Source organism: Wyeomyia smithii, chromosome 2 (genome assembly GCF_029784165.1).
Source record: "Wyeomyia smithii strain HCP4-BCI-WySm-NY-G18 chromosome 2, ASM2978416v1, whole genome shotgun sequence".
Taxonomy (NCBI): domain Eukaryota; kingdom Metazoa; phylum Arthropoda; class Insecta; order Diptera; family Culicidae; genus Wyeomyia; species Wyeomyia smithii.
Genome location: NC_073695.1, coordinates 242,358,124 through 242,430,212, shown reverse-complemented (window position 1 = coordinate 242,430,212; position 72,089 = coordinate 242,358,124). Strand labels below are relative to the sequence as shown.

The following is a 72,089-nucleotide window of genomic DNA, read 5'->3' as shown; positions in this document are numbered from 1 at the left end:
TGTATTATGCATGTTTTTTTTTTGTAAATCGGGACTGACTTTCGGTTATTTTTCTTCTGGGACTGACTTGCGGTTACTTTGCCTAATGTTACAATTCGACTTGGTATTGATTTCCACTTTTGTTGAACAAACCACTTTTTTATCGGTACATCTGAAAACCAACTCAAAGCTAGGCCAAAATACGATGCTAACTTAAAATTGACAAAATTACAGATGGGACTGACTTGCGGTTACCGGCAGCATAAATGAATTAAATTTTATCTGAAATTTATGTCTTTAGAACATAGGATGTGCAATGATTTGTTCTCGTAGAAAAAAAGTCGAACTAAAATCTGTATCATAATTTCACATTGAAATGGTTGTCATAACACCTTGTTCAATATATTCGAATACAAGTTTTCGAGTTATAAGTGTTAATGAAAGTACGTGAACGAATGTATGCACTCTCGAATACGCATTGGTGTATTGGTGGTCTGTCAGATTTGTAAATTACGATTTTTGGTCAGTAACTGCCCTTGCACAATATTCAAACATCTCAAATCGTGTGAAGCTAGGCGAGATTTCGTTTATTAAACCATCGAAAAATACAAGGAGACATTCTCTTTGGGGGATCGTTGAAAATTATGTCGGCCACGATCTGCAAGGATGCCGCAGGTCGTAAAATTGTGACTGTTATGAGGAAGCGTGTCCGGCGAAATGATAACGTTCAGTTTTTTAATTCCCACCCATCTGAGTACACTAAAGTCGCTTTCTACGCGGGGGATACGTGCCGCGTAAAAAGAAACCGCGTAAATTCCGGAATCCGTGTGAAAAAAAAAACGCGTAAATTCCGGAATCCGCGTAAAAAAAACCGCGTAAATTTCGGAATCCGCGTAAAAAAACCATCGTTAATTTTGCATTCCGAGTGAAGGGGAACCGGAATCCGGGCAAAAAAAAATACCGCGTAAATTCCGGAATCCGCGTAAAAAAAACCGCGTAAATTCAGGAATTCGCGTAAAAAAACCGCGTAAAAAGCGACCTTAGTGTATATCTATTGAATCGGTCCACAATATTTTGGCCGATTCTTTTAGAAAAAGAGGCTCGATAGAGTGAAAATGATACTTTAACAACTCGCTGTTCGCGATTTCGTTGTTTCTGATGAGAAACTATTTGTCCTGGAGTGTGACTGGTTACACAAAACAATCGAATGTGGGCAGCAGCAAGAGACAACATTTCAGAGTTCTAAAGGAGTGTTCCTCGATTGCAGAGTACAGCTTTAGTGATGGTCTCGGGAGCAATTTGCAAGCGAGTAAACTTCTTCTGATTTTCATTTTACATAATGTTTAAAAATTATGACCAATAGCTTAACCCGATCCCGGCGGAGAGAAATCAGTTTTTACCTCAAAAAATGAACTTCACTCTTATTACTCATCAACTATATACACAATTAACACAAACTGTATTGCATATTAAAGATCAATCTGTTCTCTAACCTTACTGAATAATATCATCGTGAAAATTTCCAAGCATAATCGTTGAACTTGAATCAAAGTTTGAATGTCACCCGCCTAGAATGAGTTTATCTTATACTCAAAGATTTTTTGAAACAGCTAAAATTTTCACGTATCAGCAAAATAATTATCCCATTCTCCGTATATCTTGAACGTCGTAGTATACTTAAAGAATTAATTTTGTGTAGGTTGAATGTCTCCTTTTTTTGGAATATCGAAAAAAAAATTATATTGCTCTATCTTTAAGTACAACTTCTTGAGAACATTTTTGTAAATTTTGTTAGAGCTTTAAGTAGTAGGGAGAAAGTTGGATAGATTTCAAGTGCGGCTTGTCACGCGTCATAAGCTAAACTTGAAACTCGATATGGTGTTTTGCACAATTTCAATGCAAACTGCTTATTTTCTCGAGCAAAAAAGTTTTTAAACCCCATCATGTTTTTGACTTTTTCATAGTTTATCCTCAATGAATTTCAACAGGTACTGCTATATTCCATCACTTGACAACCTAATTTTGATGACAACGCCATGACATTACAGAAATTATTGGACATGTAACTATAAAGTAACGTTCATAATCAACTGACAGTGGTTTGGCTTACTTTAGATTTCATTTACATGCTTGATATCTTTGATGCTATGTCTTTCTTACATCTCAAAATTGTCTTTCGCCCTTTATTACGTTTTTTGCGGTTTTTGCCGATGCACCTGCATCAGAACTTATAACCATGTGCTAATTTAACACGTGTGTCGAATATTAGTTAAGACGCAGTTAGTAGAGATGGTCGGGTTTGGCATTTTTCAAACCCGTACCGGTCCCGTACCCGAATTTTTTTTTCGGTTGAAACCCGAACCCGACCCGAACCCGAAACTTTTTTTTTCGATCAAACCCGAACCCGACCCGAACCCGAAAATTTTATTTTTGTGAAACCCGAACCCGAAACTGTGAAACCCGGACCCGACCCGAACTCGAGATTTTTTTTTGAGGGGTAGATTTTTTGTACCAATTTGAGGCTGCCCTGAAGCTTTGGGCCTCGAATGGTATTGGAATGCTAGTGTTTTTGCAGTTGCATGAAATTAGACATCATGATCTTACAAAAATGCTTATTTGATATAGTCGGGTTTCGGGTTTTCAGACCTAAACCCGACCTTTTTTAAACCCGAACCCGAAAATTTTTTCCCACCAAACCCGAACCCGACCCGTACCCGACACCTTCAAAAGTTTTCAAACCCGAACCCGACCCGAACCCGACGGGTAGTTCGGTTTGAAAACCCGAAACCCGACCATCTCTAGCAGTTAGCTTTGATTTCCTTACGACTGGCTTCATACCAGGCGAGAGGAGGTGAGTGGAGGACTAAAAGCAAAGGTAACTTGTAGTCAGAACAGGAGTGTTTGCGTTGCTACACACAAAAAATAACAAACTTTAGTGTACCTCAGGTTCAGAGTTTGCTTGGGAAAAAGGCAATTTGAGTAACTTTCGTTTGTCGTGCGCGTGACTAAAAGACAAGCAAACTATATATATTCCGACGGTAGTTTTGGAAAAAAACGTTACCCCGTGTCTTCGAAAACTCTCCAGAGCTGATTACTATATGTTCCAGCAAGACGGTGCATCAGCGCATACTGCGAACTTGACTCAAGGTTGGTATAGGGACAATTCGAGGGACTTTTTGAACAGAAATAAATTACCGTTAAGTTCACCTGATCTCAACTCAATAAACTTTTTTTTATAAAATCTCCAACTTGTAAAGCGGTTAAAGCGATTATCCAGAAAATCTGGGATGAAATCTGGGAATCCGTGCCGCCTGTGACAGCTTCGAAAAGCGTTTGAAGTTGGTTAAGCTAACTGAGGGAGGGGTTTTTCAAAATATGTTAAAAATAGCATTGTTCGTTCCGAAAATCTGCAAAAACAATACTAAGCCTGTTTGTTCCATCAATGATTTTCCACGCATATTCAACCCACTTGACATTTTCTAATCAAATTCGTCCCACTAAACACTCGTTTGCTTGATCTGGAGCATGGAACAAATATGCGTAGAACGGGTTATCATTATGCAATTTCGAAATAGTATCTGGTAAACACCGGTAGGTTCGGATGATTGAAAGCAAAATCCTACGAATTGAGACCTAAACACGACTATGCACAATATAAGCTCGAAATTTTTGAATCTACTTCAACCAGGAGAAATAGTTGATTTGAGACGAGCAAATCAAACTACAAACGTAATTTCACGCACAACACTGATTTAAGACGCGAGTAGCTTGTAGAATAAACCTTTACATTCCTTTGCAGCTCTTAGACAATTCGTTCGTAACTATTCTGCACTGTTCACTTCGATGAGAAATTTGAAAACATTGCCTGGCATGAAACTTCAATGTTGGAAAAGTTAACAAAAATGCCTTACAAACCGAACTGTCCAAATATTCTGTAAATGAGAAGCAAGCTTTCTAAAGTATGTTGCAATACAACAATAGTTAATTTATAAATTTAAAGCTGAAAAGGTGACTTTAGTGACAATTTTGTCGTAAAATAGTGACTTTTTAGCGTAAAAAGTGACTTTTTAGTGACTAGGCTCAAAATAGTGACAAAGTCACTAAAAAGTGACTCGCTACTAGCCCTGTGTATTGTGTCGTGTTGCGCGGCTTGGAAGGAAAAAATGTTTCCTTTCCCGTGTCGCATGGAAGCAGATTATTGCGTGTTTGATACTGCCGACGGTAGACATTAGTATGAAGGTGGAAATTCTGCTGTGATGTCGAGCAATAAAACGGACTCATCACCGTGAGCAGAACTTGCTGAACTTTTCTGTTTGAAATCGGATTTGTTTCGCATATACCGCTTGTGATGCACAGTATCAATGAATTGAACATACATCACACTGCTGCGCAATTGCAGCAGCATCAAACTGCAATCAAAGTTGCAGTTTAGTAATAATCATTCATAATGCTCTTCCAAATACATTCAGTAGCCTCAAAAAAGGCTGGTTGCTGCAGTTGCAAATCTTATTCAATTATCGCATAAATGCTTCATGGTCCAGAAAGCGCGCGATATCCGCTCTGACATAGATTTTTCGCATGTTGTGGAATGGGATAACTGGAAAAATTATTTCGAGTTATACCATTCTACAACGTTCTAAAAAATTCGCGATTAGCCTTACCGTGGTGAAATGTACAGCTCTTTCTAAGGCGAAGTAGAGCTATACATTTCAACACATTTTGTCTTGCCAAATCGCATCGCGCCGTTATTTGCGTTCTGCATGACCGTAGCCAAACACTAAGCGACGCAAACACGTAATAATAGTCAGAGTATGCATGTAGATGAAGATAATTAACTTTGGATTATAGCGCAAAACGAGAAACTATTAACTCTTCAAATAATCATTTGTGTTCTTCAAATTTCAGTTGTTCAATTTAATATCCGATGAAATGTTTGTTTATTATCTGATGAAGCTCTTATATAGGCCAAATGATGCATTCCCAATTTACTAGGTCCATAACTCTGCCGACCGTGCTTGGGAAAGCGCGGTATAACGACCAATCAGAGGTCGAATTTTGTGTTTTGGCAAGGCTCAAGAATTTTCAATAGTACAATAGTTCGAATGATAAAAGTGCAATTTCATGCATTTGGTATGAATCTTAGAAGATTTTCTAATCGACTTCTGCAAAAACGAAGGAAATCCATCGAAAACTAACTAACCTAAATCTTCATTAATTCATTTATCGTCCTTATTGACAATTGTTCAATTTATCATAGGATGTAGTGTTTATCTTACATCTCTGTGTTACCTTGACAGTGAGCACTAAGGCGCACGGTCAAACACAATAAGAAGGGTGTTTTCACATTGAAAACTAGACACGGCTTTACTGGAGCCCGAACTGTTTCGCCGTGCTGCTCCCATTTACCTTTACATCGGCCTCAGGGAAGTACCGGCTGCATCTGCATCTACCGCTGAGGCTGTCACTATACTGCTATTGGTACCACAAGCTATTAACTCTTCAAATAAGTGTTTTATTTGTTCTCAAAAGAACAATTGTTTAATTCAAAATCGGATTTACGCAATCGCATCTCTGTAATATTACCGACAATAATATTCTTCTAAACAAAATGATACAACTTTCCCATTAGGCCTCTGTCATAATAGACGCGAAAAGCGACGCGAACCGATTCGCTCGGCTGTAGGTTAGTGTACAGCCATCAGTAGAGCTGTACATTAACCTACGGCCGAGCGAATCGGTTCGCGCCGCTTTTCGCGTCTACTATGGCAGAGGCCTTAGAGAAAGTTGCTGGCTGATGTATTCACTTCATGCAAGCCTGCTGCTGATGCTTCCCGCTACCACGCTGAAACAGCATTTTAGTGAAGGGAGTGTCGTTGCATCAGCTGACTCTGCTGCTATCGATGCTGATATACCCGCTGTAACAGCTACGTTATGCATAGCCATGGCACACTTGTGGCCGCTATACGCTGGCCCAACTGCTGAGCAACTGCAACACTATCCGTAGCCACGCCACAGTTGTGGCCGCTAAACGCTGCCACTGGTTTCCGCTGTACCTGCTTTTGCTGGCCCAGCTGCTATCGATGCGATGCTGAGATCCGCAGAAACTGCTACGCTTATCCGCAGCCATGCCACAGTTGTGGCCGCTATCCGCTATCGATGGTACTCATTGCTCTGCTCCCGCTGCTGTTGTCGCTGTTCAGAACTATTATGAGCGGCTTCGACTAAAACAGGCTTTAAATACTAAATAGGGATGAAAATAGGAATGAATTATTTTTCGTACGTGGTGGAATGATATAACTTGAAAAATATGTGTGACTTCATTCTGGCTCAGAGCGATCATTTGATAAGCCCCGCCTCTTTTTCCAGTTTCTGAAGTTTTTCCTCAGTTTCGTAGCACGGATGTACAAAAATGATTTCTTGTGGACATTCTGTCGAGCCGGACCGATAGCACTCTCATCGAAGCAACAAAATAACATGTTTTGTGTCGTGTTGCGCAGCTTGGTTGAAGGAAATGTTCCCGTTCCCGTGTCGTATGAAAGCAGATTATTGCGTGTTTGACATTGCCGATGGTAGACATGAGTATGAAGGTCAAAATTCTGCTGAGGTATCAAAATATAACCATTTGAATTTAAGACGCAAGAGCGTAAGTGCTGCATTTCTGTTATCTGCTGCTATCCAGCACGAGAACAAGTATAAATTATAACCAGTCCTTCTCAGGGCCACCAACACGTTCTTGAGGCAATTTTGAATATTTCCTCGCTTGCAAATGCTGAAATTCGCGGTTTTCCGTCTGTTACACATGATGAAAAATCTTAACTACTTCAAACACATAATTGTGGAGCACCAACAGGTGCTATTATATTTGACAACAGTAACAAACTGGCAAGATTGTTCGATTATCATCATTCCGGATAACCATTCGCCGATGATTCTAGCTCTCCCGTTTTCTTTAGTAGAATTGCCTGCCATTTCCAATAATTCTGCAGCTACCGAAAACTCCATAACAGCCGCCGGATAGACAGGTGCTTAAGTATCAACGCGCCCAGAACCATCAGCCAGAAATTGAAACCCGGCTTTTCTCTCTTCTTCACGATCAGCAATCAACGTCCGTGTGGTATCGGCATAATCATGCAATGAATAATACATAAAACACATAGCGCACATTCTTAGTCAACTAGATATATTCTGTCGACCTTGTTAGGGAAAGAAGCATTGTGCGACCAATCAGAGGTCGATATTTGCGTTTCGACATAGCTTGACAATTTTCAATAGTACAATCGTTTGAACAATCAGCTTACAACTTTCTGCATTTGGACGGGTGCTTGGTTGATTTTCCAATCGATTACTGCAAAAATAACGAAAATCGGTTGGAAACTGACTGAGCTTAAAACGGTTGAAAATGGACAATTTTTGTGACGCTCTCGATGTTTTTGGTTTCTGAAATTGGATTCCTGTAATGAAATTGGTCCCCTGTGTATGTTGCCGTAAGACGTAGTTCTACGTCAAAAATTATTTTTCATTTCTCCATCCTGGACTTTTTTTTAAAAGTTGCGTATTAACGTCAAGTTTCTTTGAAAAAAAAAAAATGAAATTTAATGTTTATTTTTAATTTTTTCTGGTCAAAAAAAATTTTTTTTGTACAGTGTATATTTTTTTCATGGTGCATTTTTAATTCCCTACAACTCATTCTCAGACAGTTTTTCTATACAACCAACGGTTTCTGGGCTACAATGCTTCGAATAAAACCTATGCCAAAAGGCATGTAACTCATGGGTGTAAAAAATCTCTCCATCTGTGAAAAATGCTCAGTTTACTGAGCCATATACGTGCGCAAAGTTTCATTCAAATCAAAAATGGTCGATATTCGACCATAGGTAATTTCGCGCGATCTTGCTCTGTAGCAACCATCTGACCGCGAAATCTGAATATCCGGCAACGTTCGAAGCTAAACAAAAACACACAAAAGTTTAAAAATGACAAAATATAATTAATTTATCTTGAATCAGTAGAATAAAGGCAAAAACACAAGGTGATTTCGAAAAACAAAACCAAAGCTTAGGAAAGAGAACGATTAAGTAACAGGAAATTTAAAAGAAGCGGAGTTCAATTACAAATCTTAAAAACACAGCGGATGAAGCGATTGAGGTTTTCTATCGTTATGAATGATTGATTAGTAGAAAAGAAAAATATTTATAAACTCATGGAACCGAAAGCCTTTGAACAAACACAATTTTATTAGATAAAAATAGTCAAGTTAGAAATCAGAAATTTTGTACAATCATTGTTTCTGTCGCATCCCGAAACGCTTTGTTGACAACAAACTTTCGTGAATTTACCAGTAAATAAATCATTTTTGATAAGTCATATTGAATAGCTTTTTCGGGTTATGTTTCTCAGCTGACAAGTTTGAAGAATCTTGTTACCTAATTTAATTCAATCGTCTACTTTTCTTGTTTGAAATCAAATCAAAGCATGCCACACACTTCTACCAATATAACCTGAAAAAAAAAATCTCTGAATACAATTTGACAGGAGATCATATAGAAACCATGACGTGTAACATTTACTAGAAACTAGGGTTTGCAATCCCGGGAACGATTTCCCGGGAAATAGCTTTTCCTGGGATTCCCGGATCCCGAGAACAGAAATATTGATTCTCGGGATTCCCGAGTTCCGCGGGAAATTTTGTGCAATAAAATAAAATACGTCAAACTGGTGCTACCTGAAATAAACCATTTATTAAAACTCAAAGTCAGTATAGTATTTTACGTAAAAATCATTTTTGCATGTTAATTATTAGGCATTCATGTGCTCTAAGACTGACTTATTTTAAGTCGTATTGATTATTCAGTATTCTATCGTTTCCTTCCGTAGTTATTAACTAACCAAAATTCTTCCTCGGAATCTTACGCTCTAATCAACGGTGATATAAACTCCAAAAGGGTTTGAAATGTTGTTGTCAATTTGAGACTAGATTTGAGACGCAGTTTATTTAAAAAATGACATAGCAAACATATTTGATAAAAAATAGTGATTAGGTTAGCTACTGCTCAAGTAAATCGTAAATGTTTACTGTGGTGTAAAAAATATTTTGCCCAAAAATTCCGTACCAAATATAGCAAATGTAGGTGAAATGACGACTGACCTTCCGATTCCGCCTGTGGTGGGTTGTTGTTTGGCTGGTGAGTTGTAGGTCCAATTTCTTTCCGAGCTGGGCAATGTGGGTGCGAGAACAAATACACCTTGATACCACTTAAACAACGGCTTTTTATTGATGACACTACACGTACTACTATATTAACTTTATTCTTAGACTAGCGTACAATTATTCGATAAGTTGATTTAGGTTGATTGTTGGGTTCCCCCTTGGGACACCCGAATGCGGCCGTGATCGGTTGGAGACTGATCTCACCGTCGTTGGTGAATCTAACGATGAGTTGACGATTATTCTTCTCGGTGATAGAAATCGACAGAGCGATATCGATCTGCACTCCGACAGCTGATTGTGTAGATTAGACCAGTGTCTGCATACGTTCACTTGGATGGGTTGGTACCAAAGTGAAATGATAGTACCTTCCAACATCCTCACCCACCCTGAAGTGACAGGAACTTCTGAAATAAATAAACAAACCCCTTTCGATGCATTGGATGGAGATACTTAGCCGCGACTATTCTAATTGCTTGTCGCGTCAGCTGAATTTTCGGTCTCTGGAGATGGTAATATGCACAGTTTAACGATTGGCCGTTGCAGATATCCCGTTGCAGTTTTTACGGTCACTACGCGGACTACATCATCAGGACCAGGGTGCAGCTTATGTATACGACCCATCTTCCATCGCATTGGTGGTTGGTTGCTGTCGACGATGATCACCAACCTTCCGATTTCTACCTTCGACGGAGGTTCCCAATTTTTCGTTCTACCTTGCAGTTGGGATAAATATTCTGTCCGCCAACGCTTCCAGAAGTTTTGCAGCTGCCATTGTACCAGTTGCCATCGACTCAAGCGATTAAGTTTCACGTCAGTGTAGTCCGGTTCTGGGATAGCTTGCAGGGATCCTCCGGTTAAAAAATGACCAGGTGTTGGCGCCTCCATATCACTTGGGGCATCCGACAGTGGAGTGAGTGGGCGGGAGTTCAAGTAACCCTCAACCTGGATTAACAAGGTGTTGAAATCCTCAAACGCAATTGGATTTTCTCCTAACACACGAAGCAAATGATGTTTGGCTGAGCGAACGGCAGCCTCCCAAAGGCCTCCGAAGTGCGAGGCACTAGGTGGGTTGAAGTGCCACTGCATACCGTTCTGTGCGCATTCCTTAGAAACCTTCTCTTGATGCTCTTTGTCCCTTAGTGAATTCCGCAATTCCTTTAATTGGTTTCGCGCGCCGACAAAATTTGTCCCATTATCGGAATACAAATCAGTACACCTTCCCCGTCTTGAGATAAATCGGCGTAGTGCTTGTAAGAAGCGTTCCGTTGACAGGTCAGTGACTAACTCCATGTGCACTGCCTTAGTGCACATGCATACGAACACCGCGACGTATGCTTTAATCGCAGGTCGCTTTCGCCCGTCGCGAATATGCACGGGTCCAAAATAGTCCAAACCGGTTCTGGAAAATGGCCTAGCTACTGTAACGCGCGCCGTTGGCAGCTCACCCATCTGTTGTTTCAGTAATGTTGGTTTTGCTCTAAAGCATCGCTGACATTGGTGGACAACCATTCTGGCTGTTTTCCTTCCGCCCAGCGGCCAGTATCGTGACCGAATTGAGCTGAGAAGCAGTTGAGGGCCTGCATGCAGTAAAGTTTGGTGATAGTGTCTAAAGAGCATGGTAGTAAATTCATGTTTCCATGGCAATATCATTGGGTGCCTTGTGTCATGGGTCTCTTGCGAGTGTCCCAACCTTCCACCTACTCGTAAAACTCCGTTTAAATCAATCATGGGATTAAACCAACGTAAAAGGGACTTGCGAGGAAGTGCCTTGTTGTTAGTTAACGCTTTCAATTCTTCCGAGAACGTTTCTTCTTGGATTCGCCGAATTATAACTGCTTCTGCCCTCCTAAGCTCCACAGTAGTGAGGAATCCATTTGGCTTTGGATTAACCCTTTTTACATAAATTGCTATGAAACGTAACCAATATGCCGTAGCCCGAATGAGTCTCGAATATGCGGAAAATTTAGAAACGAACATAGTGCTGAAGCAAGGCGCGTCCGACGCGACGCATATCACCGTGCCTTGTCGCCGCTCTGATATAGTATCCAGTCTTATATCGGGTTGATTGAGCCACTCTTCCCTTTCCTTTTTCAACCAGTCTGGGCCCTCCCACCAAAGGCGGTTTCCTTCCAATGCATTTGGTAAAATACCACGCGAGATCAAGTCTGCGGGGTTTGAAATTCCGGGTACATGGTTCCAATTATGTTTTTCCGAAAGTGCTTGGATCTTTGAGACCCGATTTGCCACAAATGTTGTCCATGTACTTGGTGGTCACAGGTCGAGTCCGTCCACAAATGGACCCTATACGTCACTTTAAGGGCATCCAACACCTTGTCCACTAGTTGTGCAGCAAGCAAAGCGCCCCGCAGCTCTAGCCTAGGCAGCGACTGTACGTTGAGTGGTGCGACCCTCGATTTAGAAGTTAGAAGATGGACTGTATAATTCCCGTTTTTATCCGTACTTCGCAAGTATAGACAAGTGCCATATGCCCTTTCCGAGGCATCCGAAAAACAGTGTATCTCAGTAGAAACAGCACAAGCTACGACGACACAGCGAGGAACGCGAAAAGTGTTCAATGTGGGCAATTGAGAATGAAATATACGCCACTCCTCACCCACCGTTGCTGGGAGTATCTCATCCCACTCCAATCGTTTGCCTCCTGCATTAACACGATGCCAAAGTCCCTGCATGAAGATTTTAGCCCTCACAATTGTTGCTCCCAGGAGCCCTAGGGGGTCGAAAAGCGATGCGATGATGGAGAGAATCTTGCGTTTGGTTAGAAGTTGATCAGAAAGCAATGCCGGAATAGCAAACTGAAACCGAAAGCAGTCCGTTTTGGGCAACCATGTCAACCCCAATGTCATTACCGATGACTCATGATCCAAATTTACCTCGTTCGTATTGGGGAGTGCCAGATTTTCGTTGGGTATACCTTCCAAAACTCGCTCGTTGTTGGATATCCATTTTCGTAATCGAAAACCTCCACTTTCAAACAGGGAAACTAACTGCCTTTTTAATTCAACTGCGATATCGATGTCGTCCGCCCCAGATATCACATCGTCCATATATGTATCTTCCTCAGTTGCCTGGGCTGCCAAGGGGAACCTCTCACTCTCGTCCATAGCTAACTGTTTCAGTGTACGAGTGGCCAAAAATGGGGCCGGTTTAGTCCCGTATGTAACGGTGCTCTTCGGGCGAATAGTTGTTGCAGTTGCCCATATCCTCACAGGCCCAAAACCGCTCCATTAACTGTTCCAAAGTGTCTGATACCGCCAAGTTACACGTGATGCATGAAGAAGTTTTCGTTGATTGTATCTCACCGGACACCACCCAACCGAAAACCGATTCAGTTAGCCGTGGAAGACCGTCACCCAGTGTGAATTCGTTGCCAGTCCGGAAAAAGCTGAAAAAGGCCTGGATACCGAGAACCAAATCGACACATTTTGATTGGAAAAAGGCTGGATCCGCCAGATGAATTCCTTCTGGGAATTTCCATTCCGAAATTTGCACCGTTGTTATCGGTAGGCTCACCGTAACCCTTGGTAAAACCAAAAACTCCATTTTCCTTGAAAATTCAGAAACCCGTGAGTGCACTGTAGCCGCGATGCGTTGAGTTACCCTTGTCGATGCCTGACCTACTCCGAGTACTGCAATGTCCACCCTTTCCCTGGACACCTTTAACATTTGACGAAGTTGCTCCGAGATGAAATTACATTCCGATCCCGAATCGAGTAACGCCCGTGCAGGGTACCGTAAGCCTTCATCGTCCTCGACCAGAACCACAGCAGTAGCAAGTAGTATATTAGTGCTTCGTTTTTGCGAGAAGTTGGTTGATATTATTTCCGTTACTGATGTGTTTGCAGTTCTCGTACTCGTGTCCGCTAACGAAACCGCATTGTTTCTAGATGGTCCAGGTTCTTCGGTTGTCCTTTGTTTCTCGCCTTCTCCATTTTTCTGGAAGCAAACCAGTGTGTGATGCCGACCTTTACATTTCCTGCAAGAATATTTGGAAGAACAGCTCTTAGTCTGATGACCTCGTTTGAAGCAGTTACGACACAGCGATTGAGTGCGCAACAAAGATTCTCTACTAGCTACCGACATCTTTTGGAAAGTGGGACAAGTGTATAGCCAATGATTTTCGGGACAAGCGGAGCATTTCCCAGTTGACGTTTGAACTGCATTGTGGCTGACTCGAAATGGTTGTATCCTTTTCCTAGTAGGTGACGATTCGCGCTTGCTTTCTGTAAACTTGGATGGCAAAGATTCTAAAATTTGAACTCGACGCTGCAGAAAATCCGTTAGATCGTTTACACAGTACCAAAATATGAAATTTACAACTAATACAAATGAAAGCACATAACGATTTCTAGCACATAAAGTGAAAAACATATACATTTTCACACCGTTAATAATGTACAATACAGAATCGTTTTAAGCCATGTAAATTTGTACGTTAATTGATATAAACTTAAAGCTTCGAATATAAATATGCATGCAAATTCACAATATATTCATTTACTTTGCATGTGAATATAATGACACACGGAATATTACGTGGTTTCCAATGCTCCATTTATGTGCATTTAAAGTAATGTAATTTTTTTTTACTGTGTAGGGTATCCTGTTCCTTACTCGCTGAATGTTCCTCCCAACTTCGGCGTGTGCTGGGATCCAAACGGGAACTGAGAATATTAACCAACAGCAGATCCTTGTAGTCATTCGGCTGCACAATCTGGTCCAAGGTGTGAATAACTCGTTCGAAACTCTCCAAAAGTGTATATAATTCGACTGCAGACTCCTTAGCCACCGCAGGAAGTTTTAGAAGCGATTGAATTTGCCGCTTCTTCAACAATTTGCTATTGTTATAGCGTTTCAGTAATGTTTCCCAAGCAATTTGATAGTTTCCTCTCGTTATTTTCAGAGGATCGATTAGCGCCTTCGCCTCTCCTTGTAGACATCCCTTTAAGTAATGCAGTTTCTCCACATCTGGTAGCTCTACCTTCCAGTGAATCAACGATGTGAAAAGCTAAGCCACTCGTCGATGTTACCGTCGAAAGTTTGGAGTTTTATTTGAGGTAAACGAACATGATCCGACGAAACATGCATGGAATTGTCGACCTGTGCTGAAGATTGATCTTGAACCGGAGGATCCTGCAACTCTTTGGTCTTGTCCAGCAAAGAAGATTTAACATGGAAATAACGGTTTTCGAAATCCAACCGCTCCTTGGCAAAGGCATCATCTTCAACCACAAAGTCCTCATGGGACTCCACCTCAGCAACCAACTCTCCAATCTTTTCCCACAGCTCCGCCAAATGCTCTAACCGTACTGATATCTGGCTAGGGGTAACATCCTCGGGGTAATTTGATACGAAGTCCACTATGTTGTTGAACGAAGCGTGCAAACCCTTTAGCTTCGCTTGAAGTGACTTTAGTGAGGCCACCTTTTTTGTCGTGGATGCTGCAGCTGGCATGATGACGCTCCGGTTCGTGTGAAATGATTTAGTGGAGAAGAAACTCGAATGTAGTATTCCAAAATAGGCCTCCTTCGGCTAAACATATACTGTCTCAGCCTACCTGGAGAACTGACAGCGTCACCAAATCCTTTCACACCAGTACTGACAATGGCCTCGAGTGTTTCCGGTACACAAGTGAGCTCAATATCTCGTCGATCCAGTTACGAAAGGAGTTCAAGTAATTGTAGTATCTAACATGCGGCTTCGGCAGGACATATACCGTTGCCTTACCTGGACAAATATTGTCTGCTCCTATTAACCAGTGTAGGTGCTTCAACCAACGACAACCAGAGTGACTTTCAACCAGAAATATTTAACCAATGCGTTCGAAAAGGAAAATGCGGGTGTAGTATTCAAAAGACGTCCTGCTTCGCAGGACATATACTATAGTCTCACCTTTGAGAACTATTTGATGACACAAACGAAATCGATCAACATCCAAGACCACTCCTTATACGTCAGAACTACCAACAAGGCTCAGTCCGCAAAGAAGCACAAGTCAAATTGCATCAAAAGGTAAATTTATATTTAGAATAATATCCGAAAGAGTCCAGGCCACAGCTGGACATAACTATGTATAATTTTACCTGGCCAAAACGGCCGATGTGCGATGTCCAGTGCCCAAACCAAATGGCGATACTGCAGAAATTTAATTAAGCCCTGGGATGATTGCACGAACCACGTTAGCCCACCGTGCTAATCTCGTCTACTTGTAAAGGCGATCCGAATCCAGATCACGGTTGATTGGCACCACCCACTGCTAATGATGTCTCGTCCCGTTAAAAAATGATGCCCTCAGTTCCAGTCTCCAGTTAATTTCCCGATCGAAGATAAAGGTCCAACCCCGAAATCCAGAAATTCCGCCACCATGCATTAGCGGTTCAAGTACATTACCAGAGTTGATGATTGTAGCGTCCAAAATGGCGTCGTGAGCGTCGTAGAATGACAAAGGCGGCGTCGTTCCTTTGTTGCCGATGATAATAGCCCTCGATCCTTTGTGTTCCGTAACGTCGAATAGATGGATCCACGCTGTCGTCACTTGAAGGGTCCAGATCCAACCAATTTGGATCCAGCTCGAAGGACCAGCTTATGTAGGTGAAATGACGACTGACCTTCCGATTCCGCCTGTGGTGGGTTGTTGTTTGGCTGGTGAGTTGTAGGTCCAATTTCTTTCCGAGCTGGGCAATGTGGGTGCCAGAACAAATACACCTTGATACCACTTAAACAACGGCTTTTTATTGATGACACTACACGTACTACTATATTAACTTTATTCTTAGACTAGCGTACAATTATTCGATAAGTTGATTTAGGTTGATTGTTGGGTTCCCCCTTGGGACACCCGAATGCGGCCGTGATCGGTTGGAGACTGATCTCACCGTCGTTGGTGAATCTAACGATGAGTTGACGATTATTCTTCTCGGTGATAGAAATCGACAGAGCGATATCGATCTGCACTCCGACAGCTGATTGTGTAGATTAGACCAGTGGCTGCATACGTTCACTTGGATGGGTTGGTAGCAAAGTGAAATGATAGTACCTTCCAACAGCAAATATTTTCCTCGTTTAAAGCCTGCCTAACACTCAGTTTTCGCTTTAACAAACTGAAAGAATCGGACACCAGTTTTTAAATAAATGTAGCAAGAGCTGTAATCGGTGATTTGAAAATATTCTAGATTCAGCAGTCTTGAGCAAAGTTTTACAGAAGACGTATAAATATCATTTTTCAGCTCAAAGGAAAATTGTCAGCGTATCTGAAGCGATTGTTCGACGTCATGAAGACCCTTAATCCTCCTCTTCTGCAAATATATGCTACAAAAATCGATCACGAATTCCTGATGTTATTCAATTCATATTCAAGTGTTTTGTATTATATTTGTTTTTTTTTTGTTCTTCATGCGAATTTAGAATGAAATTGTAAACAATTTTTTGTTGCGTTTTACTGATAAACTTTATTCAAAATCTCATTTTTTGCTAAGAAAAGTTTTCTCTTCCCGGTTCCCGGGAATTCCCGAGAAATGAGATTTTTCATTTCCGTTTCCCGGGAAATCGATTGCTGGGAATATTGCAAACCCTACTAGAAACAAATAACAATCTGCTCCACCCCCCCCCCCCCCCTAAAAAACTACCAACATAATTGAATAATCAACTCAATTTGTATTTAATTAATTTTCACACCACAAACAGCATTCAATTACGGAAACGAAGATGAAGAGAGCAAAACGGCAAACACTGTTGCAGGGTTAGAGGCGGGGGAATGGCTTTGGGGCAAATCTCTGTTGCCCCACCCTTCTTAGCATAGCGCCACCGCCTGGTTTGCCATCGTGATAATCATTTTGTATCATTTATTTAATCCGCTCTAGTAGCTTTGTCTCATCTTCGTACGCTACCTGGTCCTGGCTGCCGGTAAGTTCGTAAGTCCTTGCTAGAGCTAGCACACACACTGGATGTGGAACTACAACAGCCGCGGAACGACGGGAACAATTCCCCCGGGAAAATCAATAACCTTGTTTAAATTCTATTACAACGCAGACAATGGATGGTAGGCAGACTGGCAGGATGGTGAAGTCGACGCTGGATGAAGCTTATAAAACAATTATAACGAGTGTAACGACGTGTCCATATGGATGATAATAGGGTTGCCGCAGGTGGAGGGGAGGATGTTTGGCAAACAAGGTGTAGTATCATTCATCGTGCTGAAGAGGTTTGAAGAAGATGACTTCATTGGGGGTCGTTCCTGAATCACGTGGTCATTTAGGAGGGAGAGTGATGGTTAAAATAATAATAATCTAAATGAGTAGATAGTGTGTCAATCTTTTTCAATAAAAATTTATCATGAAATTTACATGGTCGATCGAAAACTTCCCGTAGTTTAAGGGTGGCCCCTTATGCAGCTATACCGTACCGTCAAGGCTGAGGCAAGTCACTACTAAAGCGAATGCCAGTTTAGATCGAACAAACGAACGAACGAACGAAGGGCAAGAGCATAATAACGGAGCGTCATATTATTCACACACACTTAATTGAATTGGACTTGATAAACACGCCCCTCGTGGGACACCGAGCGCCAATCGGAAAACGGTGTTCATTCGTGGAACGGGGGGGAGTGAATCGGAAACAGGAAGCAAAACCTGTTGGTGGGGGCTGATAGTGGGAGCAATGGTGCCGTTCGCACATTCCATTGCATATTTAAAAAAAAAAGCTTTCGAACCGTCCACAGCAACCCCGACTGGCGCTACTGTCTACGTGAACAGCAACCACGTGTTGCTGCTTGTTTTTCTTACCCCCAAACCAAATGACCGCGCACAAGCTCTTGTCACATACATAAGCTTTTGTTCCGGAAGGGCAGTAGCTGTACAGGGCGGAGAAAGTGTCCTCCGTCGGACAGCTGGCACAGATGCTTGGATCGTTTAGTTTAGCTGAAATATTAATCGAATTGTGTTGTTCCGACGACAGAGAATCATACATTGTTATCCTTCCCTGCAGATCATCCACGGCAGTCTACGACGGCCACGGATGACAGACGACGGGAAAACGCTACTAGAAGGCCGCTCTGGGTCTTACTGGGTAAAGTGTAACTTTGATTCGGTGATTGTTTTCGATAGTTAATTGTTTTGGTGTTTGCAGAATCAGGGCTTGTTTGGCGTGTGGAATTGAACCAAACGTTGGGATCCTACTAGTGAACCGGAAAAGTGAAAGTTTACTTGTGCGTACGATAGGACATTGCCGTAAGTTCAACTGGTGTTAAGAATTCAACAAGTTTAATTATTGTTGTTGAGCCGTGGTATGATGGTAGTAGAGTTTGAAAATATTTCGTGTAATCGAGGCACACCATGTGTTGATTTTCGGAAGGGGAATTGTAAAATTAAACTTTCATACCGTCGATTTGTAGTAGTCAAAACTTCATGAGTTGTGTTCTAATAGTTCTATGAATGAATATTTTCCTTTATTCGATCAAGTCCTCGATCCTTTTCGACTTCCCATATAAACTGAATCCCAGTGCACAGTGGTCCAATAAGGCAAAAGTGGAACTTGATTCCATGGCGCCTTTTACCTTCATCCTAGCTTAAGAGTGTCTTCAAAAGATTTGTTTTGACCCGCATAATCGCAAATTGTCGAAAAGTATGAAATGTTTACTATACTAAAAATAAAAAAATAACTTTTTTGTGTTAAAAGATAGATAAACAGTTTGTTCAGCAAAGTTGTAGAAGTTTCAAAAATATGAAACTTTGTTGAACAAATGAAAACCATATCTTATTTCGGTACAAAGTTATAAAGTATATTACATGGAACTTACTTAAAAGCTAGTTTTTTGTACTTAACTTTTGTTAGTTGCATTTTACACGAAAGTATTGTTCGGAGCACACAAAACACTTTTTTTTATATATTTCCAGGACTTTTCCTTACAAAGTTATATCAAATTTTAGCTCATTATTTCGATAACTTCAAGAACGTATTGAAAAAGGGCAAGTGGAATCATGATGTCAATACTTTTCCTTGAAGTTGAGCTGAAGTACTTTAAACTCTTTAAGGTTCCATTTGTCCCAATCTACCCATATTAGAATACGGCGAGCATATGTTACAGTAGGTTTTCATATATCCAAAATACTAACAAACAATTGTTCCGAAGACACTTTTAAGCTAGGATGAAGGTAAAAGGCGCTATGGAATTAGGTTCCACTTTTTGCCTTATTGGACCACTGTGCAGTAGGCTGTCCTAAAAAAAATCGATATTGAAAAAGTCAAGGTACTCAGCCCAAATTGAAAGATAATGTTATTTATAGCATTTTTGTAGAGCATTTCGACTTTCTAAAAAATCGTTTTCAGGTTGCCCAAACGTGATTTATGAAAAAATGACTTTTTCAAGCTACAAAACCACTCTTCTGCACTTTTTTCAAATCTGTTCGATTCCTAAATTTTTCCATATATTTTTTATTTTTGTGGGGTTATTTTTGAATAATTTGCATGGTTTGGTTCAGCATCGCAATTAATTAATTGACTCATAGAGCCCATTGAACATCACAAAACAGTGATTTTTTCTCATAATTTTCAGATAAAACCTAGAACCTAGAACTAATAGAAATTTTTTTTTATCAAGAACTGAAATTTTTACTGCAAAGCGGGATTCAGGAAGAAAATTTACATGAAAAAAGATCTTTGATATCTTATCGGGGAGCTGAGATATTGGCGTTTTTATATGTGATGGAAAACTATGGCTTTTGCCAAAAATGCCACTAAAGCTTAATATCTTCAGTGCACGGTATTTTATTTCGCTGTTTGTGCGTATAATTTCCTAAATAGTGATTCAAATGTTGATTATAGCCATAACGTATGTTCGGCGAAGTTTCAGGATATTCAACAATGCATCTTTTAATGTAGAAAGATGGGTGATCAATCTACCTATGAGTGAGATAAAAAAAATACTTTTTAATCAGAATAAGATAGACGCAAGGTGTCTTCGACAAAGTTTTAGGTTATCTCAAAACAAGGAACTTTACAGAAGACATCATGTTTCTATCTCTTACATATAACGAGTAACATTGAGTTTTTTATTAGAAGGCACTAAAAATCACACTTTTGGTTTTAACTTTTTTCGCAGATTTTTCCGAATTTTTAAACCTACTACTAAGTTATCAGCCATAAAAAAATGCATTTGTTTTCTGAACCTTGCTATTTTTTATCTTCCAAAATAAAACAGTTATTTAACATATTTGTTAAAATGCATAGTTTTTCATCACATATAAAAATGCTAATATCTCAGTTCCCCGATAAAATATCAAGTATCTTTTGGCATGTAAATTTTCGTCGTAAATCCCGCTTTTCAATGAAAGTTTCAGTTCTTGATCAAAATTTTTTTTATTTGTGGTTTTATCAAAAAATTATTAAAAAAATTTTTTTTTTGTTGTGTTTAATGGGCTCTGAGATTCAAAAAACTGAATTTAATACTGAACTGAACATTGCAAAATATTCAAAAATAACCCCACAAAAATAAAAAAAATATATAGAAAAATTTAGGAATCGAACAGAATTGAAAAAAGTGCAGAAGAATGAGTTTGAAGCTTGAAAAAGAATTTTTTTCAAAAATCACGTTTAGGCAACCTAAAAACAATTTTTTAGAAAGTCGAAATGTTCTACAAAAATGCTATAAATATCATTTTCTTTAAATTTAGGGCTGAGCACCTTGACTTTTTCAACATCGATTTTTTACCTTTCTATAGCAATCACTTGCAAAACCGAAAGTATAAAAGAGCTCCAAAGTGCCGAATGGCATATATCACTCGACTCAGTATGTGTGTGTGTGTGTGTGTGTGTTTCTCAGAGATAGCTGGACCGATTTTCAAGAAATTAATTGCAAATGAAAGGTCTCGATGTCCCATAAGACCCTATTAAATTTCATTGTAATCGGATTTTTAGTTTAGAGGTTATGCATCAAAATGTAAAAATCATGAAACATCATTATCTCGAAAACTACACAACCAATTTGAACAAAATTGGTTTCAAATGAACGAGCTTCCTAAAAAACCCTTAACTTTTAAATTTCATTAAGATTAAACTTGTGGTTTAAAAGTTATGACAAGAAACGTATTTTGAAGACTACTTAATCTCACTCATGTTTCTCAGAGATGGCTGAACCGATTTTCATAAAATCAGTGTCAAATGGAAGGTCTAGTTGCCCCATAAGACCCTATTGATTTGTTTTGCAATCAGACTATTACTTTGCCTGTTATGTTTAAAAATGTGAAATCCAGCTATGAAAAGGAACATATTCCGAAGACTACTTGAACTCACACACTTTTCTCAGAGATGGCTGACCCGATTTTCGCAAAATTAGTGTTAATCAATAAGTCTAGCTGCCTAATAACACTCTATAGAATTTTACTGTAATCGGGCTGTAACTTCGTCTGTAATGTACCGAAATGTGAAAATTACGAAACTTCATTATCTCAGAAACTACACAACCGATTTGATCAATATTGATATCAGATGAGCGGGCTAGTTAAGGGTTAACTGATGAATTATGATTAAGCACGTGGTTTCAAATTTTGGCTGCCCCATACGTTCCCATTTCATTTGATTATGATCGAACCTAAGCAACCGTTATGTATTAAATTGTTAATAAAACAACGAAAGTCTATTATCTCAAAGATTACATGACTTATTTGAACATAACTAGTGTCATACGAACGAGTCATCTCTCAAACTTACAAATAACAAACTTCATAACAATTTGATATGTGGCTCAAAAGTTATGAAAAGAAGAGAAATTCGAAGAATATTTAAAACTATACCTGCTTTGATTGATAAATGTGGCCTCAACATAATTCAAATGTGGTATCGTACTATTTGAACGTTCCAAATTCATTGATTCGTTGCGATGAGTTTAAAGTCTGAAAATGCACGACGAATCGGCCATAGGATATGATCAAAGTCAAATAACAAATCGTTTGAAATAATTGGTTTTATCGAAATGACAACATCCTCGACTTTTGGCTTCTGTACATCACCTTAATTCTGAATGTATTCATATGGTATTCGGTCATATTCAGCAAATTTTCTGGCATCAATCTGACACAGGAAATACTTCTATCGAGAATTCTTTAGTTATTTTGGTTGTTTTCCACAAACTAAAAGAGGCCGTCTTTAAATTCAAAATGGTGTCCAGGGTCAATGTTTGGTTTCTATGCATCATCTCGATTACGAAAATATCCATATTGAGTATAATTTGGTCATTTTCGACTGTTTCCAAGAAGATGCCATTTAGCGATTCAAAATGGTGCCTGAGGTCAATTGTTAGCTCATTGCATCATTCTGGTACCAGAGATACTCATATTGGATGGTATTTGGTTATTTAAGGCTGTTTTTCACAAACTGGAAGTCGCCATCTTGATTTCAAAATGGTATTTAAGATAATTTCAGGCCTCTGAGCGTCATTCTGGTTGAAGAAATACCCATATTGGGTGTAATTCGATCATTTTCGTCTGTTTCCCAGGAACCGGAAGTCGCCAACCTAGAATCCAAAATGAGGTCTGCGGTCGATTTCAGCTGCTGTGTATCATTCTAGATCCGGAGATACTCACAGAAACCACTGGTGTCTGAAGTCGATTTGTGGCTCCAGTGCATCATTACGATTCCGAAAATACCCATATTGGGTGGTAGTTGGTGGTTTGCCGCTGTTTTTTCGAAATCGGATGTCGCCATATTAGAATTCACAATGGTATCTGTGGTCCATTTTAGCTCCTGTGTATCATTCTTTATCCGGATATTATTATATTGGGTGGAAATCGTCCATTTTTGTCCGTTTTCCAGAAACCGGAAGTTGCCCTCTTACAATCCAAAATGTTGCCTGAGGTCGATTATGGAACATATTTGTAACCACTGAAAACATTCACCTGCCAAATATGGTTTTATTTTGTTGACTAGTTCGCGAGATATGCAGAAATTTGTGCAGAAACATGTGCTTCCAGAAGAGGGAGGGGCGTCGAACCATTATGGACATATTTGTTACCCTTTAAAACATCCACATGCCAAATTCGGTTTCATTTGCTTGGTTTGTTCTTGAGTTGTGCAGAAATTTATGTTTCATTTGTATTGGAGGGGCGTAGTTCGATAGTTTTCGAGCCTATATGGATAAAACAGACAGACTGAACTACATTTATATATATAAAGATTACAACATCAATATTTTAGAACCTAAAGAGTGAATATACATTTATTGGATTGAAGGGTTCATGTAAATCTATTTTTACAAATAAAATGAATGAGAAAGGCTGGGTCTGACCGCTAGGTGGATTAATTTAGGTTTTTTTGGTACACCTTACTGTGCAGTCACATACATAAGACATACGTAACACTCAGGAAGAAATCTTCCAAAAAAGTTGGAACAAAATGAACTACTCGAATGGTACCACGCTCTGAATAAAATCTCTATTTGAGTTGTTTTTGAAGGCAGTGTACCTGCTTTTGTCCCGTTTTTACTCGAAAAATGCTGCATTGATTTTGTAAATAACTTTTTGACAGTTCCTTAGGGGATTTTCTTTGGGGCTCGATCACCTCCCTGACACGTTCGTAGCCTATATTTTTGTATACGAGGGAATGAAATGGCATGTTACACTGCTGTGCTTCACTTTGCTATAAACAGCGACATCGATAGATTAGGCAATACTGAACGGGAGTGAAGAGCACGTCAGATGTCTTCCCTTTGCGGCCATTGTTGTTCGGGGCTCGGCATCGAGGGGTTCGTCATAATGGGGGTACTGTCAAACTATAGGTAATGGGATTACGGTGTCAGGGAGGTGGGCTCAATAAAGCCGAGAAAAAGAAAATTCATTTTGTTCATTATTTGACGAGCAGTTGGAGCCTCCCAGCTGGTCTCGAGGTACGATGCTGGCCTAACAAGCCAGTTGTCGTGGGTTCGAGTCTCGGCTCGGGAGAGACTGTTAGTGTTAGTAGGATCGTAGCGCTGGCCCCCCAATTGTCCTGTACACTTAACAGTTGGCTGCGAAGTCTGTGTATAATAAACAGAAGGTCGAGTTCCGAATCGGAATGTAGCACCAAGGCTTTGCTTTGCTTTTGTCGAGCAGTTGGACAGGACGAGGTACGTAGTACTATGGGGCAACGTGTACCATAAAAAAACGCCAGTGTTACGTATGTCTTATGTATGTGGTGCAGTGGTCGGTGTTTCGATTGCCCGATGGTTCTATATCAGCGGTTCTCAACCTGGGGTACGCGTACCCCTGGGGGTACTCGAAAACCTTCAGGGGGTACGCAGAAAAAAAATCAGTAATGGCGGACAAAGCGATTTTTCTTTATAATGCTTCATTTGGTGTTCATTCTTGCTCTTAAAACATGACTGTTAGCAATCAAACAAACCATAGATGAATCAGAAACATGAATTAGACTACCACAACATGATCTACCACTACTATCTCCTACTTTGCAGGAACATTCCAAGCCAAGGCGTACAATCGATATGAAAAATATCGCCAAGGGGTACGCGGACAAAAAAAGGTTGAGAACCGCTGTTCTATATAACTACCACTGTTTTCGGTTTCAATTAGTCTTAGTGAATTGAATCTTAGTTTGCACCAAGGACAGGGCCGGATTTACGATTGTGGGGGCCCGGGGCCCAGTTATAGTGGGGGCCCCAAAATTAAACAAAACTGTTTTTTATCGTACGAGTTAAAAGCATTTATTTGCTATTGAAAAATTACCAAAAATTTGTTAGAATTTTTTCTTAAGTCCTATTTAGAGTTCCAAGCGAAGTGAAAATCTCATACAAAATGATCATTTTTTTACGCTCGTGAAAAATGCAACCTGCAAAAATTTCACTTCGCTAGGAACTGTAGACAAATTCGATCAAGCGAAATCGTTGTGCGATCGCGAAAGGTTGTGGATCTCATCTTTTTCTTGTGTTCACTTTTTTCACGCATGCAAACGCTAGTGAAAAAAGCAGCAGCAAGCAAAAACTTGCGTGCGTTTATATTCTGTCAGTTGCAGCCAATTTTCACTTCGCTCGGAGTGTAAACTCGTGAATTTCGCTTCACTTAAACTGTAAATTGCAGACTGGTGAAATACCTGCGTGTTCCACAAACGGGTTTTCACGACAGATTTCGCAAGCGAAAATTTAAGCTTTTTACTTGTCAAATTTTTCACTTCGCTTGGAAACTATGCTTTACGAGTTTTTTTGCAGAAAACTTATTAATTAAATAATCAACATAACTTCTTCAGTATACTCGTACTCGAAACTTAATAATGCTAAGTTTGACTGCCTTTCATTCTTCACAGTCGCACGCAACCTATTTTTAATATGTTTCATCTTCAAACTTTTTTCTTGATACCTGAAAAAAAACTACCGCAATTTGAAAAAAATGCGATCCACAGGCAAAAATTTGCACACAATTTGAGAAAGACTGCACAAATATAAGACGACTCTGACAATAATGGAAACTAGGAAAAAACTAGACATATCTGCAGGTAAATTAAATTTGCACACGAGCTCAGAAAATCTGCATTTTGCAAAGCACATCTGGTATCCCTGATTCGGACCAGTGAGCAAAAGCAATGCATTAAAAAACTTGTGGGTTATTTTCTTTATCTGCTTTACCACCCATGCGCGCTAAAGCCCTAGAGTTAAAGTTTGGCCGACTGTCATTGAAAAGTTCCAATCAAACAGTCAACAGTTTTTTCATCATAGTTTTAACATTGCTGATGTTCGATTGGAACGAGTTTTGACACTTCGATTGGCGCTTTTAATGACAGTCGGCCAAACTTTAACTCTAGGCGTTTAATGCGGGCTGGTTCGATTCAAATGGTGTGTTAATGTGTGTCATTCCAAGAGAATCCAAGGTGAACTCTTATGGATGTAGTTGCGATATTGGCGCTCGCGAAAAAATAACACTTAAGGAAAGTGTCAGATTGTAATGGTCTGTTCGAATTTTCTTACTGTAAATCGAACTTTTGATTAAATCTCTTTTTTAAAGAGAAAAAATCTTTTTGTCGATTTGTGGGGGCCCTAAAAATGTGGGGGCCCGGGGCCCGGGCCCCCTGGGCCCCCCCATAAATCCGGCTCTGACCAAGGATGAAGAAAACTGAGGAACAATTCCCCAATATGCTGCCTGTAGTACAAATGTGATGGGTGTATTTTAGTTTCTTGAGAGTCCCACACTTCCAAGATCTTGCTCCACTTGATCTATGTAACCACCTAGCTCGTTGTGCACCTTTACGTCTTGTACCGGCCGGATTCGAGACGAACACCATTTTTGCGGGATTGTTGTCCGGCATTCTTACAACATGTCCCGCTCGTTGTACCCTTCCAGCTTTCGCTATTTTCTGGATACTGGGTTCGCCGTAGAGTTGCGCCAGCTCGTGGTTCATCCTTCGCCCACGGTGCTTCTGAGACCGTTATTATAAAAAAGTACCATGAAAACGGTAAATGCCAGTTTGTTTGTTATGGTGTTCTTCATCTCTGGGTAAATTTTCAAAAAAATCATTGGTGGTATTTTTGAGTTATGTCCATTTTGTCAAAATGTCCAATATCGTTAGAAAATTCATACAAACTTCACCAGTAATTAGTCTAAGCCTCTCTAATTTTAATGAAACTTTATAGGAATAGATGGTTTGCCTACCAATTGCCAATTTGTATAACAATAAAACAAACCCAAGTTGGAAAGTTCATTTCAAATTATGTTGCAGGTACTTCAGTAAACTCTAAATCGTAGCAGTCGTAAACATTTGACAAGAATGTCAACAGCTTGTTTTCGGTGTGGTTTCATCATAGTAGGCTTTGAGTTTTCCAGAACACGTGAAGGAAAACTGTCGGTATAGTTTTGTTTGAACACTAGCTTCGGTTTAGCGAGAAATTATGGATAATCAAAAGGTTTGTGTTCTGTGTCTTACTAAAAACAAAAAACTTAGGACCAATTTCTAACGAAACGAGGAAAGTAATTCGTGAACGATGTTTGGAAGATATTGATACACGATCAGAATATTATCCTACAACGATCTGTACAACATGTCGTATCAAGTGTAATAGTGGAAGTGAACTGATGCAGTTGTACATATATTAATACGATAAAAGACAATCCACGACGTCTAATGATTCCTGCAGTTGTGAAATTTGTAAGGCAGCTAATGTCTTCATTGGTAAAAATTTACCCAACACAGCTCAGGAACAAGTGCGGCAAGCTCGCCCTAAAAAAATCTGCCCGCTAAGGCCAAGGCTATCGAAATTTGCAAAACTTTCATGACAGAGATGAGAACAGGCAAAAAGCATTCTTGCAACAGGTCGGAACGTTTCGAAAATTTGAGTAATATCTTGAAGGATGATTCGTCGCCTTAGTCAGCAGAAGCTACGGTATCTAATTATTTAGCAGAGAAAGTGGCATCTTCAGGTATACAAAATTATCAAGATCTGTCATATATGTGAGTCATGAAAATACTACAAGGTATACAGCCCTAGGGTTGTATGAAATGGTAACGTGGGACACTGTAATTAGGGGATTTTTTGTTACAAAATATACAGAGTCTGCAGACAGAATCAATGTGTTTGCCCAGCGACTGTACGTATTTTTATTTTCAGCCACCCCTGGAAATAAATTTTTGAAATATATTCAACAACATTCGAAAGAATATCGTTTATATCTGACGATATTATGCCTGTAGTATTTTTTTGTGCAAACAACATGTATTTGACAAGGCACAAGCATATCGTGCTTGTTGAAGAAGCAATAAAAATTTCTCGTAATGAGTCATAGTCAGAATTAACTCTATATCCTAAAAAACCAAATTCAATAATACTGACGTTATCATAATGAATGGTTTTGTCTAATTTAACTCTGGTTAAATCAAATCTATAATATGGATCTTACTTTCAAAATAATATGGAAGCCCTTGCAAAGGTTCATTAATTGGCAAACATAAGAAGATATTTTAAACAAAATTATTAACAAGTTCCAGCAAAAAATCGTTGCAATCCTCAATTACAATTTTGTTTTTTGCTTGACAATTTTTTTCTTTTGCCTACAACTACATTCGCTGCATTACGAAGACAGCTAATATACGTTTATACCATTGGTAAAGCTTAGAATAATCATATATCATCTAACAATTTTGAAATGTAAAAAGAGATTCTGAATGAATCTTAGCAAATTAACACAAAATTCACAAGCGCAGGCTCTTACTCTTCTATAAATGTATATATTTAGGAATTTACTCTTTCGATAATATCTACGATTATTAAGTGAATATCGAAGATAAAACTCAATAAATATCTGTTGCAAAAATTTAAAATTCTTGTTGTGTAATTTATGGTAATCATATTTATGAGATAAACTTTCAATCACCATCAACAGCAGCATTGCAGTTTTTTCTCGATTGCACACGTATAGAAATGTACGAACAAAAGTGTACCACTGCAATACGAATAGTACCGTTGCAGTACGAATGGAAGTGTACCGCTGAAATGTACGAATAAAAGAGTACCGCTGCAATCATAGACGACGAGAGACCTGCGGTTCTTTACTCCAATGGTACTGTTGCTTTTACCGGCATGTTTTCTTCCAAGACATCAGTTTTTATTACGTTCTGAAAGCAGGTTTAGAAGTTGTTTAAGAATGGGGACTGTTTCAAACTTTTTGGACACTTTTGCCTTCGAGACATCATATTAGTCTAAGCTCATGGAAGCAAACATAAATTGACCTATTGGGACGGGAGGACTCTGTCAATTTTTATTTCGATATTGTTACAGAGAATATCACAGGGAACGGATGGTGTCCATTCACGTCGTCTGTGCTAGGAATGCTCGCATGTAATTGGGTCATTGTTAGCGTAAATTTGTTATTGAAACTTTTCATCAATTTTACCGCTTAGCAATGAAACTAGCATATTAAAAAAAATGTTACACATTTTATCTATCCAAAAACATATTGGTTATTGTTATCCATCATGTGGTTATACTGTTATTACCGTTTGAAATCTGACGCAACATTTACCAGTTTTATTTCCAATTTTACAGGATGCATCCAGTATAGTAAACAAAGACGTAGTCCCACGTCAAAAAAAAAATTACATACGTAGAAACCGAACAAATACGTTTATCTAACCGTCGAGGCAAACCATCACTTTTCCGAAAAGTTTCGACCATATCATCTAACGACCAAAAAGAGGTGCGCCCTGAAGACCTTTTCAAGATAAAAACGAATAACTTTTTAAGCATGCGCAAAACTCTTGGTAAGACCCTTTTCAAATAAACTGTATCAGTTGAATTCCTTTCACAATTGGTTTACAGGTGTTATGAAAGGCTTGAACCGGGTTAAATTCGGGGATCAGGGTTAAATTCGAAAATAACATCAAATTGAAACTCTTATTCTCACCATCGCACCATCTGCGATGCAAGTTCGGGATGCACTTGCCAGTCATGATATCAGTTTGCTCACCCATATTTACCAATTTATTAAAGAAATAAATTATCGTATTTGAATCCTCTTCCCTTCTTCGCTTCTCTCTGTCCCTCCCTCCCTATACAGATCTTTAAGGATAATACTAATCTTTATCTTTCTTTCTCCATCTTTCATCTTAGGTTATGATTTCCAAGAGACAAGGACTCATTATCCCTCAATTTTATTACTTATTCATATAGATAGATCGTTTTACATATAGATAGATATAGATAGATGTACATATTAGTTTTAGGTTGAATTAATTTTGTATTTTTACATTGTATATTTAAAACGAAGATGAGTAGATGAGAGGGTTTTTATGCCTGTTTGAGGAGGAGCAGTCGGGATACAGGCTCTAGTCAAGTTGGCTTTTCCCTACTCCAAAAGATATTCGGCCCCGTTATGCTTCGCGGTTGGGCCTAAATAAATTTTAGATTACAAAAAAAAAATTAAACTCTCGACAATGAACACGCAGTTGGAAGATCTTTTCAGTTCTATCGAACTCCGGGAAGTGGTTGGAGGTGAAAATCGGTTATCTTATTTGAATATCAAGTAATTTCATTTTGCTTATAGCTGAAAACATAAACCTGGGTCAATATGCAAACACACCAGTAGTTTACTGCTAGTGATGGGAAACTTATCGATACTTATCGATAAGTGCTTGACATCGATATTATCGTTAATTTTTGACGTTAACGATAATTATCGATATTATAAGGGTGAGCACAAGTCAGTGCGGCTGGTTACTGGAGGAGACCCAAAAGAAGGAGACCTCACCTACCCTTCCCCAGGAGTTGTTGCCGCTGGGTATTTGTTGCTATTCGACAAGATTTAGCATTGTTGGGGGTAGTGTAAAGGTTCGCCCCGGATGTCACTGAGTTTCTGAGAAATGATGGTAACTAAAAAGGTATTTATAGTTTTTAGTTTCCTATGAACGAATGAATTCGACAACTCAGTACTGGAGAACTTTAAAAAAATATCCAAACTTTTCGCACCATCTCATAAAAAGCAATGACACGAAATTGTAATAAAATGCATTTGCTTTGGCTTGCCAACTCTTATAATATGATGGACATGCATAGCGGCAGTCTATTGGTAATTCTCTGGTAATTGTTTAGTTTAACTTGGAACTGTTTAAGTTTAAAGTATCTGTTACCCAACAAACAATTTTTAGTTCCACTAAAAATCCAAATCAACGAAATTGTTGCGCCAAAAAAAGTATCCTGATTTATACAGGGGGTGGAAAAAAATAATTGAGATAAAAAAAATTCTCTCAAATTTTAAATGGCCAGAACTTTACGAAAAATGAATCAATTTTGATAACCAGTTTCATTCCACTGGCAAACAGTATTATATTAGTATTACTTGGGAACTTGGTGTGACCATCCTACACCGAAAATGTTTCGGATTTCAAGAATGTGTGTCAAAGTGTACATTTTTGCAACGCATAGAACGTTTTAGGCAACTAAATTGTCTATCTAAAATACTTCATTTAAAAAAATCTGAGATCACCGATATTTTCTAAAATCATTTTTAGTTTTTAAAATTATAGTTTTTCAGAGCAGGATCTTAAACTCATTTTTTTATATTTTTGAAGTAGGCTGACCAGATTTTCTCGGGATAAAAACGGGACAAACGGGTTCAAAAAACGGTACACTTGTTAACATTTATTTTTGAATTTTTTTTCCAACCAAAGCATGCAAACAATTGGGACTGCTTCGATGAACTTACCCCATCCTGAAGAGTGCAATTTTCAGCAATGAGTTCCTGAAATTTGTCACATGATGATCGGAATTTTGACTAACAATTATCATGGTCTCAACTTTCAATCTGACCTTTTTAAATGTTAATCCAGATAAAATTTCAAACGCAAGTTTGCAAAGTTGCTTGGTTTAATAAGACCTACACACCCAAAATGTTCGATTGAATTCTGCTAGAGTGCTGCAAGCTCAAAGAAAATTAGTACCCAACAGGGAAAAAACCGCCAAAGTCAACACCCATACTTAATAAATTCATACCTCGATGATTCCTTGGCGAATTTTCAAACTTTGGCTACCAATGAACCTGAAATAAATTTTGATGTATTGACAACATATAAACCTATGAGAAACAGAATGTCAGAAAAAGTTCTACGCGTTGCAAAAATGTACACTTTGGCACACACTCCGGAAATCTGAAACATTTCCAGTGACCCTTGGTCACGTCCAGTTCTCAAGTTATACTAGGGTTCTAGGACAGTTTTCCAGTAAAATGAAACCTGTTTTGTCTGAATTGATTAATTTTTCGTGAAGTTTTGGCCATTTAAAAATTGACAGAATTTTGCTTGCTTCAATTATTTCCCTTATTACACAACCTTCAAAATGAACTTCGGCTTGAAACTACTCCGTAGAAAGCACTCCCGGCGTAAAACTCAAAGACTTTCCAAAACAAACTGTTTAACTCTGCGGTAGTTTGAATTATCATTCGCAGTATCGTAAGATTTGTCATTCAAGGCCTTAACACAATGGATACGTTGCGGCTGTGCACTGGCGTAGCGTGGTGGGGGCGGCGGGGGCGGCGGGGGCGGTCCGCCCCGGGTGTCACCCTTCAGGGGGTGACACCCATGAGGAAAATTTTCATACGTGTCACATTCAAAAGGGTGATATCCGTGAGATTAACTATCAATTAGGTGGAGGTCACTGTGAAATCCCGAAAATTATATAAATTTACTTTTAAGAAAATAATCGCAACCATTTTTTCAAAAATCGGTAGATTTAGTTAAATCGAAAACGAACGTGATATCTCTCACAGTTTTGGGTAACAAAATGATTTCACTGCAACCTGGCGGGGGTGACACCCATGGGAAATGGGGGGTGCCAAATTTTCCGCCCCGGGTGTCACCCGGTTACGCTACGCCACTGCGGCTGCGTTTGCGGCAATTCGACAGTTAGGCCATACATTTACTGTCAAATTGACGTCAACGCAACGCAAACGTATCCAATCTGTTTGGGCCGTAACTATAACCGCAATAACGTTTGCGGTAAAAAAAAATGGACAAAAATTGCCGATTTCATGGGTTTCAAAATGGCGTCAAAAACAGACATCGTGCGGCACTTTGTGGACACCGGGTATGCTGGTTCTGGCATCTACAACATTTTGACACTATTGGACAATGATCAGAGCATCGAAAGAAAACCCGGTTCTGGTCGGCCAACGACCCTGAGTGACAAGAAGCTTGCTGATAACCAAAAGGATGCTGAAGAGGAAGACCGAGGGAAAAGTGGCTAAATCGCTGCGTGCACTTGGCCGAGAGGTTGATGCATGCTCTAAAACAGTGAAAAAGTATCTGGAGAACATGGACATGCATACAAGAAGCTGCAGTCCCGACCACTGGTCTCGGAGCTGCAGGCAATGACGCAGCGACAGCGGTTGAATAAGATGGTCAAGTCGATTTTCGCGGCGAATCGCGACGTGGCAGTAGTGATGGACGACTAGACCTGTCTCACCCTGGATGGCAACGACTAGCAGGGTTCTTCGTATTTTACCTCCCCCACGAAGGAAGTGAGCACCGAGGTAAAGTTTATTTCACAGACCAAGTTCCCCAAGAAGGTGCGGCTGTGGCTGACAATCAGCGAGAAAGGGATGTCCAAGTTACTCTTCTTTCGCTCCGGGCTGGCCGTGAACGGGGAAATTTATAGTACGAAGTGCCTGACAGACGTTGCGTCGTTCATCACGAAATACCATAAGCGCGAAGACACGGTGTTCTGGCCAGATTTGACGTCGGCCAACTACTCGAAGCGATCGTAGGAGGAGATGGAGCGGCTGAATATCGATGTGGTACCGAAGTCGGCGAGTCCGCCCAATGTCACCCACCTGCTTCCCATCGAGAATTTCTGGGACTTGAAGCGCAAGATCTATTCCAACAATTTTGTCGCGAAAACGGAGGAGGAATTAAATAAAAAAAAAAACGAAGAAAGAGCTTAAAAACATGGCTACACGCATGTTTTCGTCCGCCATGGCAAATGTTACGGTTACTGCCGGAAGGCCGCACGCAAGGACGTAATATTTTTTTGCGAGGAAGCTAACATGATAACCTTGCATGGGAAATTCATCCAACTTATTTATCTGTCATAGTTTTTTTTTCATCACCATCTGAAATAGTTTTTATTCATCATCTGAAAAAAATTTTTTTTACTGCAAACCTTAGCTGTCAAATTATCGATACTTATCGATAATATCGATAAAACCCCCGGAATTATCGATTGTTATCGATGTACTTTTTGGGCGATATTTCCCATCACTATTTACTGCAAGAATGTTTTGAGCCTCATTGAACGGATCAAATATTCCAGACAGGACACAGAGGGACATGACCAAGTCGTAAAGCTTGGATTTGATGGTGAAGTAGGTTCTTGAAGCTAACTCTCTCTGTATTATCAAGTCTTTCTGAACAATCTTCCAATTCATTCAAAGACAGTGGGGTAAAGCGTTTACATATCATTGCATTAGCACCATCCCTACCGGAAAATACGAATATATTTCGTTGATTTGAAAAAAATTATTACAATTGACGAACTTGAAATAAATTGTCGCTGGTGATTTAAAAATCATAAATATTATCGTGGGTATAATGGCACACTCATCGTCGTATCCTTGTCCATACTGTGAAGTGGAAAAGAAGAACCTGCAAACGTTAAGCGGTATACCCAGAACAATTGGTAAAATTAGGGACCGTAGCTCGTACGTAGCTAAATCGCCCGCTTGTTGTATTCATCCACCGTTGATCAGTGGAAAAGATGAAGAACTGATCTTGAAAATATGCCCTCCTCCGCCACTACACTTTACCCTTGGTTAATGCTGTATTTCAAGCAGTAGAAAAATAATGTCCAGATTGGGCAGACTTGTGGGCACATAAAGCACACGTGCGCCGTCAGCAACGAGCCAATTGGTTTACCGGACCTATCGTTCTTCAAGATAACGAGGATCTAGTTAGGTACTTCAATGTAGGTTCGGAATATATTTAAAAACTTTTTCATTTATTTAAATTACCGTTTTAGGTCCTAAAGCATTTCGAAAAAATATATACGAGGTGCTTCTCAGTTGAATTGCTAGCTGGTTTTGAAGATGCTTTGGATAAGTTCATCGAATGCTGGGAAGAACTAAATCTTCCAAAATCATCCAAATATCACATTACAAAATTCCACGTAAAGGAATTTTGCAATGCAACTGGCAGAGGTTTGGGATTCCATAACGAGCAGGCGTCAGAATCTGTCCACAGTGATTTTGCTCTTACTTGGGAGCGATACAAAACTGTATCAACATCAATGACCTACAAATCGCAGTTGTTGATTATAAAAGCGGACACTTATAGTTGTTTTATATTTTATTTCTTATTTCATTTTTATTGCATAGTTAAATATAAGTAGATTTTAACATATGTATGGTAAATATACAAGTAAAATAATATCATAAACGCGAAAAAGTATATACATTTGGAAATTGGAATGAAAAAGAAGAAAAAAATATGCACCTCTCATAACCCAACATTCAAGCATTATGTTATGTTACACTGACTTAAATCATAACGTTTGAGCACCATGACATTTTATCTAGTGAAAAATAATTGAAAATGGTTTACGCCATCAAAATATAACGAATTGAATCTGTTATATCTAACGTTTTTTAAATAACGATCTGAGGAGCACCGTAGAAGAAGTTACACCTTTTTAAAAACTTGATTATGTTTTAGTAATATAAAAATTGCCTTTTGGGAAGCGAAACATCTATTCTTACAAAGTTTCATTGATGTCTGAGAGGCTAAGACTAATTACTGGTGGAGTTTTTATGAATTTTCTAAGGATATCTGACATTTTGACATAAAATAGACATAACTCAAAAATGCTACCAACGATTTTTTTGAAAATTTACCCAGAGATGAAGAGATGAAGAACATCATAACAAGCAAACTGGCATTTGCCGTTTTCATGGTACTTTTTTTCATGGGCGCAACTACGGGGGGGCTAAGGGGGGCTACAGCCCCCCCTAGCAAGTTTTAAGCCCCCCCCCCCTAGAATTTCCCAGAGAATAATTGTAGTCAATATTAATACATCCCATACTTCCTATCAGAGCATCAAAATCAACACAAATTGAGAAGTCATCATTCATTGGCTGAGAACTAGTACTGTGCCCAGGATCGATTCTCAAACCTAGCTCTCTTACTTACCTTACTAATAAGACGAGTGCCGTGGTGGCTCGTGCTGTATCAAGGAGTTGTTGCCATGCTGCTCGGTTTTGGGCTGTGTTTCGCCAGTTCCTCAGACGTCTCACCACCCGCAAGTCTCCTTCGATCTGGTCGAGCCATCTCGCACGCTGCGCCCCCTAGTCCACAGGGTTGCTGAAGAGAAGTGATTTCACAGGATCATCGTCCGGCATCCTTACGACGCGTATGGCCCACCGCAACCTATTGACTATCGCCAGCTGTGCAACGGGGTTCTCTCCAAGCAGCGCGTGCAGCTCATGGTTCATGCACTGTCGCCATTATCCGTCGTCTGTCTGTACTCCACAATAGATAGTCCGCATCACCTTCTGTTCGAAAACTCCAAGAGCGTTAAGGCCAGAAGCGTTGATGTATCGATTCCGTAGAGAACTACCGGCCGTATCGGCTACATCGTCAACTTTTTACTTCGTCGCACTAGACTCGATCGAAGTGGTCATGCCAATATCCCCACCACAATTGGTGCGTACGTTTGTATGTCTGAGGAAAAAGAGCCGTCGATGAGAACATGGTCAATTTGGTTTGTTCGTTGGTCAGGTGATCTCCAGGTGGTTTCGTGGATGTCTTTTTGGGGAAAGCAGGTTCTTCGGACAGGCTGTGCGGGCTAATCACCGGCTTATATATGTTTTCCCTACCGACCTGAGCGTTCATGTCCCCAATGACGATCTTGATGTCTCTACGCGAGCAGCTATCGTAGAGTTTCCCCAGCTGTGCGTGGAACGTTTCTTTCTCTATATCGGAATGTCCTTCGAGAGGGCAGTAGGCATTGAGGATGGTGTAGTTGTAGAACCGGTCTTTTATTCTCAACAAACACAACGTGTCGCTGAGCGTCTGTCACTTGATCGCACGACTGTGCATCCTGCCCAGCACTATAAAACCGGTACCCAGCTCATTGTTTGTGCCGCCGCTCTGGTAAAATTGTGCCCTGCGGCCACAAATTCGCCGTACTTTCTTTCATTTTCGGTAAAGCTCCTGGAGCGCAACGATGCCGAACTGGTGAAGTTCTAGCTGATCCAGCAGGATCCGGTCGGCATCCGAGGCGTTAAGCGATCTACTGATACATGTACCGTGCTTCTAATCATCGGCCTTATTTCGTCACTAGATCATTGCGGGTAATTCCGGTTCGTTTTCAATTCTTGATTGTTCGTAGTATGTTTATTTTAGCATGCTGCTTTACTAGGGCTGCGGTACCTAGTCTCGCGACGGGGCCGCTGTCTTGGGTGTAGAGGCGAGACACCGCATTTCATAGTTCACCATCCACTTCGGGTCAGTCGCTGTTCGAGCCACCCCCATCCTGGAAAACACGCTCAGACGAGCTGCTCTCCAAGGAGAACAACTACCGCTTCCCTGTCAGTATACGACCAAGTTCCCACCGGATCCTCAATCTTCTCATGGTTGCTCGTATTCCAGTCGGTTCCACGTGGAGTTAAGAATATGGCATTATGGCTTGGACCACACTGGGATCTATTTTATGCCGACTAGCACGGGTGTGCTGCTAGTACGCACTGCCCAGCCGTTTACCAAACCTAGTTCGCCTCAATATCGAATCAGTGTCAGCTGAAAGAGATGGTCAAGATATTCAATACATCTTCGGAGATTTATTCTCGATTGAAGTGATTTTGTCTTCTGCTACGACACTATTTTATGTGTTTTGAAATAGGCGTATTGTAACTTTTTTCCCTATTGTTTTTTAAATGAAGTGTATGAAAACTAGCCCCCCCTAGAAATTTTCCTTAGTTGCGCCCATGCTTTTTTTTTGATAATAACGTTCTCACATACTTCGCCGAAGATAGTCCTAAGCACACGTCGTTCGAAAACGGCCAGTGCTTGCAAGTCCTCCTCGAGCATTGTCCATGTCTCGTGCCCGGAGAGGACTACTGGTCGTACAAGCGTCTTGTACATGGTGCACTTGGTACAGGGCGAAGTTAAGCAGGCCTCAAAGTCTTGTGTAGTGCATATTAGGCACGACTTCCAGCTACAATACGTCTGCGAATATCTCTGCTGCAGTTGTTGTCTGACGTTACCAAAGAACCGAGGTATACAAATTCGTCAACCACCTCGAACTCGTCTCCGTCAATTATTACCAGGGTGGCGACTACCGCGAAAAACCAGAAGAAACAGGGACAGGCCCGGATTTGAAGAGGGGGGGGGGGCAAAGGGCGTAAATGCCCCGGCCACCCGATTCAAGGGGCCCCCCTAGTCCTGGGGCGAGCTTTTTTTTGCTCGTCACCTTCCAGAACGTTACCTCTAGATGTTTCAAGAAATGAGGGCCTCACAGACAAATTTGCCCCGGGCTTGCCAGTGTCTAAATCCGGCCCTGATCAGGGAATATCAGGGATTTCATTTTACGATCAGAGAAATCAGGGAATATAAGGGAATTTAAAAAGCCATCAGGGAAAATTTTGAAGGCTTGGGATTTTCACGGAGTTAGTTTTGAATTGGGTTTATTTCAATGCTTTTGATGTGGACGATCATCAGCAACCCTACAGCAACCCTCGATAATAATTTGTTCCAGGTAGAAGAATTTTCCTGGAAAGTAATTTTCTAGAAGAACGCATACATTTTAGCATAGGTTTCATTTATCCCCATCACCGAGGAATGACAGGGTTGTCCTCGATAAATGACCTTCAAACTCTTCTTACTCAGCAACATGCACAATTTGCATAAGCTCTATTGTAAATTTAAGGTCGATTTGTTCTCCAACCGTTTTAAATAGTTCCATCGTTGAAAATTTAAAGTGCTAAACTGCAAATATAGTTTAAATTACAGTCAAATTCCCGCGTGAATGGATTAGAGCATTGTAGCGCTGATGATGTACCTTCTACAGGGCTAACCGTTATAGACAATGCAACTGTAGTGACTTTTGTGACCAAGATGTCAAGAAATAGTGATTAAATTTTTTGAAAAGTATTCAAATAGGTACTAACAAGTCATCAAGTAGTGCGCGAATTTTATGCTAATTACAACGCTTTTTTTTATAAAAACCAGTGGTTAGACCAGATTTTTTTCTTCGGTTTCTTGCAATTGCTTCCAAACTATTAACGCACCTTCTAAGACCGCCTGAGCAAGCTTCACTATCGCCATTGTCATATTCCAGTAATTAAAAATGGTGATTACTTCCTTGAAACCAATTAACAGAAAACTCAAAAACTTGCTCAGTAGTTTGAGTGTGTTCATAACTCATAATATAGTGAGTGAGTAGTTAGTTAATGTTATCAAATTTCTACCCCGGAGTTTTACCAGCAGAATTAATTGAAACTAACTTAAATGAGATTAAATCTATCATTCAAATTTTCAAAAGTATAAAAGCACCTCATCACGATGGGATTTTAAACATTTTAAATAAAGTTCTTGAGGAATCCTCAGGATTTTTTTTCAAAATGAATATTTCGCCAAATTATTGAAAAATGCTAAAAAGACTCAAATTTTAAAGCCGGATAAGAAACGTGTCTCAAAGTAGTTAGTTGATAACACTGTTCCTGTAACTTTTGGTGCCTCTAGACGTTTCGGAAATGCCTCAAGTGTTCAGACTTCAATAAAATTTTCCCGTAAAAATACGGAAAAACAACGAACACGGCGAACAATTACTCTGCGGTCTTTTGACGCGCTTCTGCATTTACCAGGGGCACCAAAATGAACAGGTTAAGAAGCTATAGTATTTCTAGGGTACTTATTTGAGCTTTTTTCACTTTTGTCGACCAGTGTAATTTTCATCTTCAATTTTATCAAACTGGACGTGTTTCTCAACAAAAAAAAATATTTTTGTTCAAGATTCAAGTTTTGCAAAAGCGAAGCCAAACTGTTCAACTACTGGTGGGAATTTTAGCAGGAATCAGTTTAAGTCTGATCCTTTTTAGTTTTGACTTTTGAGATTTAGGTGAAAAAACCTACGATAGTCGTAAATTAAATCAGTTTAAAATGAATTTTAACAGTCAGGGAAAAATTTTTAAACATCAGGGAATATCAGGGAATTTATTTTTGAAAATTGAGTCGTCACTCTGATTACGCTACTTGACGTATTCACTTTCAATCCAACCTTTTCTGTTTCACGTTTCAGTTTGGTGTACTGTTCAGCAACCGCCTGGAGCGTCCTTTCGACAAAGCGAAGCAGATAAACTGGCTGGATAAATGATAATCATTCTTTATTGCGAAAGTTTCTTATGGAACGTATGTTTCAATCAAACAACGTTCAATTGTCCTAATTGTCTAGAATGTCTCACTTTATGACACAACACACAAGTGCAAGTCAGTCTTTTTACCCTAGTATGGCATTCGGAAGAACAAGCTCAAGGTGATCTAGATTAAATACTGGCACGCCAAAAACTTCTGTGAATTGCAATGCGCTTGAAATCATGGAAACTTCGGTTCCACTTTTTCGATTCAGACAATATAAGTTTTTATAAAATCATTCCTAAGAGTATTTTACATACGAACAAAATCACGTTTGTTGCTCTTCGTTTTACAAAACCCTCAAGTATGAGCACCGTTTTGTGAATTTTGAACCTCTTATTGTAAATAGCACTCAGAAGTAATCATTTTCGTTTGGTTTTATGAGCAATAGGTATAACCATATCTCAGACAGACAGACGTGCCTCGATGACGAAATTTCTACGCGCATTTTGCCTAATGACTGGAAAAATTGCTATTAGTTACCTTGTTTTTATATTATTTTAACTTTCTAGTAGTTACTTTTACAACAGACAAACAGACGTGCCACTTGAAGACGATTTTATAGACTAGAAAAATAACGATAATTTAAAAATTTTGCTTAGTGGGCAATAATGCCGCTAGTGTCGCTAGAAGCAATCGTGCTTTTTCAACAGTGCGTCTTGAACTGTCCTACAGATCAGACGTTTTTTCGGTTGCTTGTGGACTGGTCTTTGACTGCCTATAGCTTCAAAGTTTGTGTTTTGTCAGTGTGTCTTTTAAAGACTACCTGAAAGTTATTTCCCATCAGTCTTTCTCAAGACTACCTACTTTTGAATTTAACATTTGTTTTAACTTTTTTCGTATCACCTGAAATGGCTGGACGGAAAAAGAAACCTCGCATCGCTGCGGGGAGGAAAAGAGAGGCATCTCTTTCTGACACATCGAGTGTCTGTAGTGACAATCCTTTTGATATTTTGCCTGAGCAAGAAGCTGGTGAAATGGAAGTTACCAATAATGAAACTATACAAAATATAAAATCTTTAAAAAAGGAGAAAGTTCCACCTATTGTTGTAACTATTTCTTCTGAATTTAATATGTTCAAAAAGGAACTTTCAACGTTTGTTTCTGACGTTAAAGTTACCTATCAAATTGGCCGTAGAGGTGAATGCCGCTTATTAGCCGACTCAGTAAAGGGTCGAGATCGTCTTGTTCAGTATTTAACCGACAAGATGTACAAATTTTTTACATATGACACCAAGAACGCCAAGCCGTTCAAGGTTGTCTTGAAAGGTCTCACCAACGATCAAACCGTTGATGAGATCAAACTTACTTTAACAGAATTACTTGGCATAGCCCCTACCCAAGTAATTCTAATGAAACAAAAATCACGAGGCGAAAACAGTCAGCGAACTGGAATTTCCCTTGTAAATTATTTAATTCATTTTAACCGCAGTGAGGTTAATACCTTAAAATTTTTTGAAAAAGCACATGCTTTATATAACGTGCGTGTAAAATGGGAATTATATCGAAAGTTTGGCGGAGGTGAAAAGCATATCACCCAATGCCGTATTTGCCAACGTTATGGCCATGGTTCAAAGTTCTGTAACATGGACCAAAAATGCCTCATTTGTGGAGACTCTTCTCACACAAAGGACACATGTCCTGTGAAAGAGAGTAAAAATTTTCGCTGTGCGAATTGTAACGGCAACCATATGTCGAATTTTTATCAATGCCCAGTCCGTTTAGCAATTGTTAAGGCAAGGCAAGGTAAACAAAATTCAATTTCTCAATTAAAACCAACTTCAAAACAAAATTCTCCAAGCGTACCAGTGACGCATAGTTTACCTACTCCTTTGCATACCCGTTTAACTTATGCACAGGTTACAGGTAGTTCGAACATTATACCGCCTAGTGTTGGTAGTTCGAAAATGACCGTTAATATGGGTAAGCAAAACACGCTAGAAAATAATTGTACACCTATTACTCCAGCTAATATTGCTGCCGAAAATATTTTTTCTAATGTCAACTGCCTGGGGCCTATTACGGCAGGTAAACTTTCTTTTTTGCAACAGGCAATGTTCGATCTTATGAACGCCATGTTGCAGGCAAAATCAATGTTTGAAGCCATTCAAATAGGCACAAATTTTACTATTAAAATTGTTTCTAATTTAAAATTTAGCAATGATTTTAAATAAAACAATTAAAATATTAAATTGGAATGCTCGCTCATTGAAGGCCAATGAGAATGAGCTTTTTAATTTTTTAACAGTAAATAATGTGCATATTGCAATTATTACTGAAACATTTTTGAAACCTAACATAAAATTAAAATATGATCCCAATTACGTGGTTCATAGATATGATAGGATTCAGGGATCCGGCGGTGGAGTTGCAATTGTTATTCATCGCCGAATCAAACATCGTGCTCTTCCCCATCTTGAGACGAAAGTTATTGAAACTTTGGGAATTGAAGTTCAAACTGAACTTGGGATTTTATTTATTGCCGCAGCATATTTACCATTTCAATGCACACGCGAGCTCAGAAATTATTTTAAAGGTGATTTACAAAAACTCACCAGAAATCGTTCGAAATTTTTCATAATCGGCGATTTTAACGCTAAACATCGTTCATGGAATAATTCTCAAAGTAATTCCAATGGCAAAATTTTATTCAATGATTGTTCTTCAGGATACTATTCTATTTTGTCTCCGAATAGTCCTACATGCTTTTCTTCTGTAAGAAACCCTTCAACAATTGATTTGGTGCTGACAGATCAAAGTCATGTATGTAGTGATTTGATCACACATGCTGACTTTGATTCTGACCATCTTCCAATAACTTTTTCTTTATCACATGAATCAGTTTTAAACCCTATGAGCTCTGTTTTTAATTATAACAAAGCTAATTGGGAAAGATACAAAAATTATATTGAGAGAAATTTCAATAATGAGCTTGATTTGCAAAACGAAGTGAATATTGATTCCGCTTTGGAAGCATTAAAATGTGCAATTGTTGATGCCAGGAATTATTCTGTTCCAAAGGCTCAAGTGAAATTTGATTCACCAATAATTGACGAAAATCTTCAACTTCTAATTCGTTTGAAAAATGTCCGCAGACGTCAATATCAACGTTCTCGTGACCCTGTTTTTAAAACTATTTATAAAGATTTACAGAAAGAGATTAAACATAGATTTACTCTTCTGAGAAATCAAAATTTTGAGACTAAAGTTGAAAAATTTAAACCATATTCAAAACCTTTTTGGAAGCTGTCGAAGATTCTTAAGATACCTTCAAAGCCTATTCCAGTTTTAAAAGATGGTGAACGTTTTCTTGTATCCAATGAACAAAAGGCTCAAAGACTTGCTCAGCAGTTTGAGAGTGTTCATAACTCAAATTTGAATTTTGTGAGTCCAATTGAAAATGAAGTCACACGTCAATTTGATTTAATTTCTTCCCAGAATTTTTTACCTGCAGAAATAATTGAAACTAACTTGAATGAGATTGAATCAATTATTTAAAATTTCAAAAATATGAAAGCACCTGGTGACGATGGAATCTTTAATATATTAATCAAACATCTCCCTGAGAGCACAATGGAATTTTTAGTGAAAATTTTCAATTGCTGCTTCAAAATTACATATTTTCCCAAATTATGGAAAAATGCAAAAATTACTCCCATTTTAAAACCGGATAAGAACCCAGCTGAAGTTTCAAGTTATCGACCAATCAGTTTGCTTTCTTCAATAAGTAAACTGTTTGAGAGAGTTATTCTTAACAGAATGATGTCACACATCAACGAAAATTCAATTTTTGCAAATGAACAGTTTGGATTTCGCCATGGGCATTCCACAACTCATCAATTGCTCAGAGTTACTAATATGATACGAGCTAACAAATCTGAAGGTTATTCCACTGGAGCTGCTCTTTTAGACATAGAAAAAGCATTCGACAGTGTTTGGCATAAAGGTTTGATTGCGAAATTGCAAACTTTTAATTTTCCAATTTTCCTAATCAAAATTTTAAAAAATTATCTTACTGATCGAACTCTGCAGGTTGTCTATCAGAATTCAAAATCTGATAGATTTCCTGTCAGAGCAGGTGTACCTCAAGGTTCAGTCTTGGGTCCAGTCCTGTACAACATATTCACTTCAGATCTTCCTGATTTGCCTCCAGGATGCACAAAGTCATTGTTCTGCGATGACACAAGCATTTCCGTAAAAGGAAAAAGTCTTCGTGTCATATGCAGTCGATTGCAGAAAAGTTTAGATATTTTTTCTTCCTACTTGCAAAAGTGGAAAATCTCTCCCAATGCTTCTAAAACTCAAATGATAATTTTTCCGCATAAGCCTAGGGCTTCTTTCCTCAAGCCAAACAATAATCACGTTGTCAAGATGAATGGGGTTATTTTAAGTTGGTCCGACAAGGTTAAGTACTTGGGACTAATTTATGATAAAAAACTTATTTTCAAAGAGCACATTGAGAGTATACAAGCCAAGTGCATCAAATATACGAGATGTTTATATCCTCTCATTAACAAGAATTCTAAACTTTGTTTAAACAACAAACTTTTGATTTACAAACAAATTTTTAGACCAGCAATGCTTTATGCTGTACCGATCTGGTCAAGTTGCTGTTCAACAAGGAAGAAAACGCTCCAAAGGATTCAGAATAAAATTCTGAAAATGATTTTGAAGCGTCCTCCTTGGTTTGGTACACTCGAATTACATAGATTTACTGGTGTTGAACCATTAGAAGCTATGTCAAATAAAATTATTAACAATTTTCGACAAAAATCGTTGCAATCCTCAATTGCTACGATAAGCTCTCTTTATAGCCAATAAGTTAGCAATTAAGTTAGTTGTAAGTTTACTTCCCCTTTTCTGACAAGTAGGTTTAAATCCCTACGAATGATAAGTCCTAATTGCGAAAGCAAACAAATCCTAACAATTAAAATTACAAATTTCTAACAGTGTTGAGAAGTCACCATTTGTGATTGGACACACATACTCATTATTTACTAATATTTATCATAAATACTTAAGCTACTAACAAATCCCCCCTTAAAAAAAAAAAAAAAAAAAAAATCGTGCTTTTTTATTATCAAAGAGAAAAACCATCAGTAATGCCGCTTGTGTTGATTTAAGCAAGCGTGTATACCCATTAGCAAAGACAAAAACCGTTTTACGAAAACACGTTAGTAGGCAATAAGCTCACATCACATGAGTTTATCGTTTCGAATAAGGACGAATATTTTTCAGCATTTTTGTTCGAAGAGGCACGTCTGTTTATCTGTGCTTTTACTATATGCCAGCGGTTCTCAACCTGGGGTACGCGTATCCCTGGCGGTACGCGTCTTTCAGGGGGTACGTGAAAGAAAAATCAGTGATGGCGGACAAAGCCATTTTTCTTTATAATTATTTTGTTGTTCAATTTTGATCTTAAAGCATGACTGTAGCAATCAAATAAACCATAGTTCAATTTGCAACCTTAACTAGACTACCACAACAAGATTTACCACTACTCTCTCCCACTCTGCGAGAACATTTCAAACCAGGGGGTACAATCGATATGAAAAATATCGCCAAGGGGTACGCGGGAGAAAAAAGGTCGAGAAGCGCTGCTATATGCAATCTATTTTTATCAAGAAACTTGATTTTCTTGACCAGCTCCGTTGACTCAAGTACAGTAGTACAGCAAAATCAAGTTTTTTGATAAAAATAGATTGAATATAGTAAAAGTAAGCACAAGAAAGTTAGAATAATATAAAAACAGAGTAACTAATAGCAGTTTTTTCGGTCATTAAGCAAAATGCTCGTTGAAATTTCGATTTAACTACCACTAACACTACAGCACCATCTCTTAGAGTTGTACATTGTTTTGGGTGTCCCATTTCATCGACCAGAAAAATAACGGTAATTTTGAAATTTTGCTTAGTGGGCAATAATTCCGCTAATGTCGCTATAAGCAAGCGTGCACGATTATTATCAAAGACAAAAACCATCAGTAATGCCGCTGGTGTTAAATTAAGCAAACGCGCACACCCATTAACAAAGACAAAAACCGTTTTACGAAAAGAAGTTAGTAGGCGATAAGCTCACATGATGGCGCACGAGTGTAACGGTTCGAATGAGGACGAAGATTTTTCAAGATTTTTCTTCGAAGAGACACGTCTGGTTTGTCTGTGGCCATATAATTGGTTTCGTGCAGCAACTCTAAATGTTGAACAAGGATTGGATACCTCAAGCTTCAAAATTAAAAAGTAGGAGGGTGGTATCGAAATAACGACCGCGAAGTTGACGTAATACAACGATAGTTTTATATTTCATCCTGAGACTACAGATTCTGTTTGATTTGAGCACGTTTCACTTTTGGCACGGTTTGATTATGGCACACATGTACCAAAAAAACGAGCGAATATGTTTAAATGAAATGTTTCAGTTTTCTTGTTTTTTTTTAAACCAATTTAAGCTTAACATCATCCAAAAGAAAGGTATTTTGGTTTTTATGTTGCCGTAGCGGATGACCAGAATAGGTAAACGGTTCCGGAGACATTTTCCGGTCATATAATGATCGTGATCACTACCAGGATTACGGATATTTTGTGCCGAAGCTTCAGTTAGGTGAACCGAGATTTACGGAAAAATGTGACAGCGGTCATTATTTTTTTAACCGAGCACTCAGTGGTGCCGTTCTCGGCAAAAAATACCGAGACCAGGCAGTAGATTTTAAGTGTGTAACAAAAATTTCTATGAATTTTCAAACCGTAGCAGAACCACGTGTTTTGGAACGGCCTTTTAGAAAAGAGAACAGTTGTGTTTGGTGTTCAAGAGAGAATAATCAAGTTTGATTTTTCCAAAGACCAACTGCTATCTTGTGTAATTCCTATATGTTTTTGATAATGCCGGTAATAAGAGCTCGTTCAGCTTTTGTTCCTTATTAAAACACTGATCTGCGCACTACACGATAGTAAGCATACTTTTCTACCAAAACCACGGTATCTATGGTAATTCTACAAAACTTTATTCGCTTACAATGGCTTATCACATAGTCATTACCACTGCGACAGTCGAATTGTCGAACAGATTCCAAAACGCAACACGAAAACAAATCCCTCTCAAGAGAGGGACATAATCCGAGCAATTCAATTACACCCTTCATAAAGACATGTTGTCGTTATTGAAGATAGTGTTCCCTCCTATTCCTACTTTACGCGTCAAGTTATTTCCCAAAACAACGTGATCAGAGACGTGATGGTCGGGCAAAAAAAACCATCTCGACAAAACTGTGTTCTGCCAAATTAAGAACACCGTTCCGGGAATAAGGCAGCAAGACCCTTCGATCGGTGCACCTCGTTAAACAACCCATCATCCCTTTCTCCTGCCCTTGTTCGACTGTCTTCTATCTAAGCTAGAATCACAGCTTGTTGAAAACCGTTTTGTTTGCTTGTTTTCAGGCACTGCTGAGAAGGAGAAGACTCTTGCTCTCATTGTAAGCTTCATTTCACAAGGAAACAAATTGCAGTAAACCCTTGGCTTAAAAAGGAGGCTGCCCGCCAATAGCGAAGGTATCTCCTATTCCAATCAAGTGATTATTTATTCAATTACCGACTTGATTACTATAATGAGTCGTAATCGAGTTTTAATTAATGTAGTAATTAATAAATGAGTTTGATTTCTCTATTAACAACCAGATCATTCCAGGCAACCCGACAGACATGCCTCAATGGACTATAATTAACCAATTCTATTCCAGCTTTCAAATCAAGAATGGTTTTATGCAAACCATTTCAATACATGCATGTTGAAATGGTTCGCGATTGTAGTGATTAATTGTACTTAAAGAAAAAATTTCATTCCCTCTCTTCTCCAGTGACGAGTACCAGCAGCGATGCACGTACTGTCCCACCGACAACAGTCCGACCGCTTGTCCACCGGATTGCTTCTGCAAACGGCCACCAGATGACAGACCGGAGAGGTTGTAAATTGTGTGTATGTGCGTTAAAGAAGCACAAGTAGGCCAAGGTTTTTGATGCGTGCAAAACTAGCTAAGTGTTAAGCATATTAATCATTCTAATTGGTGTAATTGAAACGTAACCTTAACACAAAACAATTAAAGTAGAATTACGAATCAACAGCAATTTCACCACGAGCCAAAGAAAAAATACGCTCTTACTGTTAAGATATAAAATTTACACTACTCCGATTATGCTAAAGAAACTAACTTTACCATTGATACCATTAGTCAATCATAAATGTTCGCTTATCCAGCTTCAATGTGTAATGAGTTACAGTAGCATGCTTCAATACAATACGTATGATATTTAAACCGAAAAATAAATGAGTTAACATCAAACTGTTTTTTTTCCAATTATTAGGTGCTCTTAAATCAAAACGTTCGGTTATGATACTGTGATCTATTGTGAAACAAACAAGCAAAAAGTTTCAGCTGCATCGGCCGGGAATCGAACCCGGGCCGCCCGCGTGGCAGGCGAGCATTCTACCACTGAACCACCGATGCTTGATGAATGCCGGTATGCTGCGCAAAAGCAGTCGTGAACGCTTCAGTTTGTTTTTGGAAGTTGCTATCTGTTTCGTACACTGAAACAGTTTGCTGATGAATACAAACAAAATTCATCCAGTACGCGCGAGATGGGTTCATCCTCTTCAACTCAGCCTAACCTAGCGAACCTATACATTAGAGAAATGACAAGACACTCACCGTTAAGGCAACTGTCAACATCAAAACGGATAACGGCAATGCAAAATGATACAACTCGCCCGTTTTGATGTTGACAGTTGCCTTAACGGTGAGTGTCTTGTCATTTCTCTAATGTATAGGTTCGCTAGCCTAACCGCATCTACTGCGAATTTCTCACTTAGATATTATCACCGAGCACGGTAAAATACATTATCGAGATTTCAACAGCTGAGATCCCGGTAAAAATTTCGGTAATACATTAAAATACAGAGATTCTGTGAAAACAAAAGTTGAAAACCTGTCGAACTTTAACGAGATTCTCGGCAATGTTTTACCGAGATACCCAATAAATAGTTACGGAACTCGGAAAATTTAACTGTCAAACTATTACGAGAACTTTGGTAAAATTTACTGAAGTACGTGTTTTGCAATTTTTTCAGATAAACCCAGAATATGATCAAAGCCGATTAAATATACAGATGAATTTATTATTTATGAAGTCAACTGATTCAACCAAACAGAGCACTAGTGAAAACGGGACAGTTGTATTGCTTCCAGGAAATAAAGTAACAAAATTTATTTCTCGTGAGCTTTTGTAAATCTCCCTTAAAATGATTTTTCTGCTCATCAGTGCATTGAAAAGGTAAATACACTGCGGCTATAAATAAAATACCAATATCTGTTTCGATTTCAATTCCCAAACTTTCAATAACCTTCGTTTCAAGATGGGGCATAACACGATGTTTTCTTCGACAGTGGATAACTATTGCAACTCCACCTCCGGCAACATCAATTCTATCGAACCTGTGAACTATATAGTTGGGGTTTCGTTTTTAGTTTAATATTAGGCTTTAAACGCGTTTCAGTCACAACTGCAATATGCACACCATGGACTGTTAAAAAATTAAAAAAATCATCTTCTTTCGCTATTAAAGAGCGAGGATTCTAATTTAGAAAATTTACAGCATTATTTAAATTCATTGCTGAATTTCAATTTCATAACAATATTAGTTGTAAATTTTATACCTTCTTGAACAGCCTCGTACATCGAGTTACAGTTCAACAAAACAGACATTAGCTGCAGCATGGATTGTTGTAGGTATTCAATCTTCTCGGGAGTTGGACTAAATCAATACTGGCGGACTTTTCAACACTAAACACGAAAGGCTTGTTGCTGTTTGAATTCGAAATTTTACCTGAAAGGACACTAGCATATGAAATGCCCGGTGGTGCCTGAACAGGATTATTCGTTTTCAATTTGTTGTTTTCTAAATTTGAATTATTACCACAACTACAGGAAAGGCTGGTGTTGCCTGAACAGTATTGAAAGTCTATCGATTACCCACATTCATATTATTGACAACAGGTTGTTTTAAATACCTCCGTTGTCTTGAGGAAATAATTTTCGACCTAACAGGACAATCAAAGAAGTTTGATTTGTGTTTACCCCCACAATTTACACATTTAAAATTATTAGTGATCTCTTTCTCAGGACAGATGTAAAGGACATCTTGAAGGGAAGAGTCACCACAAATCATGCATTTTGTTGCCATATGGCAGTTACGAGTTTCATGACCATAGGCTTGACAGTTCCGGCATTGCGTGATATTATGGATACCTCCATGTCTCTTGAACTCTTCCACTTTACTCGCACATTGAATAAAACACTTGCTTTTTTTTTAATTTTAAATTACTTACTTTGGTACGATCAAAATATACCAAGTATTTTTCCTGGTGTATTCCAGTATTGTTAAAATTTGCGTTGGATTTACGTTTCATCAAAATTACTTGGTTGGGGGGAAAACCAAGTAATTCCGTCAGACAATCTTTAATTTCCTCAATAGTTTGGTCATTTGAAAGACCTTTCAAAACAGCCTTAAACGGTTTCTCGTTTTGGCGTCATATGTATAAAATTTTTACATCTTTTCAGTCAAATACTGTAATAGATGTTTATGGCCTTCAAGATTCGGCCAAAATACGAAGTTCGCCTCGGCGGCCAATTTGAAAATGAACTTCCACATCAGTAACAAATGATGAAAGTTCTGAACGAAGAGCTTTAAAATTTGCAACTATTACCACAATAGGTGGAACTTTAGCTTTCTTCATACCGGCATTTTGCTCAGAATGAGCTTCAAATTCTCACGTTTCCTCGTAGCCGCATCGAAGCGAGCTTTTTTAATTCGTCCTGGCATTTCAGGACAAAATTCACTTCACTTTCACTTTTCACAAATTTTGTCAACACAAATTTACACATTAATCACTCGTTAAACGTTAAAAACAAATCCAATACTTTGCGATTCAACAGATACTCTTTAAAAAAGATTACTTGTTGAAAGCGGAAAATTTGCAATATCTCTCGGTAGTCTAAGACAAGCCTCGAGCTGTTGGTAAAATGCGACAGATCTGGAAGGCAGTTCAAGTCGTACTGAAGTGAAACGGGTTTATCTTTATCTTAACATCGGCTACCTTTGGCGATCCACATAGCTACATAAACACCATTCGTGCTACTTTGATTTGAGATTGATAGAAGTTGTGATCATAATCAGCCGAAAATGTATTTGAAGTTGAAATGAATTAAGTTGGTAACGTGGTTTCCAGTTAAGGATTGATTTATGTTGCACTGAATGAATGCAAAACGTTCCCATACGATAATGCCAAGCAAATACTAACAGCTATCACAGTAAATTTAAACTCTGCTGCCATAACATCTTTGTATATGATTTGTAAGCATGGTTCCTTCAAAAGTTTTCGAAGAACTTTATACCAAAATCTGTGATGGAAACATAGTTGTACATATATTTACGATTAAACATTCATTGCTTTCTTTAAATTCAAATGCGTTAGGGTTATTGTTTGTGTATTGTTTCAATAGTCTTAAAACTTTCTATGACTTGAAAACCAAGCAATCTTATTCTTCATTTTACTGCCAAGATATTTAAATCATTCGCAAGTTGAATGGCTCTTTTATAACCTTCAGAGTACTTCAAATCTTTCAGATATAGATCAAAACTATCATTTTCCATGCTTTTAGTAAAGTCCATTTAGTAACCCTCGACATCTGACTCAGATCTTCAAGTGTCGTAGCTCACATGCACAACTTGTATAGCACAGTACAGTACATTGGTCTTTGATTTATCGAAAAAAACCTGTTGATCTTGATGGCTTGGAACAAGTTCAAGACTCTATTAAATGTTCCAAACTGAAATTGTTACAATTGCATTGCCGAAATATAAATTAACACGAAAAAAATCTATTTTTCAGTCACACGAAAACGTTAATGTTACAACTTCTGATATCATCTGTCGAAATCTGTCATTTGTAAATGATAATTTGAAAAATGAAATATATATGAGTCTATGTCGCTGAATTTTTTGGTATGAACATTTTCATTATTAAATTAGTATCGTAGTGCTGTACAATATTGCTAAAAACACCCCAATAATCTATTGGGTGGCGAAAGTTTTCAAAAAAAAACTCCCTGGAATATAAATTTGATTTTCATAATAGTTTTCAGCATTTAGCGTTAAAAAATGCAACGTAGATGAACGCAACTCTCAAGTGGAAAAGGCATTCGATCGAATATGGAGATAAACATTAGAGGTCCCGCATTAACCTTTAATCTGAAAAAAAAAATAGTCACAGTTTTAGCGCTGAAGAGCCGCTTAAAGACTGTTCCGAAAATTATAAATACATCTTCTTTCTTGAATAAAACAAAAAATACAGGATTTTGCGGGTCATTTTGTTCTGAAATATAGATAATAAGTGTTTTCTTTCCAGTTTCATTTTTTTCCAGTTTATTTTTCGTAGGATACGCGAGTTCTCTAACTTTTCTCTTAACACTACTCTTAAGAGTTTGCACAGTGTGTTCTCCGACCATTTTTACCACTTTAAGCCAATCTTTTTTAAATTTTTCAACATTGTCCGCTGGTTTGACATATTTCCTAAGCTTTGCCTTGGTCAAAGCCCAAAAAGTTTTAATAGGGCGAATTTCAGGGTAGTTGGGAGGATTCATCTCCTTTAGAACACATGTGACATTATTTGTTTTATACCACCCTAGTGCATCCTTAGAGTAATGGCAGGAAGCAAGATCGGGCCAAAAGATTGGAGGATTGTTATGCTGCTTAACCATGGGCAACAACCTTTTCTGCAAACACTCTTTCACGTAAATTTTACCATTCATTGTCATTCGTAATGAATGGACGAGATGTTTTCCCACATTCACAAATGGCCTGCCAAACCATTACCTTCTTGCCGAATTTTTCGGTGTTAATGGCTTTCCTTTCCCTTCGGTGATGTATAAAATTGCGGTCCTGGCAGAGTCTTATAGTCCAGTTTTATGTAGGTTTCGTCATCCATGATAACACACCCCATTTTTTTGGTCAGAAGTTTGTCATAAAGCTTCCGAGCTCTCGGTTTCACAGATTCAGCTTGTTTTGGATTTCGGTGCTTATTACGGGATCACTTCACGGTGAAATATATTTCACTCTCACGCTCACTCCACTTTTTTAGACCTATTCCCGATTCCACCTCAAGTGAGGTGACAAAAATCACCTCCGTGAAGTGAGATTGACTGTAAAATGAAATTGAGAATAGGACAAATGAAATGAGATTGTTTCCCAGCTCAAAAATGTCCAAGTCCCAAAAAGTCGTTTTTTCCCGTTTTTTTAGATAACACCAGATCTTGACGTGTTCTGCATTTCTAAGACATTCGGCATCAAAAAAAATGTTTTTTTCGGTATCGAAAATTTCCTGAACTAGTTTGCATTTTTTTCATCGGGCAAAAAAAAATGAAAATTTGACCGCTTTAAGGCACGGATCAAACTCTGATTCGCTTCGTTACTGAAGAATAAATCCAATATTTACCATTAGATCACAAATCAATCAACTTTAAGACTTATGGCAGCTTCGTGGAATCATTTCACCGTTCAAAATGGTCGTGAAATAATTCCACGCGAAACGTCGCTTTTTCCGTTCTCACTTCAATGATATGACACTCATAATAACCCAGATTCCACGGCATATGTCACTTCGCGACGTTTTTCTCACTTACGTGAGTCCCGTAATAGGATTATGTTCACTTCACTCTGATTTCACCGTGAAGTGACTCCCGTAATAAGCACCTTCGTTTTGGCTGCTTCTGCTTCCGACGGGTCTGCAGACCCATTCTTCCCTTGGCACGCATAACGTTACTCGCCGAGGTTCCAAGCTTTCTCGCCACATCTCGTACTGATACTGAAGGATGCCGCTTGTAGTATTCCTTAACCTTTTTGTCCATTGTGGGATCACAGGCCCGGGTTTTCTACCACGTCTTGGGGCATCAGTAAATGTGCACTCTTCACAATACTTCCGCAATGCGGTTTGAGCTGCTCCGACACTTATACCTTTTTTTCTGGCTAATTTTCTTATAGAAAGACCACTCACGGTGCCCATTTGTGCACAATTCGCTTTCTTTGCTCGGGAGAAAGGCCACGCATTTTCAAAATGTCGCACTAAATGTTAGAAAAAATGACAGCATCTGTTTCTTTTGGATGTAAACAACAGGACGCAGTCAACGTTTGGTTGAATACTGCACGTTGTTTGAAATGACGGTTGATCGTAAGTGTATTTATAATTATCGGAACGGTCTATAAAATAGAATAGCGTCTCGGCAGTTCTTCAGTTTTCCTCGATATATTTTTTTCGCTATCGAACTTTTTATAAACTGTGCATATTTTCATCGATCGAAAAAGAGCCTAAAGTCCGACTCAGCTTAAATTTTGTCATCAGGACAACTGAAATTTTGTTTTTTTTTTCTTTTTGAGATGACAACTGAAGTTAACTTTGGCTTAAAATTTTAGATGATTTTTTTGATTTTATTTATATTTTTTATAATCACGCCTAAAATAATAAAAATCTAGTGTTGGTTCGAGTTTGTCGAATTTGAAAATAAGTTTCTTTTGCAGTGTTAAAATACAGAGTAAGATTCAGAGTAAGGTCCCCCTCTTGAACAACACAAAATTGCATGTTCAAATCTCTATTAACATTGTACAGATAGCAAAAAAAATTGGTTATAATTGTTACTAATGATACTGTTTCGTAATTTTATAGGTATAAATATTTCGCGTTCAAGCACAGCATTGACCCATCTTGCCCCACCATACCCTATACTTCATTTTTTTTCCTAAGCCTTGTTGATAAAGTTTTAAAGGGTTTCCTAAACATTTCGAAAAATTTTATTAAGCGCATCATAATGCAATAAATTTTCAATTTGTATGACTTTTCACATAAAAAAAAAATGTGATACACTTAAGTCGCTTTTTACGCGGGGGATACGTGCCGCGTAAAAAAAACGCGTATCTTCCGGAATCCGCGTAAAAAAATACTACAAGGTATACAGCCCTAGAGGTTGTATGAAATGGTGACGTAGGACTAAATGTATACATTATATGCTGCTATGCGCGAAATATGCAAAATAAAGGTAACCTGGAAGTTGACTCGTATGCAGCTCTCGTTTCTCAATGCCGCGTACCTCTAACAGCTATACTCCATTCGCTGTTGTGTGACAAACTAGACTGAAGCTGAATTTTCTACACGCAATCTTTTGTATCGAGTTCAGCGTAGATTTTTGCCATTAAGGCGTGGCCACACAGCTTGGAGAAAGAGGAACAAACCAAAACACTTTGTTGAGTCAAAATATGTAGGCAGTGGAATTTATTTCGTCCATGTTATTGTTCTGTGCTCGGGAAGCAAGCCAATAACGAGGGAAATCTATGGGAAAGCTTGACCTTGGAACTTTCACCTTTTTCCACCATTTAGCAGTAAAGCAACAATGTTGAACATTATATCAAAAAATTGTTACACATTTTATCTATCCACCGACATATAAATGACTAAGATGCATTAAGTCGTTCGCTCGCAATAAATGTTTGAAATCTGACGCAACATTTGCCAGTTTCATTTTCAATTTCACAAAGTGTAATCTGGTATAGAAAACAAAGACGTAGTCCTACGTCAAAATCGCGTAAATTCCGGAATCCGCGTGAAAAAAAACGCGTAAATTCCGGAATCCGCGTAAAAAACCCGCGTTAATTCCGGAATCCGCGTAAAAAGCGACCTTAGTGTATTTCCAGATAGTTGAAACAAAATTTTAGGTTTTGTCCAAAGTTTGTTCGAGGCAGCCACTATGAGTTGTCTATGAGGCATTCATTAACATTTGCAATAGAAGTGTTACAGTTGATAGAATCGGCTTTTACAAGCACCCAAGTATCTGTCCTCGATAGTATAGTGGTCAGTATCCCCGCCTGTCACGCGGGAGACCGGGGTTCGATTCCCCGTCGGGGAGATTTTTTTTTTCATTTTTTATTTTATTTATTCAACTTTCTCCGATCGGTTGTCGTCTCCTGTTTTAGTGTGTTCCACATTTTATTCATCTAAAATGATCTTTTCTTTCCAAAATTCAGACGTTCGGATGAACTGACGAGAGTTCCAAGTTAATTCTTTTGATATTTATTTCTCTGTTTCCTATTTCAGTCATATTATAGACGAATACTTAAAGATACGACGGTTATTATTTATTTTGTTTGTGGAATAAGCTGGTACTTATTAGTTCAAATAATTTAATGTTGCCACTAGCAGTTCTATATTCAGTTGCATAGTAATTAAGATTTTCATTTCCATTTATTTGACCATTACGAGATATTCTTCGTTCTGTTTCTGCGATGCTGCTATAAATGCTTATGTTAATGTTGGTAAGTTCTCTACATTCCAGTTGATGTAAATTTTTATGTATTACTATTATCGTCCAATCGATTCCGAAAACTTTTCACACCGCTCAGATTTGTGTCCTGTCTTTCGGAAACAAGATCGTTATTCAAAGTGCTTGCTTCAAATTTCGCTTCTGAAGTTTTTCCGTTATTTTCGTTTACTTTCTGTGACGTTCTCAGTTTAAAATTCTGTGAATGATACAAATTAAGAACAGAGTGGGTGTTAGATTGCGCGAACGAAGCTTGGCGTCGCTGAAAAGAAAGAAACAAATCGGAGAAGAGAAAAAGAAGAGCTCGAGGAACAAACCGTAATCCCGACAGTAGATCTGGAACGAAAATGTAAAAAAAAAACTTCTTCCGCAGTAATTAGTCACCCGTGAAGAAATGCACTTACCCACTCAAAACGGTTTAACGATCGGACCGTTGCCTCTTCGCCGAGTCATTTTGCTCCATGCATTCGAGCACCTTCAAGCGACAATCGCCCAGCTGAAAACCGTGCAACTGCTGGATCGCTCTATCGGCCGCAACTTCGCTTGCAAATGCGGCATAACCGTGACGCTTTCCAGGAATCAAATAAACATTTATCAAATCACCAAACCGACAGAAAGCGTCCTGCAAGAGTTTTACTGACACGGCTTCCGGCATGCAGATAAAGAATGCCTTTTTAGCGCAGAACGTCTGCTGGTTAAGCATCGGCTTCGGTGGGCCCAGTTGGGAAAGGATGTCGTTTGTGCAAACTTCCTCACGGAATTCATCCTCGAAGCGGACAATGATGCGTTCCCCCAGGGGATACTCAAGGCCGTGAATTTTATCCAGTGCGCGCTGCGCTTCGTCCCGACTGGAGTAGACAACGCAGGCGGTTGTGTTAATATCATCTGGTGGAATAATGATCAAGCATTATATTTATTAATTTTAGAGTTCAAATAAACTTACTTTGCGTTACAATGTTGCAGTACTTCATTCCTGGTGCAATATCAAAAACTCTCCACAAGCGGTCCTGATTCAAACAACTGCTGCAGATAACCACCAATTTTACATCACCACCGGGACGTCCCGAATCCGGGGAGTGAGTTCTTTTTCGAGTGCTCCCATTGCTGGATCCAAACCGGCTGCTGCTTTCTTTTTCCTCTGTTTGCTTCTTGAGATTGTCTCGTGGCAGGCAAAATTTCGCACGGTAGCTCGGGTTGCAGCCCTCGATAGCCAAAGCTGCCTCGAGGAATGAGCTGAACGTAATATATGCTGCACACTGACTCTGATTCTTCTTGTCTGGAACTAGACGAATCTGGGTAAGATTACCAAATTCACTGAACTCTTCCCTAATAGCATCTTCGCTTTTGGAGCTTGGCAGGACGGCAAACAGACGACGGAATTTGTACTCATTTACCTCTTCCGGACTGCCATCCTCCTTCTTTTTCTGATAGCTAAAATAAAAATAAATCATGTCAGTAGCATTGACGCCATTTTGGAAAAAAAGAAACAAATCAAAACTGTCTCGGAATTTTCACGGAACTCACCTTGCAGAAATCATCACCTTAATCGGCCGGGTTTCGCCCTCAATGTAGGAACCATTCTTCCGCAACCCACGGGCAGCGGAGGAGGTTTTTGTAAACTTCACATAGCCGACCCCCTTGCCCTGGCCGGTTTTCTTATCAACAATAACGACACACTCTTCGATTTCTCCATCGTCACCGAAGTGCCTCATCAATTGATCCTTGGTGATTTGCCGGCCGCATATCACGAACAGCCGGCTCATGGGCGGTTCCTCCGAGATTTCCTTCTTGCCGTTGTACTCCTGCATGCTGATTTTAATACTTTTTATCGAAAATATTTATGAATGAAAACACAGCAAGAAAAAATCACTGTTAACCACTGGAGAGACACAAGCGTTTTGCTTCTATTTTTGTTCTGCGATGACAGCTCGCTTGAAGATTCACTGCACGTTCATTTGGAGTTCATTCACTGAGTCAAGGTGGGTGCGCGATACCGAAATGTTTATCAATTAACCGCATGTTCTGAATAAGTTCTTGCGCTTGCATTGTTAATAACGACTGCATACCTGTATTAATATTGGTACCCATAGCTAATAACTACAGTCATACCTCGATATAAGGCAACTTTATTTTTATTTTCGTTACGTTATACAGTCATACCTCGATACAAGACAACTTCATTTCTATTTTCGTTACGTTATATCGAGTTACGTTATATCGAAGCAAAAAAAAAATATTTTTCAATTTATGCAAGAATGTTGATGGTTACTCAAAAATACGCGAAAACCAATTTTCCATCACCTATCAGTATTTTTAAACCTTTCTTATGCCCATTTTAGAAATATTTTCAGGTGCAAAAAAAAAATTTTGTTTTCAATTGATACACAGGTTACTCAAAGATGCGTGAAAACCTATTTCCCATCATCTATCAGTAATTTTAAACCATTCTTATGCCCATTTAGGGCAGTTTTCAAGAAGCAAAAAAAATTTTTTTAATTGATGCAAGACTGTTGACGGTTACTCAAAAATGCGCGAAAACCTATTTCCCATCACCTATCAGTATTTTTTAACTTTTCTTATGCCCATTTAGAGAAAATTTAAACTAGCAAAAGAAATATTTATTTTCTAATTGATGCAAGACTGTGAATTGTTACAATTTTCGCATAAGCCTTATATCGAGGTATGACTGTATTAGCTATCTTAATGTTTACCTATGCGCGAAATCAATGAAGTTGTCAACTAATGACATTCAAGATGCTAATTTACAGCCATAGTCCATGAACGAACAACAAAAGCCAATAAGGGTTATATTTATTTACATAAGGGAACATTCATAAATGACGTAGCATTTGAGGGGGAGGGGGGGTGCAGTTTTGTGACGAAATGTGACGAGGGGGAGGGCGGGGGTTCAAGCCAAGCTACGTAGCAAACATGAAACTAAGAAAAAAGAAAAAAAATTGGATTTTTTCTAATTGTTCTTTTTTATCACTGTTTTGTCTGCTTATGGTCATTTTTATTCCTTCCTTGTCTTTTCTTGTTCATTAATGACTCAAGGTATGTTTTTGATAATAAAATTTGCAAAAAAAAATATGTGGGGGGGGGAGGGTTGTTATAAACCTACGTAATTATCTAGAGGGGGTCCTGACTTTGTGACGTAATGCTACGATGGGGGAGGAGGGGGTCAAAAAAACCTTAAAAGTTGAAGAGGTTGTTTATCACACACGACCGCAGAGTTAACGTATAATACGACAGCCTGTCTTATGTCTATGTATTTCTTGGAATAGGTTTGGGAATACACTCCATTGGGGTTAATTAATTTAATGGTCTCTCTGCTCCAGACGACGTTCAGTCTATATGAGAGCCCTCCCTTCCAGAGGAGGAAGGAGTGTCAAGTTACCATTGACATATTTCTTACTCCTGAAAACCTCACCATGTCAAATTTGGTTCCATTTGCTTGATTCGTTTTCAAGTTACGCAGAAGTTTGTGTTATATTTGTATGGGAGCCCTCCCTTCAAGAAGAGGGAGGGGTCTCGAGTTACTCTAATAACCTTTTTCGGCCTCAAAAACCCCTACTAAATCGCTTATTTGATGTATTAAATTATTGGTTTACCATCTTTCATAACAAATCTTTATCAAAAAAAAATTCCCGATTTTATCACTTTCCCTATTTTATCACCCCAAACATCATAAAGGGGGTGATATAATCAGGGGAATCACTGTATATACATACGCTGGATGATGGTGGCTTCTCAAACCACCTGGCGGTGCTTTCAGTTTCGGGTTGTATTTACCCAACAATATCTGAATTGGATTACCGCTGGTGGGGTCCAACTCACTACCACCGCCGCTGTTGCCCGCTGCTGATCCACGCTGCCTTCGCCTACTGACATCGGTGTTGATGTCCGCTGCTGCTGCCTGCTGCTAGTGAACTGATTTGCTTGAGGAGAAACAGTCTCTTATATAGCCCAAAGAGTGTATTCCTGGCTAACTAGGTACTCCATTCTGTCGTCCTTTTTAGGGAAAGGCAGCAAGCGACCAATCAAAAGTCGACATTTGTGTTTCGACAATGCTCAACAATTATCAATAGTACAATAGTTCGAACAATCAGATTATAATTTTCTGCATTTGGACGGGTGCTTAAATGATTTTCCAATCGATTGCTGCAAAAACGACATAAATCGGTTGGAAACTGACTGAGCTTAAAAAGTTTGAAATTGGACAATTTTCGTGACGCTCTCGATGTTTTCGATTTTGAAATTGGATCCCTGTATTGAAGTTGGGTCCCTGTATATGTTGCCGTAAGACGTATTCTACGTCAAAAAAAGCTACGTCATTCATTGATGTTCCCTAACATGAATTACTTTTGGTGGTGACTTTAACATTTCAGCGATTTTGTAGAATGAAATAAATGCACATTGAATGTGTTGAACTTTTTATTCTTACCAAAAAAGAAATCGTTATATGTGATAAATTGAAGTTGGTGAATTTCTAGAGCAATCAATTACACATTCAGCCGGAGGAACTTATATAATGCTCAATCTGTTATTGCTATCGGGTCAAATCACATCGTGCCAAACTATTTCAATACAAATTAATCCCGCTTAGGCAGCAGAAAAAAATCTGTCCGGTTAACATTTCTACTCAATCAATTCTCAACCATACAACCGCTATGCGATTACAACGGGAAAAATCCCCTTCACCACAAGGATATTAGCAGCCACACAGGAACACACCGGTGGCCACGCTGGTCAACTGAAGTGTGGCATCATCGCCGGGGCCTGAGCGGATTACATTGATATGCCAATATCGTACATCGATCGACTAACCACCAAATAGGTAATCCCGAAACGAGCAACAAAAAAACCATCCAATCAGGTTCCTCTCGCACATTTTCCACCCGGACAGACACTTGAACTTATCCTGCCACACTGACAAAGTTCGTTTCCCATGGGAGCACGATTACGCCGGAACGACGCCGGAATCGTCGGAATGGCAAAGCCCGTGCGTTGTTCGGTGCGATGAAAATTTCAAGCGGAAAATTGCAAAGCGCAACATTCTGTTTTTTTGTTGTTCGCTTTTCGCGAATTTTTCCTCAAACGAGCAAATGCGTTGCAGCATTTTCATTCCCAAAAACGGTGATTAACTTTTTTTGCACTCGTCTTTTTTTTTAAGCATGCCTGAGGAAAAATCAATTTAGGAAATCGGATAAACTCTATCCGTTTGAATGGGTTCAACTGGCGGTGGCTGGAGTGCAAACGGGATTTGGTTAACTGGGAATAAGGATGAATGTAGCTTTCATACGTATGCATTGCGGTCAAATTTAGGTTCCTTTGCGGTTTGTTTTAGATCAAAACACGTAAATCACCGTTAAACTAAGATAGGTTTACCGAAACTATTGGCTGGTGAATTGAATTACAGTTTAAAGCAATCGTAAAATTGGGCGAATTTTGTGGTTTGGATTAGTTTTTTATTAACATCAATATAACAAATATTGAAAATTGTTGAATGACTGAATATATATTTAAGAAAGCAAATGTTTCAATAATATGGTGCTGTTAGTTTTAGTATTGTTGGTTAAAAATTGCGAGCTCATATAATATGAGTTGCAAAACAGTCGTTTAAATAAAGAAACCCTGCTTAGGCAAATTGCTGACAAACAAATGGCTTGTAGCTCAGCTAAAAATGTGCAACCTGTTATTTTTTGCTCAATATCAAAGTTTCTCAGACATGATTTGTATTGCCCCGAACTAGAAATTATTCATTTTATCTACGTAGGTATCAACTTACAAATTTGTGACATTCATCGTGGCATTATGCTCAAAAATCCAACAGCTGGCTTTAAACGTACAAAAAAAGGCAAAAGGTGTTTAAAAAAATGTATCGTTGTTATTGGGTTTTTAAATCATCAATTAAAACTGAGGGAAATCGCTTGAATGACAGTTCACTCTTGTACCAACTATCGTTCGAGCGATCAGGAGCGTTATTTATTCTTTGTTTGAAAATCGAGGGGCAACGATATAAACATTTCATAAATCACATTATGCTCAGAGAAAATTCACTCTTTTACCTGATATATAAAAATCAGGAATTTGTTCGAAGCTAAACAACTCAGTTGTCTTGGGTTATGAAATTGTATGATTCAGCAACGTCTTTATTTTGGGCAGTCAAATCCTTCTGAAACCTATCACTTCGACCATAGTGGAAATCCACCGATATCGACCGACCAATACTGACAAGATAATGGTTTCTTTTGATGTCACAGCGCTCTTCCCCCGTGAAAGCAGTCATAAATCTTTTGGAAGACATCTCTCCCAACAATGTGACAAAACAAGGTAAAGTACGCAGTTTTTGAGCCTAACTCGACTTTGAGTGGAAGACAATTCAGTCTTTCAGACTTTTCAGTTCGAAGCAAATTTACAAACAAACAACAGGATCGTCTATGGGAAATCCTCTTTCACCCTTTCTATATAAACTTTTTTATGGCAATCTTGGAAAATAAACTAAAGGAAAATGATTCCTCACCAGATGTAGATATTTTGAGACAGGGGGACTGGCAAAACTTTTTTGAGCGTTTTAATAAGGTTCGCAAAAATATCCGTCTTTCTTTGGAAATTAAGCAAAACAACAGACAGGAGGGCCTATTAAAAGAAGAGCGGCGAGGTTGGGACTCGGCATTAGCTCTGCCAAAACAAAGTACCAGGCAACTGGTAGGAAGCGTGGGAGTTCCGGTAGCGTTGGTGCTGATTAATGGTGAAAGATTTGTAACAGTTGATGAATTCATTTATCTTGGTAAAAGCAAAGCAAAGCCTACAGTGCTACATTCCGATTCGGAACTCGACCTTCTGTTTATTATACACAGGCTTCGCTGCCATACCTCGCAGCATCGTACCTCGAGACCAGCTGGGAGATCTTTTATCTTGGTATGCTTGTGATATGTGATATGAGTCTTGAAGTGAAACGACGAGTTGCAGCTGCGAACAGGGCCCTCTACGGGCAACATAACCAGCTAAGGTCCCGTAGTTTGCAAACTCGCACTAAAGTAGAGCTGTATAGGATGCTGTTCCTCCCGATGGCCCTTTACAGACAAGAAGTATGGAGGCTAAAGGAAGCTGATCGTCGACTGCAGTAGCTACTCTTAATAGGTTCCCTACCCTATTTTTGAAATTGTTGAGCAGAATAGATATGATAGAAGATATGAATCCTTCACAGAAAATTTTACAGAACACTCATACTGCTAACATTAGATCCGAAAATGGTAGTTGTTGAATACTTCTACTTGTCAACTTCGTGAAAATATTTGGAATTTCGGTATGGATATTGTCTACAGTAATTGTACCCAGATTTCCACGAGCGGTATTGGCGGACAGTGCACGCAGCCCATTTTGACGTTTTTTGTAAGTTAGGGCATTTTTAATCGCACTACAGGGTAGAAAATATAACATCTTTGTAACGTAGCATAGCAACTTCAACAAACAATGGGAGTTTTGTTATTTAAATTTCATCGTGCGCATGTGCGGATCAATATAAACAAAACTGGTTATCAGAGTTGCTATGCTGCGTTGCGAAATTTTTATGTTTTTCACTCCGTAACTGCGATTGAAAATTACCCGACGGGAAACGTCAAAATGGGCTGCGTGCACTGTCCGCCATTACCGCTCATGGAAGGCTGGATAGTCTATAAACAAAGTGACAAAAGTTTAATTCTGTAGTGGTCAAAAATTACATGTGCATAGTAGGGTGGCAATGACATGTATGGGGAAAATTTGATCTTTGAATTTTGTTTAGCGAAAAGGTTCAAAAGTTTCGTATTCTCGAACAGTTTTCTCATACAGTCAAAGTATCGGTTTTTAGGCAGCTGCGTAGCCGCAAGGTTACGGAGTCCGCTTTGGGAAGCGAATGGTCGTTGGTTCGAATCTCAGTAGAATCAGGCCATTCGATGTCAAAACTGGACTTAAGTATGGGTTCAATCTCAAACTCCCCACCATTTACCCTTCCTTTACGCTGAAATCTATAACACCTTTGCGTGACTTCCTCTTAACAACAACAAAGTCCCTCTTATTAATAAAACTGGCCAGAAGAACGCACGACGAAACTTCTCCAGGGAATTATAATTGGTGATATTTGGCAAGAGGAACGAGCATCGGCATAGTAGAACAGTAAGCGTGTAAAAGGACGAGTATCACATTATACACAAGCACTGATAAACAATAATAATAAGCATGCCACTTCTCAATAGCGGTATTGCTTTTAACAGAAGTGCGGGATACAGCAGACACCCGAGCATATCTCACAATAGATCTACGATTCTGGTCGCAGTGAGGAAGTCCATACAGGAAACAAAAAAAACATCGGTTTTTTGACTGATGATGTTTATGAAATGTTCAGCATAAAATTTTTTGTATGCCAATTCTTTTAAAAACGCATAAAACGTCGAGATCTGGGGTGGCATTGTGCAGTTCGATTCAAAAGATTTATTTACTATTTTAGAGTACGTCACATGCTGCCAGTTGTCCTTCGGCTCATCTAACCCGCAAAGTCGAAAAAATACGAAAGACGAAACATAACGCACAATAGCGATCATTAAGTCTTGTTCGAGTTACTCCATACGAAATGCGCAATGTCACCTAGTGTTATAAAAAAAAAATCGACAAAAATAGGTTCTCTGAGACTCCCAGTTCAAGTCCAAGAAAGTCAATTTTTTTTAAATTTTTTTGGAGATCCCGACGTTTCATGGATTTCTAAGACATTTGGCATCAAAAAAACTCGATACTAACAACCGTTCCAGTTCAAAGATGAAGAAAAAAAAACCGTCCCAGTGAAAATAAATGATATCTCGTGATTCCTTTTTTATTACGTTTTTCTACGCGGAACATTTTGTTAAAACGCGTGACTGTCCCGCGAAATGCGGGACGTTTGGTCACTTTATCTATAGACAAAGACAGTGTACGGAAATTTCGGTTTTATTCTAAATACGGACACAGCAATGAGGGTCACTTTAGCAAAACTGACGTAGAATTACGTCTTACGGCAACATTCTGGGAGAGGGGTGCAAAATGGAAATCGAGAATGTCACGAAAATTGTCCAATTTCGAGTGCTTATATCTCAGTCAGTTTTCAACGGATTTCCTTCATTCTTGCAGTAATCGATTGGAGTATTTGTAACGCGTCCAACCGGTTGCATAAATCGTGATTTTATGATGCTAATTGTTGCACTATGGGAAAATGCAAAGTTTTGTTTTGAACGCAGATTTCGGCCAACCAGAACTGAAAACAAATACCAGGGAGGTGGTGAGCTTGTCAAAACCCATATACTTGGTGCGTTACCGATATGCACCCAAAATTTGGCTCTTAGGGTTACTATTTTCTCCAAATTAGAGTGACCAAATACATTTTTGCAAAATTCTAGTTATTGTTTAACTTTTAATCAAAATAAATTGTTTTTAATTGTGTAGAAACGTCGGTGGTTCGTCGTATCGGGAGTACCGAGAGCAAATGTGTATATTTAATTTTCTCCATGAGTTAGAAAACTTACAGACAATTGAATGAGAATTTTTTTTCGTTAGGGAATTAGAGTTACGTTGTCCATTGATGTGAAATTTTGTAATAATGAGAATTATTACTGGAATCTAAGAAAAAGCACTGCCCACAGCCGCTCATTTGTTGAATAATTTGATTCAAACACCATTCACAACTAAGCATTGCGTCCTTGATCGAACTGTAAACGTAGTCAACTAATTCACTGCCTGCAAAGATGACTAGAACAAGATACCTGGCTCTTGCAGAATTCATCGGACATGATCGTCGCTGCGCGTTAGCAAAAGTCGAACTAATTCATACACTGTTAGTATGATGTTTACTTAACGTCAAAATCAACTGACGACAAGGCCAAGACATGACTGCTAAAAGGTGAAACAATTTTTTCAGTATCCATGTGGATGACTGTACGGGTTGCCATCCGAAAAATGATAATAACGTGTACGAATGTTTAGTTCTCAAACATGAAACTTTCCGGAAGAATCAAGAATTATCGGCACATCATTTGAAGTTAAGCGTATCATCAGAACTTCCTGATAACCGCTATGACCATGCTCTACAGCCAAGTTTTCCACTCTTGTCGAGGGTAATAAAGCAAAAATCGGATCCCCCAGTGAACCTAACCATATGCACAATGGTTCTGAAACCTGGCTTACGACATATCAAACTTTAAGTTCTGGTAGAATAAATATAAGCCCTCAATATAAACCCCCACTCTGACAGTCAATTTCACACTTTTCTATCGTAGTGCAAAAAATATGGCAATAGCATTAAAAGCAAAAAATGACAATATCATTGATCTGCATGTTATCTAAAGCGTCGAGCTGACCAAACTGCTACACCTTTTTCATATACAATCTTGAACAGCTCAACGATCGATGACGGACTACGCACGATAAATCGGTTTTGCTCATAGTGACAATTTTATGAGAATTTAAGTCATCAGATGGTAGCACTAACCGTCAGAAATCGGTCGTGTTCAAAATGTATGAAAGATATGGAAGTTAGGTATTTTAATGGCGACAGGTCGTCATTGATCCATTGCTGAGTTCGGAATACGCCTACAAATTACTCGATTTTGGGCTACCCTTGCAGAAGAGAATATCATCATAATATCATATCCAGATATTGAAAACTCTATATCACAGTACCTCATTTTGATTTTAATATGGTTAATATAGTTGATAAAATAACAAAATATAATACCAAAATATTGTTTCTCCAATACGACATAAATAACAAATCTTGATATTGTGAATAGCAAACCAACAACTTACTTGAAAAATCACGAAAATAATTGGATGTGAGATTTTTTAATTGTTCGAATTATTGAACGTCGAATTCATAACTGAAAATATCAGAAGTAATCGATAACAAACTATTTTTTTTACTGAAAAACGAGTGAAAGTTTTATGAAATTAATTCAAATATCTTATGAAAAGCACAACGAGATATAATATCAAAATTTGTCATTCCCGTGAGTATCTGATCTGATAGCACGGTAAGCTCTAATAACAAAATATGTTATTGATGAGTTAAGATTTTGCTATGCTCTCCGGTTGGTCTTCTCCAATCGCCCTCGATACCCGTCTATCGGGTGGTTTTATCGACACCATACATCCAATAAGTATGGAGTCTACCACGGAGTCGTACTCTCTACTGAATATTATCTTTGCTGCCAGCCCATTGTAGTTTACCGTGTTTTATCAGTTTGATGATATTCATGTTTTGGTATGCTTGGTACACCTCGTGGTTCATGCGCCTGGGCCACACTTCATTGTCCAATTCTCCGCCAAGTATTAACGCTGTATCCCACCTATAAGACACCCATTGGTCGCCGCAAATTTCGTGCGGACATGTATGCGGCGGGTTCGTAAACCGTCAAAGGTCCTGTTTGCAGCTGCTATATGTCTCTTTACTTCGTGGCTAACAGCGTTGTCACACGTCACGAGAGTATCAAGGTACCAAGTACCATGCCTCGACGGACATCTTTGTTTTGGTATAGTTGATGATTAGTCCTATTTACGCTGCTTCTATGCACGAATGCCACTGCTCTACGGTTAACACTGACGATATAAAAATCATCCGCGAAGCCAAAAAGCATATGACACCTCGAGATAATGGCTACCACTTTTTACACACCAGGTCTCCGTACTGGACCTTCTAAGGTAATGTTTTTTTTTAATAGGGGGGGGGGGGGGAATGTTTGTAATGATTTATTTATGTACTAATATCTATTCAGGATTAATTTTGTGTGTTCTGCCACAAATGGTGGCATATCAACACTATTATATATTTATTTGTATGCTTTTTTTATATTATTGAATGTTATTAGCTTTCGCAGTTAAGTAAATGTAATTGTAGGAAAATTATTAAACCTACTTGTCAAGGAAAAAAAGGAATAAAACAAAACTTAAAATTAACTTAAAACTATCTTACAGACTATAAAGTGAGCTAATCGTTGCAATTGAGGATTGCAACGATTTTTGTCGGAATTTGTTAATAATTTGGCTTGATATATTTTCTAATGTTTCTACATTAGTAAGCCTATGTAGCTCGTTCGTGCTAAACCAGGGAGGACGCTTCAGAATCATTTTCAAAAGTTTATTCTAAGGTAATGTAAAATAACAGATTCCAGAGCCCGTCACTTTGCTTCAGACCCGAACGGGTCCGAAATTAAGCCCCTTATCCTGACGCATGATGGGAAACCTTCAAGAGAGGCACGAAACAAATTGATCAGTTTTGTTGAGAAATCATGTTGAAGAAATAATCTGTCATAACTCGTTGACTCTTGACTTTTGACGTTTTCTGTAGGTCGGGTAATTTTCAATCGCAGTAACGGAGTGAAAAACATAAAATGTTTGCAACGTAGCATAGCAACTTTAATAAACAGTTTTGTTTACTATGATCCGCGCATGCGCACGACGGAATTAAAATAACAAAACGCCCATTGTTTGTTGAAGTTGCTACGCTACGTTACGATGTTGTGATATTTCCTACTCCGTTACTGCGATTGAAAATTCCCTGACCTACAGAAAACGTCAAAAAGGGCTGCGTGCACTATCCGCCATTACCGCTCGTGGAAAGCTGGATAAACAGATGATGAAACTGCAAACTCTGTTAAAACCACCTCCCTGACCCGTTCGTAGCCTGTATTTTTGTATACGCGGGAATGAAATGGCATGTTACACTGCTGTGCTTCACTTTGCTATGAACAGAAACATCGATAGATTAGGCAACACTGAACGGGAGTGAAAAGCACGTCAGATGTCTTCTTTTTGAAGCCATTGTTGTTTGGGGCTCGGCATCGAGGGGTTCGTCACATTGGGGGTACTGTCAAACTATAGGCAATGAGATTACGGTGTCAGGGAGGCGGTTAAAACAGTTAAGTAACTGTGATATCAGTTCTCAAATGACGCACAATCGTTATGGGGCTAAAGTCAAGCAACAATTATGCAACACTTATATGCGAGCAATTTGGGTCAATGTGGTCTGCTTTTTCTTTTGACAGTTGTTGCCCATAGAAAAGCTAACAATAGATGGATGCTACTAAATCATGATTCTCAAAGTAGTTTTCAAGTGGAATCGCGAAAACTCGATTCAAGTGCTTGTGATCGTGGGTACACTAGCGACATTACTTATCTATGGACTCAATAATTTAATGTCCCGACACTGTAACTCGACAAATAATGACGGGATGAATTTTTTTTAACTCGGCTCTACTCGAGCCTCGAACAAAATCCCTTAAAAAGCTGTCAGAAAGTTGCAAAACTTATGCAGTACTCTTCAAGTGGGAACGAGATACATGCAGGGTTGCACGAGTACACCACCTTTATTAACTACTCAAATAGGAGTTTTTGCTTTCAGAGCATGGGACCTGTCGAGTAGTTCATTTTAAACCAAACTTTTTGGAAGACTTTTTCGCCAGTATTAGGTATGCCTTTTATATGTGGTTCCACCGATCAGGGTTACCAATCATTTTGACGTAGAATTACATTTCAGTCAGTTTTCAATGGATTTTCTTCATTCTAGCAGTAATCGATTGGAAAATTGGAAGCATGTTCATCGAAATGCGAAGAATTGTGATTTGCTGATAACTATTGTACTATTGAAATATGAAAAAGTTTTGTTTTGATCTCAGAGGTAAAATAATATGAGTATGAGTACCTACCAAAACTGGGAATTAATCGAATTATGCCTTCTTTCCCGTTTTCTTCGGGAGCAGAACAGCTTGGATGTTCGGCAGAACAACTCCCTGGGCAATAGTGACAGCGGATAAAAGCTTGTTCAATTCCTCGTCATTGGCAATTCCAACATTTCTGTAGCAAAGTACTCTTTTACAGCCGCCAAATACTCCAACACCAACACGCATAACTTCCATTACGGAGCAAACGACGACTTCGGCCTACTGCGAAATGAAGCCCAACATGGAATAAACGGAACTACATTGCCTTGACTAGACATTATAACTTGCAAATCTGATTGAATGGAATAGTGATTTGACGATGAACAAAACTGCTACCTGTATGATGAAAAAACCTTTGTAGAGGACGAACGCAAAAACAGGCAGCGCGACACTGGTGATAGAATGAAGGAATGTGAAAAAGGAAAGGACACTGTTTGTAGTTAGAACGACGAATGTGTCAAATTTACTATTGGGTTAATTTGATTAACTAATGACTTATGTCAGGTAACGGTTACGTTTACTTTAAAGTGGTGCTGTAGAATATCGGAATTATTTTATTGCACATTTATGAAACCGAGGGTAATGGATGTTTGCTGCTCACGCAGAAGAAGCCGAAAAAGATTTCCAGTGGGGAAGAACGTCATTTGACCACAGTTGATTGCATCAAAAAGTCTCTGCACTAAACGTGATCAAATTGGTCCGGTACGTTCCATCAAGAAACATGCCAAGGAAACCCACGTTTTTAAAAAATCGATGTGAAGAATTATCATAAAAGACTTTACGCATCTTTCAGAGCTAGAACGTAACACCATTTCATCACGGGCCGGATAAAGAAGCTACGAGTTATTCTTTCGAGGCGATTGCTTTTTTGTAGAAGGAAAAAAAATACATCAATACCGTATATCGTTATTTTTTGCTTTCCTGGGTGAAAGTTAACTTCTCTTAGGATCAATACGTTGTTCTACAAAAGGTCAGAGCGTCATGTGAATTGAATCCAACGATGGCTGATGAAAAACATTAAGTTTTTGGTCGAAAGATTTGTTGTTCTTCAGAGGTCCAGATCGTAACCCGAATAATTATTCAATTTGGGTGTGTGTTGTAGCACAATCCTGCAAAACATTTTATCCCAGTTTGAAAACTTTGAAGTTTGGCATAACTTGCACGTATTTTCTATACCTAAGAGACAAACGCCAAGGCAGTCAAGTTCAGATTGCATACGTTTGCCGTTGCCAGGAGAGCGAGCCAAGCACATTGGATCCCAAGCTAAGGCTAAACTGAAGCTGTTAAGAAATACAGTAACTCTAACTAAATTGTCTTACTCCTCCTGCCAAGTACAAATTACAATCGGCCCTTCTCGGGGTCACAAACCCGTTCAAGAAGCAATATGAAATTTTCTTGCCTTGCAAATAATTCAACATTTATTCCAAGCAATTAGGAAAAGTGTCGCTAAAAGTCCTTGAAATAAAATTGTTTCTCACTAAATGCAATCATATTTTTATTTACGAGCTAGTTTAATGATAATGATAATTCTCAATGACCAAAAAATTAGCAGACTTGCCACTATCGTGACAACACCAATGCCACTTTTAGCGCCCCGAATTCATTTATTACAAGCTGTTAAACATCGCGGGTGGAACTAAATTCTGCTTTAAGAAAAACTGTCTTATAAATAATTCTATTTAACACTATTAGTTAACGTTTTGATCAGTAGTGGCAGAAAAATAATAACAACATCAATTGAATAATTTGAAGCGCTACAAAGCGCCTCATGCAGACATGTCTGTACGACGTTGCTTCCAACACAGACGGAAGATCCACAACATAGCGCTGTGGAAGCTGATCTCCAAACACCAGAGTGCTGTCTGCCGTTTTCGTTACTGGTCCGTCGCTATGGAAGAT

At 38.8% G+C, this 72,089-nt stretch overlaps 2 protein-coding genes, 1 long non-coding RNA gene and 2 other non-coding genes across 10 annotated transcripts; 2 read left to right on the top strand and 3 right to left on the bottom strand.

Annotated features, from left to right (window-relative positions):
• Positions 1-9,652: 9,652 nt before the first annotated feature.
• LOC129720506 (uncharacterized) lies at positions 9,653-10,696 on the bottom strand. The gene has a single exon (XM_055671987.1). It carries the CDS (start codon positions 10,694-10,696, stop codon positions 9,653-9,655), a length of 1,044 nt encoding a protein of 347 aa, XP_055527962.1.
• Positions 10,697-17,952: 7,256 nt separating this feature from the next.
• LOC129720791 (uncharacterized) lies at positions 17,953-48,392 on the top strand. Of its 4 annotated transcripts, XR_008727283.1 has the most exons (5): positions 17,953-18,268; positions 18,329-18,429; positions 29,214-29,428; positions 39,948-40,181; positions 47,494-48,392. It is a non-coding gene; the product is annotated as an uncharacterized LOC129720791 (long non-coding RNA). The 4 variants fall into 4 exon arrangements; XR_008727284.1 differs by lacking the exon at positions 39,948-40,181 and having other exon boundaries at positions 17,982-18,268; positions 29,214-29,364; XR_008727282.1 differs by lacking the exon at positions 39,948-40,181 and having other exon boundaries at positions 17,985-18,268.
• Positions 48,393-48,486: 94 nt separating this feature from the next.
• Trnag-gcc (transfer RNA glycine (anticodon GCC)) lies at positions 48,487-48,557 on the bottom strand. Its single transcript has one exon. It is a non-coding gene; the product is annotated as a tRNA-Gly (tRNA).
• Positions 48,558-55,986: 7,429 nt separating this feature from the next.
• Trnad-guc (transfer RNA aspartic acid (anticodon GUC)) lies at positions 55,987-56,058 on the top strand. Its single transcript has one exon. It is a non-coding gene; the product is annotated as a tRNA-Asp (tRNA).
• A 148-nt stretch (positions 56,059-56,206) lies between these two features.
• LOC129720785 (RNA-binding protein 45-like) lies at positions 56,207-58,384 on the bottom strand. Of its 3 annotated transcripts, none has more exons than XM_055672531.1 (4): positions 57,994-58,384; positions 57,413-57,900; positions 56,874-57,354; positions 56,207-56,805 (listed from the first exon to the last, which is right to left on the bottom strand). In XM_055672531.1, the coding sequence occupies exons 1-3, from the start codon at positions 58,275-58,277 to the stop codon at positions 56,888-56,890; spliced, it is 1,239 nt and encodes a 412-aa protein (XP_055528506.1). In that variant the 5' UTR covers positions 58,278-58,384; the 3' UTR covers positions 56,207-56,805; positions 56,874-56,887. The 3 variants fall into 3 exon arrangements, with proteins under 3 accessions (XP_055528506.1, XP_055528505.1, XP_055528504.1); XM_055672530.1 differs by having other exon boundaries at positions 56,207-56,668; XM_055672529.1 differs by having other exon boundaries at positions 56,207-57,354.
• Positions 58,385-72,089: the final 13,705 nt, after the last annotated feature.

What these genes read in the sequence shown, in the direction of transcription:
- LOC129720506 (XM_055671987.1), bottom strand. Translation starts at nt 10,696, where the DNA reads ATGGTTGTCCACCAATGTCAGCGATGCTTTAGAGCAAAACCAACATTA.
- LOC129720785 (XM_055672529.1), bottom strand. Translation starts at nt 58,277, where the DNA reads ATGCAGGAGTACAACGGCAAGAAGGAAATCTCGGAGGAACCGCCCATG. An exon ending in AAGGTGATGATTTCTGCAAG is followed by an intron (nt 57,901 to 57,993) that starts GTGAGTTCCGTG and finishes TTTTTATTTTAG; the next exon opens with CTATCAGAAAAAGAAGGAGG. An exon ending in CTGCAACATTGTAACGCAAA is followed by an intron (nt 57,355 to 57,412) that starts GTAAGTTTATTT and finishes TTATTCCACCAG; the next exon opens with ATGATATTAACACAACCGCC.